Raw genomic sequence first — 72,089 nt, forward strand, 5'->3', positions numbered from 1 at the left:
AGCTTAGCGGAGGGTCACTTATGGGTTCAACAATTTCCCCCTAAGTAACCGTAGCTGATGTTCTTCAAATATCTGAGGTGTTGTTCAGGAAATCAACTACCCTTATGAAGAATCTTCGAACTGCAAACATCCATTCAATCTTCTTTACAACTTACATTTTGAATTCAGTAGAGGCTTCTGGAGTTTCAAGGGCAACTTTCATGAGGCTCTTCAGAAACGAATTTGAGCAGCGATGTTTCTGACTTAAACGGAAGAATTATTTTTCTTATGAACCTTTAATCCAGTAAATGATTCCTAATTCAAGAGTATCCGTAACTCCGAATTCTCTTTCTTCAATTCCTTTAAGACTTGGATCCATCTCTAGAAAACGATCCAGAGGGACTAGATAGTTTATCTCAGAGTCAACAAATGCTATTTTGAGGGTTATTCTTTGGAGATAGGTTTTGATAGGATCAGGTGCATTTTTGGCAGTCTCTTTTGAAGGAATTTGGTTCAGCTCCTTGGCAATGCAAGAAAGATCATCAGAGTTTGCGATAGGGAAGTCAGCTTCTGTGAGATAGTATTCTTGTTTATTTGATCTTTGAATTTCGTAGGAGTAATAGGAAGCTCCTTTGTATAAATGAGTTTTGGAGCTTTTGAACTTGATGAAAACTCTTCTTGACCATCCCATCACATAGATTTTCTACTTATGTTTGGCATAAAAGTCTGACAACCTCTTTCTTTCTTCGAGCAAAGGTTTATTGTTTAGCTTGAAAGAGGCGAAAGGTGGGAAAGTAATTTCCATTTAGAGATATAAAGAGGTCCCACTCATATTCATAACTTAAAGGAGCATCAAAAGATTCATAAGGAGCAATGTCCTTGTTTTCAATTATTTTGATCGAAGATTTCCTTGGAAGAAACATGTGATTCACGTCCATATCTTCAGAAGGAGAGGAATGAATGATTTTATCATCGTTGAATTGTTCTTGAAGAAGTGTGGCAGTCAGATGATCCTAATGTTCTTATTCTATCTTTTTTTGTCTTTTTGTCTCTTCATACTCATCATCACTTTTTAAGATGGGTTCTGAAGGAGGAGCAATTTCTTCTTCATTAACTTTTGACTTTCCGAGATCTCTAGGAGCAGTTGGAGCTTTTGGAGGTGATTTTGGAGATGGTGTTTTTCTTGGTGAGGATTTTAGAGAAGACTTTGTAGGGCTGGGATCTTTAGGGGGAGATAATGGAGGAGTAGGAAGTTTATTGATGAGACATTGGCTAATACTCCATAGGACTGGGATCTTTAGGGGGAGTTTATGTAGTACATGAGGCTTCAATTTCGTCTATCTTTTTATTGTTAAGTTCCTATTGATGAGATCTTCAATTCTGATTTAGGTTGCGTTGGCCAAAAATCGATCGATCTAAAATTCGAATTTCGGGTTGGGCACTACCATGCCAAATCTTAGAAAAATCTTAATTTCCTCATACGAAGTCAGATTTGGGCGTTCTTTTTATGAACGCTCTCGATTTAACGTATACTCTGACTTTTGTTTAGATCGCTAAGGCTAAAAAGTCCTCTATCATAAATTCACTATTTACGTCATGTAGTGTCGTGCCGATTCTGTCGCGAAATTTCGACGAGCCATAATTTCTTCGTTATAACTCGGATTTCAGCATTCTTTATATGTACGGAACCCTTATGTCATATTCTACAACTTGGTTAAGATTATTTATTCTAAATAATCTTTTGTCGAAAACACATTTTCGACACTTATTGTCTCTAAATTGACTAGCTCGGGTCTGCGAGCCTTACAACTGTCCATCTCTGTAAATAGCCACGTGTTTTACATAATCTACAAATGTCCAATGAATCTACATATTACCACACCATGGTGACCTGAGAGTTGACCGTTTGAGTTTGAATTTCGTTAACTTTCTTAAAATAACAATGTACTTTCATCCTAACTTCTAACGGTAATAACTTCTTCATAAGAACTCCATTTTCAACGATCTTTATATCTACGAAATCATCTCAGAGTAATATATCACTTTTATTCTACTAACTCCTGTCCATTATTTCATAATAACACCCGTTACGAAAAAGGGGTATTACAAGCTCTATCCTCCTTAAGAATATTATGTCCTCGGAATCTCGTCACTAGGCTACGACTAAGTTATACCAGCCTACTTTATCATTCCCTTACATTCACATGTAAGTATAATAACTTCTATACCAATAACTTTTATATCTCCTGTAACAACCCGAAATTCATATCCCTAAATGTAACCCTTCTCGCGACTCGTTCCGATCATCCAATCGCCGTTTCCGATTTCGTTTCCGTTTCCGACCTTTTATTAAGTCGTTGATGTGGGTTTTATTTTATGACTTAATAAGTGTCTTAATACCCTTAGAACTCATTCTAACGTCTCGTATTAATGATCGGAACATTTCTAGAATCAACGATATCGGGTTACGGCAAATTAGTCGGGTGCGACCAAAAGTCCCGTCTAACGCCAGTATCGGGTAGAATTCTACCGTGTCCCGAACTTGGACACTATTTAAAGTGATCCAAGTCTTCATTTTGAAGCTTTTTCTCCATTCTACAACTTTCACTCCAACCTCTCTCCTCAAACTAGATTTAAAGGTCCAAATCTCAAGTTTAAGGTCTCAAATCTTCAAGGTACCTTCCTATACTCATTTTGCATCATATTGGGCCTTCAAATTCGAGATTAATTCATGATTTAGAGGCTTGTATATGATTTTACGGCCCAGGAAGGTGCTTAGGCCGTAAACCCATATTTAAAGGGTTTTTAAGCCCTTAAACCCTTCCATGACCCAATCTAGACCTAGTTATGACTTTTAGGAACTTAGTAATGGACTTAGAACACTTCAAACATGAATTTTGGGGGATTTGTATGAGTTTATGGCCAAGGCATGTGCTTGGTCCGTAAACTCCTCAAACATGGGTGTAAACTCACTTCTAAGGTGTTAGAAAGCCATCCAACACCACCAAAAGCCTTGGAATAAATCATAGAACCAACCAAAAATAGTTTAAGGACCATCAACATAACAAAACTCTTCATTTGAGAGTTTACGGCCATAGAACATGCTCCAACGCCGTAAAATCCTATAAGTATGTTGTTTGATGCCCTAAATTCACCCTAAGCCTTGGAAAATTAACTAGAATCACATGTGATTGTCCTAAGCATCACACATTAAATATGGTTTGAGCATGGGAGAGTTTACGGCCATAAACTCCAAGTTTATAGCCGTGAACTCTCAAATGTGATGTATATTTTGCTTCAATTAAATCCATGGCATTAGAAAAATCCATTCCAACATTCCCTTGTCCATTTAAGCCATTTTAGCACTCAAAACCACCCAAACATGAGTTCACGGCCGTGAACTCATGTATATAGGGGTATATGGCCGCAAACTTCATTAGGGAGTTTACTCTTAGGGAGTAAACTCAAATCCCAAGTCCCTCGCTTCAATTCCCGTCCGTAGATGTCACCCGGGTCACTCCAAACACCCGTTTTGAGGTGTTTTCGTTCTTTGGAGTGTAACTTCATATCTAATTAGAGTTTATGAATCTAATTAGATATATTTGTATGCCATTTCATTTTACATAGGAACCTCGCATGTTATCAGGCCTCGATTCAACGTTTAGCATCCGAAACCGACACATTTCCGCGTCCGGTGAGTTCATACCCCTACCCTTTTTCAATGGTTTTTCAATGTTTTTAGGGGGGAAATACAAGCAAAAGTACAAGAATATCTTGTACTTAATCACATGATTTCAGTTGAATGGTTTCATAATTATACATTTTTAAGAATTGAAAACCTTTAAATAAACTGTTTTAACTTGCAAGAGTTATTTGTTTTAACCCGATTTTCAATTCTTATTATACATTGATGTATTGTATACTTTATATTTGATTGTTCACATTTAAACTGATAGAACACATAAACCATTGTAATGTCTGTAACAAAACACTAAGGTTCGAGTGTAAAAGTCAGACACCATTAGAAAACATAAAACATATGTATGTCCTTAACAATACACCTAGGCTCGAGTGTGATAGATAAATACCATCGTAACACACAAATCAACTGTAACGTCCTTAATAATACACCTAGGATCGAGTGTAAAGGACAGTCATCATTTAGATAACACCTAGGCTCGAGTGTAAAGGACAGTCATCATTTAGATAACAGCTAGGCTCGAGTGTAATGTCCTTAATAAAACACCTAGGCTCGAGTGTAAAGGACAGGCACGTTAGAACTTAGTTAGTCGTAGATACTACTTCTCTAGGCGAGAAGTGATGAGTAATCTTAAATATTGGAGACACGTCCTTGTAACACTTCCTCGGCACGAGATAGTGGAGGACTGCCCCTGTAACCAGAATCTCCGAACGTAGGAGAGCGTGACTTGAGTGTATAGATCTATACAGGACTGACAATCCCGCACCTGGCTGCTAGCTACAGCCGAACCAAAAGGTTCAAGGGTGACGAAAGTCATAAAAAGGATACTGGCCACAACTCGAGTCATATCTAGTTTGAGTATGGTTAAGGACTCGCAATCTAGATTATTAATGCTTTAGACTCATTTACTAGCTTTATGTACGTAGTAAAGCTAATGTACGTTCAAGGATGACAGGCACACACATACATACATTCAGGAAAACATGGGGTTTTCCTGGGGAGAACACTGAACATAACCAGAATCGGTAACGATGCACACACACACACATTCAGGAAAACATGGGGTTTTCCTATGGACAACAATGAACATAATCAGAATCAGTAACAGTTAGTATACATAGAATTGGTAATAGCACATCCTCACTCATTCAGGAAAACATGGGGTTTTCCTATGGATAATAATGAACATAATTGGAATCAGTATCAGTTAGCTCACACAGAACCAATAATAGTTCACACACACATGTAGGAAAATATAGGATTTTCCTGAGTAACAGTAGTACGTAACTAGAAAAGTATAACAAGTTAAATAACTGAACTACAATTCACAAGAACAATCATGTTTTCATTGTACATCATTTACTTTACTTTTCGGATTTGGAAACTAACTTTACATAAGAAAATATGGGATTTTCTTGGATAACCACGTTTTCAGAAAACTAAGGGAACTCGTACATTTTCAGAAAAACAAAACCGCTTATGAACTCACCAGCTTTATGCTGATTTTCAAACCGCTTGTATTCTCAGGTTCACATTAGACAAGTACCCGACGATCTCTTTTGGTGAAGAAGAAGTGCGTGGAAGACTCGTTTCGTGTTGTTTATATATGATATGTATCACTTGTATAACTTATGCTTTTGAAACGAATGTAAAACTTTCATATATGTAATGTAATGGTTGATTTACTTTACTTACTATGTACATTGGATTTGATACTCAACGTGGAGTCAAACCCTGGAAATGTTTCCGCCTTCGGTTTTCGGGGTGTGACAGATTGGTATCAGAGCCCTTGTTTATAGTGAATGAAGTATACCAAACCTTACATGGTATAAAACTATAAACATTAAGGGGCCTAAGTGCTCTGAACTAAAAGTATCCTTCAAAATATAAGTATTTTCGAAAGTATAAAAGTAGACCGACCCGTCGAGATCCGTAACTACAAATAGAACAGAACATAAGTAAATGGGTGTTGTACGCTGCAGTTAAACCTGGGCAGTTATGTAGTCGTGTCTAGGATCAATATAGCCTGGCCAAGTATATTCATTCGAGACACGGCCAACATGTGCTTGGGAGTGACTGTGGTATGCGGCTTGCCTAAAACTTACCCTAATACCACAAACATCGAACCAGCGTCGTAACGAATCATGAAATACTATGGGAGTATTTCTCGAGCCAATCCTTGGTAGAAATCCTCGTTCATACATTGTTCTTTGATCATTCTCTTAGCGATAATTTTCTTGTCTTGATAACTCTATCCTGCTTTATCGCTTATTCAGCATATAACCGTCATATTTCTTGATTCAATTCAGAGGACTTATCATCCTCTCTTTCTTGATCTTATTAGATCAAGATGCCTCCAAGAAAGAGACCCAACTCCAAGACCAACAACCCTCCGCCACCACCTCCTCCTCAAATCGACCATGTAGTATTCCAGGCAGTTGTTACAGCCGCGGTGGCAGCTGCCATGTCTCAACGGAACTCCGACGGTTCCGGTGGTTCGGGAGGTGATACCCAAACCCAAAACCAAGAAAGCAGTCAGGGACGACGGAAAGAGGGTTCCTATAAGGATTTCATGAACGCCAAACCCACGTCCTTTGATGGCACTGGAGGTGTCATTTCCCTCACTCGATGGTTCGAGAAGAGCGAATCCATCTTTGAAATTTGCGCCTGTTCAGATTCAGACAAGGTGAAGTTTGCCGCCTGCACCTTTATCGACAAAGCCTTGACTTGGTGGAATGGCCGAGTCAAATCCCTAACCTTACCTGTAGCCAACGCCATGGGTTGGGAAGCCATGAAGGAACTTCTGTTGGCTGAGTACTGCCATCGGGGCAAAATGCAGAAGTTAGAACATGAACTTTGGAACCTGAAGATGAAAGGTTCCGACATCACTGCTTATACTTCCAGGTTCGACGACTTGGCACTACTCTGCCCGGGAATGGTTACCCCGGAGAGTAAGAAGATAGAGAGATTCATCCGGGGTCTGACCCAGCCAACGAAAGGGAACGTCATAGCTGCGAGGCCGGACACATACGACAGCGCCAAACGCTTAGCACAGATCCTAATAGATCATAGTGAAGACCTTGAGGAGGCAGCTACCACTCCTGAGCCGACAGTGAAGAGTGGTGAGAAAAGAAAACTTGGGAAGAAAGAGAAAATTCAGGCATCGCACGAGTCTTCGAAGAGACAGCAAACGGTGGCAGTTCACGCTGCCACTTCCCCTGCAGCTGTCTCTGTTGTTGGATCCTCAACTCGAAAACCTGCCAGTAAGTATGCTGGAACCCTTCCTAGTTGTGACAAGTGCAACTATCATCATCTTCCTTCCGGTCCATATATAGAGATAATTTGCAAAAAATGTGGCATAAAGGGTCACATGGCGAAAAACTGTAAGACACCAACCCAATCAACGAGTCAAACTTCCGGAGCGGGCATTGGTCGGGCCTGCTATGGTTGTGGAGAAGTTGGACATCTTAAGCGAAACTGTCCCAAGGCCGTAACACCTGGCAACACCGGAAGAGTTTTAGCGATAGGACAAGAGGAGACAGCCACCGATCCCACCGTTGCCACAGTTATATTTCCCCTTGTTAAATTTATATGTCTGTGATTCTTTTTGATTCTAGCACCGGAAGAAATTTGTTAACCATCCATTTTAACATCTTCTAACCCCGTCGTTTGCGAGTAACCGAATATGTATATCTTCGAGATGGTTATCATGTGAGAACGAGAACGCTTGTGTCGTATCTGTAGATTGTATTCTCAATCCGAGCGATATTCTTTTTCCATTCGACCTAGTGGCAAACTTTTTATGAGATGCTTTGATGTCACCCTTAGCATGTAATGACCGAGCCTCATTCATGCTGTTATTCCTGGTTTCGAGAAAGCCGTTTGTTCTAACTTTCCTCCGACCCGACTCTCATGATCTTCGTGCATCAAAGCTTAAAAAGTTTTCCCGTGTATCCCTCGTCCGAGTAATCATCGAGAAACGAGAAGTCTACGATTCTTTCCCCGATACTGTTTCCAAAGAATTCTTGATAATTCTTTCTGAACGTGTAGTCAAGCCTCGCATCGACCTAATCCCAGGAATTTCCTCGTAGCCAAACCTCAGTGAGCACGATATGTGCAAGGCAGCAATCGAGGCATGATACGATCACTAAGAGGTAGTAGTGGCGCCCTTCGGTCGAACCATTTTCTTGGTCATGTAGTTAAGCAAAGCAGTCATACTCGTAAACCCTTCCAAAAGCAAAGGCAATAAAGAATTAGTCGACACCGGGAACACCCATGGAAACCTGTCGATTCTTGGGTTCCGCCGACTATAATCGTAGAATCATGTAGAAGTTTCCCTTAGAACCATCGGACCCTTAGTTACTCTACCATGTGAAAATGTACCCACTTGTTGGAAGTTTTACCCTGGAAAGACATAGTACGCCTTGGGAAGTGCGGAAAACTTAACTTGTGGAACCTTAGACTCTTCGAGATCCTCGTTAGGAACCAATTCTATAGCCCTCTCCGAGCTATCTTCAGGAACTTAGCAGCGAGCATCCGGTATTCCACAACGTTGTTTGTGAGAAGTGCTAACCTGATGAAAACCCTAGTCGCCCTTTGATGAGGTCAAAACCAATGAAAATCCGAACCTTCGTATACGAATCAATTGAGATCGTAGATTGAGAGGTTAACCATGCGTAACAAAGCCATATCCTGACAGTGAGGGTTCGCTGGAATGTCAAGCGGAGACCCGATTCCACTTAGGAGCTTGAAGACCCGAAGCAGTAGATTCATCATCATATCTCTTTTCACTTCGTGATCTGTGTTCGAATCTCTGAATTTCAGGACGAAATTCCCTCTAACGGGGGGATAATGTAACAACCCAAAATTCATATCCCTAAATGTAACCCTTCTCGCGACTTGTTTCGATCATCCAATCGCCGTTTCCGATTTTGTTTCCGTTTCCGACCTTTTATTAAGTCGTTGATGTGGGTTTTATTTTATGACTTAATAAGTGTCTTAATACCCTTAGAACTCATTCTAACATCTCATATTAATGATCGGAACATTTCTAGAATCAACCATATCGGGTTACGGCAAATTAGCTGGGTGCGACCAAAAGCCCCGTCTAACGCCGGTATCGGGTAGAATTCTACCGTGTCCCGAACTTGGACACTATTTAAAGTGATCCAAGTCTTCATTTTGAAGCTTTTGCTCCATTCTACAACTTTCACTCCAAACTCTCTCCTCAAACTAGATTTAAAGGTTCAAATCTCAAGTTTAAGGTCTTAAATCTTCAAGGTACCTTCCTATACTCATTTTGCATCATATTGGGCCTTCAAATTCGAGATTAATTCATGATTTAGAGGCTTGTATATGATTTTACGGCCCAGGAAGGTGCTTAGGCCGTAAACCCATATTTAAAGGGTTTTTAAGCCTTTAAACCCTTCCATGACCCAATCTAGACCTAGTTATGACTTTTAGGAACTTGGTAATGGACTTAGAACACTTCAAACATGAATTTTGGGGGATTTGTATGAGTTTACGGCCAAGGCATGTGCTTGGGCTGTAAACTCCTCAAACATGGGTGTAAACTCACTTCTAAGGTGTTAGAAAGCCATCCAACACCACCAAAAGCATTGGAATAAATCATAGAACCAACCAAAATTAGTTTAAGGACCTTAAACATAACAAAACTCTTCATTTGAGAGTTTACGGCCATAAAACATGCTCCAAGGCCGTAAACTCCTATGAATATGTTGTTTGATGCCCTAAATTCACCCTAAGCCTTGGAAAATTAACTAGAATCACATGTGATTGTCCTAAGCATCACAAATTAAATATGGTTTGAGCATGGGAGAGTTTACGGCCGTAAACTCCAATTTTACAGCCGTGAACTCTCAAATGTGATGTATATGTTGCTTCAATTAAATCCATGGCATTAGAAAAATCCATTCCAACATTCCCTTGTCCATTTAAGCCATTTTAGCACTCAAAACCACCCAAACATGAGTTCACGGCCGTGAACTCATGTATATAGGGGTATATGGCCGCAAACTTCATTAGGGAGTTTACTCTTGGGGAGTAAACTCAAATCTCAAGTCCCTCGCTTCAATTCCCGTCCGTAGATGTCACCCGGGTCACTCCAAACACCCGTTTTGAGGTGTTTTCGTTCGTTGGAGTGTAACTTCATATATAATTAGATTTTATGAATCTAATTAGATGTATTTGTATGCCATTTCATTTTACATAGGAACCTCACGTGTTATCAGGCCTCGATTCAACGTTTAGCATCCGAAACCGACACATTTCCGCGTCCGGTGAGTTCATACCCCTACCCTTTTTCAATGGTTTTTCAATGTTTTCAGGGGGGAATACAAGCAAAAGTACAAGAATATCTTGTACTTAATCACATGATTTCAGTTAAATGGTTTCATAATTATACATTTTTAAGAATTGAAAACCTTTAAATAAACTGTTTTAACTTGCAAGAGTTATTTGTTTTAACCCGATTTTCAATTCTTATTATACATTGATGTATTGTATATTTTATATTTGATTGTTCACATTTAAACTGATAGAACACATAAACCATTGTAATGTCTGTAACAAAACACTAAGGTTCGAGTGTAAAAGTCAGACACCATTAGAAAACATAAAACATATGTATGTCCTTAACAATACACCTAGGCTCGAGTGTGATAGATAAATACCATCGTAACACACAAATCAATTGTAACGTCCTTAATAATACACCTAGGATAGAGTGTAAAGGACAGTCATCATTTAGATAACACCTAGGCTCGAGTGTAATGTCCTTAATAAAACACCTAGGCTTGAGTGTAAAGGACAGGCACGTTAGAACTTAGTTAGTCGTAGATACTACTTCTCTAGGCGAGAATTGATGAGTAATCTTAAAGATTGGAGACACGTCCTTGTAACACTTCCTCGGCACGAGATAGTGGAGGACTACCCCTGTAACCAGAATCTCCGAACGTAGGAGAGCGTGACTTGAGTGTATAGATCTATACGGGACTGACAATCCCGCACCTGGCTGCTAGCTACAACCGAACCGAAAGCTTCAAGGGTGACGAAAGTCATAAAAAGGATACTGGCCACGACTCGAGTCATATCTAGTCTGAGTATGGTTAAGGACTCGCAATCTAGATTATTAACGCTTTAGACTCATTTACTAGCTTTATGTACGTAGTAAAGCTAATGTACATTCAAGGATGACAGGCACACACATACACACATTCAGGAAAACATGGGGTTTTCCTGGGGAGAACACTGAACATAACGAGAATCGGTAATGATGCACACACACACATACATTCAGGAAAACATGGGGTTTTCCTATGGACAACAATGAACATAATCAGAATCAGTAACAGATAGTATACATAGAATTGGTAATAGCACACCCTCACTCATTCAGGAAAACATGGGGTTTTCCTATGGATAATAATGAACATAATCGGAATCAGTATCAGTTAGCTCATACAGAACCAATAATAGTTCACACACACACACATGTAGGAAAATATAGGATTTTCCTGAGTAACAGTAGTACGTAACTAGAAAAGTATAACAAGTTAAATAACTGAACTACAATTCACAAGAACAATCATGTTTTCATTGTACATCGTTTACTTTACTTTTCGGATTTGGAAACTAACTTTACATAAGAAAATATGGGATTTTCTTAGATAACCACGTTTTCAGAAAACTAAGGGAACTCGTACATTTTCAGAAAAACAAAACCGCTTATGAACTCACCAGCTTTATGTTGATTTTCAAACCGCTTGTATTCTTAGGTTCACATTAGACAGGTACCCGACGATCTCTTTTGGTGAAGAAGAAGTGCGTAGAAGACTCGTTTCGTGTTGTTTATATATGATATGTATCACTTGTATAACTTATGCTTTTGAAACGAATGTAAAACTTTCATATATGTAATGTAATGGTTGATTTACTTTACTTACTATGTACATTGGATTTGATACTCAACGTGAAGTCAACCCCGGAAATGTTTCCGTCTTCGGTTTTCGGGGTGTGACATCTCCTAACATGCTTACAACATCCAACATACTTTTCATTATTCTTACTTTACTATCATACATGTTAATCAATGGTATTGCAGGCGCTAAGACTACCATGGTTAACAGTTTCCACCATAGTGGTATTTCAACCACTAAGACTACCACACAATCCAATAGTTCATATCTGGGATATTATGGTCACTAAGACTACCCCAAAATACGAAACCAAAATGAACCTTAGCATTAAAATCAAACAGACTGCTAGATTTTATCCTCCATCTTGGTTCATCATATGTATCTTATCAACCAAATTCATATCCAAGTAATCATACTTAGGTCATATTACAATTTATAACCAATCTCATTCATAACAATCAATCATTCCTAACTAATATTGGTATTCTACTTACGTCTTACAACTAGCCACAAATAAATAATTTATACAGTCCACACTATGTGGCATACCTGTTATTTCTTTCTTCAATATTTCATCTTGATATTCTATATTCTCGACTTACAATAAGATTATTATGAGTACTAACCTTAAAGTTCAGTATAATTCAATCACTTCCATACCTATTCAGGTAACTCTACCTGTTCTTGTACTCCTATAGAGTTCACTACTTCACATTTTCATCTATATGATTTTAACCATCCATTTTAGAGGTTCCATAATAAACTTGGGCAAACTACTCATCCTACTTTACATGTCACGTATCTGACCTTTCTCTTTTGTAACTAGAGAAAACTATCTTCCCTCTTTTCATGTCATCCTTTAGAAAATCAATTCATGGTTCCGAATCACACTAATTCATTCCATACCAACAAAGTGGTTAATTTCTCCATGTATTCAAAAGATACCTATCCAGTAATCGATAACATTCTATCTTGGATTTAATCATTAGATAGTCCATATTGATAAACCATTAAAAAATCAAACAATAATCAATTTACATTGATCCTTTAATTAATACTTACTTTCTACATAGAACCTCGCCTCAATAAAATCTTCTCATCCCGATACAGGATTATATACTACTATCTACTAATGAGTTACAAACTCACACACTTCCAGTGTGTTACTATGGCTCTCCAAGTAGTCTTATTACTAAGGATATCACTGTAACATCCAGATTCCTAGGTATCTTATTTTATGTATTTATATTGAATTTTAGAGAGGGACTCGGCGAGTGGACGCTGAGACTCGCCGAGTGGGAGCGCGCATGTTCTGGTTTGGTTTTATGAAAGACTCTGCGAGTCCATACGTGGACTCGGCGAGTCCACGGTGTTTAATGAAAACCTAATTTCTCGGGTTTGGGACCTATTTAAGGACCTTTATAGCCACCATTTGCGGCTACCAGACCCTTGAGAGAAACCCTAATAGTGCTTGAGCGTTTGTGAGAGAAAAGAAGCCATTATTTGACCTTTGTGGGTTGGTTTTTGCAAGAAGAAGTTGATTCCAGCTTAGAGGAGGCCAAGGAGGTTGCATATTTGTGGATTTCAAGCAGAGGGCATCATATTTGAGGTAGCATATCGATCCTTTTTCTGTTTTGTTAAAGAATCCATGGATCTAGGGTTTTCTATACCCTTTATTGGGATGATTTGTTAGAGATATGGTCCCTTATCATGTTTAGGCTTCAGATCTGGACACATAGTGGTCCAGAGGACCTTATCCATCTTGCTTTATGGTGAGTTATGAAAGGATTGGACTTAGGATGTTGTATTTGGGGCTAAATCATCAAGTAGAGTCATTTGGACGTTGCATGAGTATCAAGTTCGAACCTTTACGTGTTTATTGAGCTTGGGAAGGTCAGATCTATGGATTAGAGGAACATATCTGTCCTCAGAAGGTCATTTGAGTGTGAGCATGGAATGAACTCGCTGAGTCCATGAGCGGACTCGACGAGTCGAGTCGGGGTTGACCCGCGATTCGTGTCAGGTGTAGCTCGTCGAGTGGAAGAATGACCCAACGAGCCAAGAGAGTCCGAAAGGATTCAGAGGACCCGTATGGACTCGCCGAGTCGCTATTGTGCACTCGACGAGTCGGGTCAAAGTTTGACCGTTGACTTTCGTTGACTTTAGGGTTATGGTCAAGACTAATTCAGGAGAGTTCAAGGTAGGGTAGAATGGCCTTCTACCCAATTTGTAGAGATGAGATCATGGGAGAGTATTGATCGGGAATGTTATTTGAATAATAAGAGGAGGCTAGGTAGGGACGTTGAGCACGAGAGTTTATCTGACTTCATTGAGGTGAGTCTTCTCACTATACTGTACCTGGAAGGGTACTTATGTGTGACTGGGAGGTCTTGAATGATATGATGTATGTGCTATATGCGGTTATGTGATATGTATGTGCTATGTACGTTATGCATGATAAGGACCGAAAGGTTAAGAAGATATTTATGTATGTGCTATGTATGTTACGTATGGTAAGGACCGGAAGGTCAAGATGATATGGACCGGAAGGTCAAGAGGGTACGGACCGGAAGGTCGATATGGGTGGGACCGGGAGGTCTACCGGGATTTGGGACGGAAGTCCCCTGAGACACATGGATCGGAAGATCCTACAGAGTTATGGCCTGGAAAGGCGTATGTGGGGTATGTGGTAATTTGGGGGAACTCATTAAGCATTTATGCTTACAGTTGTTATGTTATGTGTTTCAGGTACGAGCGAGGATCGCGGGAAGGCGCCGACATGATCCGTACACACTTATAGAGTTTATGATATTGAGATCTTGGGACATGTTTTGTTATGTTACAGTGAACACATTATGTTTTTATGATTAGCGTGTGAATGAAAGTGTGTTTTAAAAATAAAAAATTGTTTTGAAAAATTACGTTGTTACAATCACCTTGTAAAACCTTTCTATCTCACAACATCAAGATTCCTCCCGGTTATCTCCAACCTTTCCAATATACTAGACTTTAACACTGGTAAGTCGATGGATTATATTCTAATTAAGTCTTTAATCTTTCTTTTTCTCTTAACTTACACAATTCTTCGATCCACAATCTCCACTCCATGACTCTGAGCAATAAGTAACAATTCCTAAGTCTTAGCCTTATTCATAATACAATGTACCTCATAAAATACCTCAATGTATCTCGTATTCGAATAACTGAATTTCAAACACAACAATGTTATCTCATTAATCAACATACGCAATCTACTTTTCCGTGTTGTGGATACTACTGTGGTTGCATCGTGGTCTCGTAGTATTCCTGATAGTTCTCATTCATCACTAAAATTTCCTTAAGAAAAATTATAACAATCTACCTTCAAACCGTGTCACGGTTATTCTTGTTGTGTCGTGTGATTCCCAAAGTACGTTGCCTTCACTATTCATTTTTCATCAAACTATTCTTACCTCCGCGTCACCATACATAGATCACCGCACTGTGACTACATTTACAAACTATACATTCTAGGTTCATAACATTGGTTTCCAAGCTATATTTTTCTTCATCACTTTTACAAAAATCCCCTTATTTGCTGTGAGTCTATCTAATTCATAAATCCCTTCTCATTACTCCAAACACCAACCAATATCAAAAAAATAAATTTCAACACAATATTATAAGATTAACTTTCTAAACCCTTTTCTACTATAACATACAAGTATGGCACTGCAGACACAAACTTTGCTAGTGACTTGTAATTATCCAACAACGATCCTTAAATGCGATACTAATGTCAATATCGGGTGTGTGAGCTTTCGTCGTCATCCATCGAGTCTGTTTAGCTCAAAACACTGCATTGTCCTCCCTATCACCCCAAATAAAAGTACTAGACTCACGGCGTCGTAACGCCGATCTTGTCTTCATCCCATAAAAAAAACATAACAATAATGTTATTATTGGGTATGTTTAGCTCACGGTGCACAACACCAATCTTTCTATCACCCATACGGGACTATTTGGCTCACAGTGTCGTAATACAGATCTCGCCATCACTCAAAAATGACTGTGTGGCTTAAAGTGCCACAACATTGATCTCGCCACCACCATACCAAAACATATAACCATACAATTTACAGGATAAAAAAAATCACACACATACCATAATATTCCATAATTGTTTGCAATAATTTGACTAACTTATATCTACTAAGTCTAGCCAATTCACATTCTCTTTCTACCTTTCTAGTTTAAAACTAGGAATCTATTACCAAATGCCTAATTCAATTAAAGCACGACTCTAATATCAACTTGTAACGCCCAATTTTTTTAACACAAAGTACACCCAAAAATTTCCATTTATAAAAAATTAATCATTACAAATTTGGTGTATGTTCGTATCACAAATCAGTACAAGTAGTTATCAAGAGGATCTTATAAGTATCTAGTGTAATAATCCAAGTCGGGAGCTACTAACTCCACTTCCTTCTACACATATACTTGAGCCTGAAATACACACAAACAACAAACATGTAAGCTACAAAGAGCTTAGTGAGCAACCTGCATATCACAATATAAATTAGTTACATAACTAGATATATCATCATATTCTCAATCATATATTCCCGAGTGTCTTCCAATTATTCAATACATAGTACGACATTACTGACACCAAGTCTGGCATTTATCATTCATACTGGACTTATAGTCAAGCAAGCCACCATCAATTCCACTCAACATCACCTCAGTAGTAATCAATACTACATATATTACAACTCCTCCAAACAACATTTCTCATCCAGGCATTGAAGCCGTCTAAAATTTCACAACAACATATTCTTTTGCAAGTATATAATTTCAACCACCAAGGTTACTATAATTTTACAATTCTCCAAATGATAATATTACAGCTACCAAGGCTATTTTCATAATATACTGTTAACATATAAGCATTTATACATTCTCATAACCTCGTGATGTTACAGTCACCAAGACCACCACTAATAAAAATTACCAATACATGGTGTTATAGTTACCAAGATTACTACAAATAACTGATCCCAATACCATGGTGTTATATTCACCAAGACCACCCAGAATAACTTATTCTCAATACAACGGTGTTACAGTCACCAATACGGCAAGACCACCACTAATGTTAGTCCATGATATTACAGTCACTAAGATTATCATGACTAACATTATTTCCATCACAATGATATTTACAACACTAAGCATACCATAATAACCATTATTTGTATCAGAGATAAACAATGGTAATTACAACGTTGAGCATACCGTTAACAACTGATTCACACAGTGGTAATTATAGTATCAAGCATACCACTAATTCTTTTTTAAATAATTTATAAGTATAGTGTTACATATACTAAATCCGCCTTTGACTTGCATTCCTCGAATAATAAGATTACAGTCAGTCAGACTACAATCAGTTCCATTACTATAAACTTAAGATATAATATCGTTTTGCTATAATTCCATCAATGATATATATATATATATATATATATATATATATATATATAACCATATATATATATATATATATATATATATATATATATATATATATATAACCTTGTCACATTACCTTACAACCAACAAAACTTCTTTAGTATAACACATATGTACACTAACGGTACACCTTCATCTTGCTACCTAATAGACACACAATGTCACTAACAATGCTATCAAACATTCCATTACTAAATAGGCATAGTAGACTTACAGTCACGTTAATTACTATTAATTTATATAACATCTCTTGATAGTAATTAATATTACATAAATTACTAATTCATCCTTTAATGGTATTAAAATCACCAAGACTACCATCACTCTTCTGTAATAATCCTTCAAATATAGCACTTCGGAAGTTTGTTATAAATTTGCATGCCTCTACTGATGATATTACAACCACAAAGGCTACTATCATAGAATAATAATTCTACTCATTTCCATAATTATACTACTCTAAAACTTCTAAATACCCATTACTGGTTCATATTTTTAACAATATACAAGTATAATGTTCAGACACTAAGTCCACCATTGACTTACATTAATCAATATCAATTTACAAGCATAACATTAAGACATTAAGTCCGCCATTGACATATAATTCTCCCATACCAAAATACAAGTATGACCCTACGAGTTCCAATAAACATAACAATACAAAATAATCATATTATTGTATTAAACACGTAATCAACGCAATACAATATTAACATACATATAGACAATATATATCTAGAAAAGAAGTGAGGTTACTCACCCGATTAGTGGGTGAGGACTAACAATGATTCCAATCGCAAACTTTTTACTGCTTCCCAATCCATCACTTGTCCAAACCTATTTGGACAATATATCAAGTTCATCAGAACTTATCTAAACTTACGGCAATATCAACAAACGATCAATTACTTGATCATTATCTAAACCCAGTAACTATTTGTTATCAAACTAATCAAGTTTTCAATTTAAATTACCTAATGACTTAACCCCATAAGTCGTTAGCCTAGTCTACAAATTCTCGGTAATCTAGGGTATATAACCCTTACCACTCACATTAAATATTCAACTACTCAATGAGTTCGTAATAGCCACCATATCATGAAATCATGTTACATATACTTCGGATATAAAAACCCTCTAATAATTATTACATAAACATATTTATGTAAAACGAATAAAAATATACCTTCGCTAATCTCGTAATTCGACTCACGTATCCACGTACATTAGTACAATTCAATGGTAACAATATCTCGGAAACACCTCCCAAGCTACTTCCCCGACCATATGCGTCAAAACTCCTCGAACAACACAACACACACACACACAGATATATATATATATATATATATATATATATATATATATATATATATATATATGTTGCGCAACACCATGCCGTGGTGGTCAGATGGACACGCCATGTCCACAGTCTATCTCCGAAAACAACCATGTATCACACTAATTCGCTGCATCTCTCGCACGATCGACAAACGTCCAATGACTCTGCCTATTACCACGTCGTGGTGCATATACCACCACTTCGTGGTGACCCGAGAGTTGACCGTTTGACATTGACCTATGTTTACTTTCTCAAAATAGTAATGCACTTTCATCATAACTTCAAACAGTCATAACGTCTTTATATGAACTCTGTTTTTGGCGATCTTTGTATCCACGAAATCATTTTAGAGTAATCTATCACTTTCTTCTACCAACTCCCGTCCATTCTTTCATAATGATATATGTTATTAAAAATGGGTATTACACTCAGGGGCGGACGCAGGATTCGGTAGTAGGTGTTGTCAGTCCATAGTAGGTGTTGTCGGTGACACATTTTATAGTAAAAAAAAGGAAAAGATCAAAAAATTTCGAAAAATTTCCACTGCGTACACAAAAAGCCATGGTTGTTGGTGCCATTGTGGGCACCCAAAGAGAACCGCCCCTGATTACACCGTACCTGCTCCAAAAGCTTGATTTAGATTCAATTTAACTTCAAACATTTTATAAGCCTAAATCACCGTCTAATTAGTTCCTATTTGACTTGTTGATTTAATGTAACATCCACCATGCCACGTATCATAATATTGTCTGCTTTGGGTCACCCGAAACGAAAGCTTCCTAGTGGGTTACCCATCTTGGAATTGCTCTCAAGTGGACACATTTAACCACAAAGTTCTTATGAGATAAGTTTCCCTAAATGTTTTAAAGCCCGTTGTGACAACAAATGTATCCTTATGCCATATAAGGAATGATTAGTTCTCATTCACCCCCGATATGGGAATCAGGTGCAAATATCCACTAACCTTCACCCCTTTTTACAAGGTTTGACGTTCATGTCGAACACAACGACCTGTGCTCTAGCTTTGCTACCATTTTCAACATCCCCTCATGGAACATATCACAATATTGTCCACTTTGTTTACTGAAAACGAAAATTTGTCAGTAGGTCATCCGTCTTGTAATTGTTCTCGCTTGGACACACTTATCTATAAAAATTTTATGAGATATATTGCCCTCACAACTTTAAAACTTGTTATGACAGAAGGTGTCTACATCCTTTATAAGGAATGTTTAGCTCTCTTTTCCGCCCGATGTGAGATCAGATGCATATAGCTACCCACCTTAAGAAGTTATAACACCCTCGTTTTTTTTCTTAAATTAGTAATTTAATTATTTACGTTATTTTAATATATAAAATAAATAACAAATTTTTATACAAGTAGAATTACAAGGGACAAAATCTTTATGAGAGACTCGAATGGGACAAGAAGGCTCCTAGAGTTATAGTCTTAGAGATAAAAGACTTAGGTCCCGTTTGATAGTTTCTGTCTGAGAAAGTGTTGTCTGGTAAAGTGTCGTATGAGAAAGTTTTCTGATTGGGAAAGAAACTATGGTGTTTGATTGTACATCTGATTGACTGTGCTGAATGATGAAAAAAAGTAATAATTCAATAAAAAAAATTTTAAAAAGTTATTTAAAAAAATTAATAATCCAATAAAGCAAGAAAAAGGCGGGATTTGGTGTATAATTGTCTTTCCAGCTCATTCAGCCAGAAATATATGATTTTGTGGCTTTTTGGGAAAGACATATCTTACCAGGAAAGACCTCTTCTTTTGTGCAAATCAAACAGTCTTTCCGGTCCATTAAGCCAGAAAGATCTGTTTGGACCTGGAAAGATACGCATCAAACAAGACCTTATTATGTTATAAATCAACCTACCTACACGAACCAAAGTTGTCAAAACGGGATCTATTTGCATGAAAAAATGCCCAATAGAGGAAATCCAAGCCTTTTTCCTTTATATCTTAATAAGCCTTATACTCCTCCTGGAGTCCTCTAACCCAAATGAGGCATGGAAAAAGAAAAGAACGATTGTGGAATTCGAGATCAATCAGTCATGCAAAGCTAAGCTATCAATTGCACGCTATAGCGGCGCTATAGCGTTTTGCGGAGGTCAAGAACCGCTATTTCTAGTTTAGCGTTTTCATTTCGCGGTACCGCTATTAGCGGCGCTATTCACCGCTATTTACCGCTATAGCGGCGCTACGGGCGCTATTCCATTTTTGTTCACATTTTTGGCCATTTGGTTACTTTTTTCAATGGAAAACTAGTCTTAATGATTTCACTACACTTTCATTTTAAAAAGCCCGAACAAATAACATAATTAAAAGCATTCAAAGTAACTACGTCTATCGACAACTCTTTTACTCATCTCTTTTTGTACTCACGCCAACTTGAATTGCCATGGTCACACTCCATTAATGCTTTTTGTAAATCGACCCACGCCTATGAGGCCACGACTTGAGACTTAATTCCTTAAATCAACCATGGCCTACTAATACGATATTGAATCTGTGCAATCCAATTAAACTCGATTTAACACTTTTACACTACCTAGTTTCCATATTAATATAATAGAATATTATGTTATGTTTTTATATGACTTGTTAGGTTTGATGATATTAATTCTATATAGACTTATAGTATTAATACTCAAATATATAAATTCTATATAAATATAATATAAAATTATAAATTATACGTAATATTAAAAAACCACTATACCACCGCGATCTCAAATAACGGCATGTGACCGCTATTGAAATTTTAACCGCGATAACTGCATAGATGCAAAGAGATAAACATTAAGATTAAGTACAGGTTTTTCGGTACAAAACCATAAAATATTTGCGGTGAATACAAATTGAAAAGGTTTTGGTTTTGGATCCATCTATTTATTTTTATTTTTTGCAAACTGGACCGATTTTGTAGTTTACTCTTTCTTTTACAATGGCCCAAATAAAAAAATAATAATAATGTCAGTCGGTTCAAAACGGATCAATTTGAGCCAAAAACTGATCAAATTAAGTAATCAAGTAACCGGTTTTCGGACCAGGTAATATCCCGGGTCGAAAAAACCCCGCAAAACATCTACGCTGTAATCTGTATCTCCCTCGTCTTTCATCTCCCCAGATCTAGGTTTTCTTACAACTTCAATCACCTCCTTTACTCTCCTACAAACCGACACAATAATCCCTTAGGGTTTTGAAATCACCCATCTTCAGTTATTATCCGAGTCCATAGACATTCACACATCGAAAATTTTCCTCTAAGCAACTGATTGCTTTGATTTTATTCACCTGAAAACGATTTGTTCGTTTAGGGGTTCGGGGATAAATTGGGCTTTTCCTTGAATCCTGCAAAAAGAGACACTTTTTATATATAGTGGATACGATGAATTTGAAATCGGCGCAAGCGTCGTCTTATAGAGATCGTACACATGAGTTTTCGAGCATATCGGAGAGGCTTAGAAAGTCGATATCGCCATCAAATGCGGTAGCAGGGATTAATAGCAGTGGAGGTGGTGCTGGTGGTTCCACCAAGATTGAGGGATCTCGATCAACAGTCGCATTCCAATCCGAGTTTAACAAGAGGGCTTCCAAAATCGGGTATGGCATTCACCACACATCGCAGAAGCTAGCCAGGCTTGCAAAACGTGAGTTACTCTGATTACGATTTCGTAGAATATTGGATAACTAGTTAACTATTACCGACTCGTGAGAATTCTTAGGAAATCGAATATTGTAAAACACTAAAGTGGATCTGAGCATACATTTAACTGTGATCCTTGAAATGTCAAGGAAATTGAGCTCCCTAAGGGCCTTAATGCTAAGTACTAACATGATTTCACTTCTATCCTTCTAGTGGCAAAGAGGACATCTGTCTTTGATGATCCAACAATGGAGATCCAAGAACTGACTGCTGTCATAAAGCAGGACATTACTGCCCTTAATTCAGCCGTGGTGGATTTGCAGCTTGTTTGTAATTCCCAAAACCAAAGTGAAAATGTTTCAAGTGATACAACCACCCATTCAACCACTGTTGTTGACAATCTCAAGAACCGTTTGATGAGCGCCACAAAGGAGTTCAAAGAAGTTCTTACAATGCGCACAGAGGTTCGCCTTCACTAAAACCCATACTTATCTCTAACATCTTCCCTCATACAATACATCAAACTTTTTTGGTCTTTATGGATGCAGAACTTAAAGGTTCATGAGAATAGAAGACAGTTATTTTCTGCAACTAGTTCAAAAGAAACTGCTAATCCATTTGTTCGCCAACGTCCTTTATCCAACAAATCAACTGCGGGTCCCAGTCCATCAAATTCTCCTCCTCCATGGGCTAATGAATCTTCAACTTCATCTCCTTTGTTTCAAAGGTAAACTCAAGAAATAGCAAAATACTTTCATTCAATTATTTTTCTTACTATAATAGCAATGAAAATTAGGTTGTTATTTCTTGTGTTTGATTGTGGTGATGATGTTGGTTTTCAGGAAGCATGGAGATAGTGAATCTCAACCATTAATACAACAACAAAATCAGCAGCAACAACAAATGGTTCCATTACAAGATAGCTACATGCAGAGTAGAGCAGAGGCTCTTCATAATGTTGAGTCAACTATTCATGAGTTGGGGAACATTTTTACACAATTGGCAACCATGGTTTCTCAACAAGGGGAGCTTGCAATAAGGTTAGTTTTATCTAAATTAATAATAATACATGCACCTATTTTTTTTTTTTATTAGTAATAGTATAAAAAACTAAAGTAATATTTATTTGTGGTTGATAGGATTGATGAAAACATGGAGGATACTTTGGCAAATGTAGAAGGGGCACAAGGACAACTAATGAGGTACCTCAATAGTATATCATCCAATCGGTGGCTCATGATTAAAATATTTTTTGTATTGATTGCATTTCTCATGATTTTCCTCTTTTTTGTTGCATAATCATATTTTGTCTGTATCTTATTTTTTTTTTGGAAAATATATCAAGTAAAAAAAAACGAGTTTTTCTTAAACATTTTGTTTTGTAATCATGGTGTACATTCATGTTGACTCTATTCTTGGTTGTACCTCAAGGAGTGATTGTGGTACAATACAATTGCGTGAATTTGCTTTATGTAAATTTGTTGATGATTCGACATTTAGAGATGTTTTTTTTTCTTATTGTACATGGACCATTAATCATTATGATTTATGTAATACTCCAATAATTAACCATATAAGTTTTAAATATCTAAAACTTTTTAACAAAATAAAATTTGTTTAAAAATCAAAGGATAATATGATATAGCAAAATAGTATGAATATATCCCTTTTGATTTTAAGGGTGTGAGTTATACAAGAAATCGTATGAATATAATATATACATCACCCAATCTCATACAAACTATATAAAAGTTTTTCCAGACCATACATACAAAGTATTATTATGCATATTGTCTGCAAGACCATACAGACGATACCCGTGCAATAGTGCTTGCTTTCCAAATATATTTGTCCTGAAAATCATCAACATTGTACTACAATTAATGGAAGTAGATTTTATAATAAACAAGTGGAAAAAAGAAATACCTGAGAAATTTGCACATAAGTAAAAATCGAGACACAAATCAAGAGAAAAATATCTGAAACTAAAAATAATACAACACCAACATGTTGATAACCAACATGTAGCAACCACCCCCCAATAGAAGATGGAGCCCATGGATCCCTCACAATTCCTTCATCAAAATCAAAATCGATACCCTTATTAATATTGATAATAAATAAATAAATGAAAGTATGTTAATATTTCTTGTATTTAAAGTTTAAACCAATTAGAGAAGAGAAACATACTTGTAAGGGAAACGATACCCGTTATCATCATGGCAAAAACTTCAAGAACAAGAAAACCCAAAAAATCCCATTTGTTTTTCTGTCAACAAAATATTTATTAAACGATTCAAATTTCTAATTTCTTTTTTTTTTTATATATAAAAAAATTACAAACCTTTGCGATGCAATTAGATATCAAAGGGCAGTGATGGTCTAATTGCTCCACACAACGCTCACATGTGTCACAATGCTCTGCTTCAAGAGGTTGAATAATCTAATTATCAAAATTTGTAAACAATAATTAATAATAAGTTATTAACAAAAAAGGAGAAAAATTAGCATGTGTGCTGGCAATGGCATTACCTTACAAGCTGCACAGAGTCGAGTCCATTTGCCAGCTAGGATCGCTGGGTCCCGCAACTCAAGCTTAAGTAAAGGCTCCTACTCGATACAAATTACAAACAAAATATATGATTTTATACACAATGTACTTTTTCTTTTTATTGGGAAAGAAAAAAAATATTATCTTTATACAAAAATGTGAGGCATTTATAACATTAATAAACAACTTACATCATCTCTTGTATCTTTTGAATCATTTCTGTTGGATTTAATGTAACCTGGATCTTTGCTAAAGAAACCAAATAAGATTATAATTTAAAAAAAAAAATATGTATTAATTTTTTAGAAGATAAAACTATAATGGTTATTGAGAGTTTACCAGCTACACCGATAGAAAAGAATTAATCCTGTAGTTGCTAATATTACACCAATCCATGCAAAAAATGCAGAAACATCTGTTAATGTTGGAAAATTTGAAGCTGCACATAATAAGAAACACACAACTCTGAATTAGATATTATAATATAATTTTATTTGAGAGGTTTGAAAAATATAAATACCCATGATGACTGAATTGATATAGGTCAAAAGTAGCATAAATATTACACACACAAGTGCTGCTGCTAGCCTTAGTTTTGATAGCTTCCCAAATATACCCCCCTCATAATGCAACTTCCTAGCATTACCCTGTAGAATATAAATGTTTTAACTTGTTGAATGAAAAGATATAAATATAACTAAACTATTTTGAGCTGATGAATTAATACCTACAAGGAAATTTGTAACTTGTTGATGATTTCTATCAGAAGCATGTTGTTGTGGTGTAAGGCCACTATTATCAGTCATCATTAAATCATCTTTCTTTCCTGCTTGCACTAATATTCTGCATGCTGTTAAATTTCCCCTGATAGCAGCCCAATGTAAAGGTATAAAACCTAAAATTAAAGGATATGTAATGTAAGCAATGGATACTCACAAACAAAAATCTTGTATATGATAATATAATACCTTCTTTGTCTTGGTGCTTTCCATTTGCATCCAGAAAGAGAAGAAGACGTACAATATCTGCAAAACCTTTATATGCAGCCCTACAAGTCACCATCTACAATTTCCCAAAAACAAAGTCTTGAATAAAGGGGCAATATAGTCAATAAATACTCCATAGAGCAAAGGGCAGCAACTACAAAAGATAAAAACTGTCCTTTGTCCGATGATGAATCTACAGAGTGGAGAATTGAAAGACAGTTTAGAGACTCTATCAAAGTTGGAGTTTGTAATACAATGAAGAGATTCAAGTACCAATGTAAAGGGGTTCTTCCTTCTCAAGCTCACCTAACTTGGTTCTAGTGTTGTGACTGAAAAAAAATGAAGCAATCCGCTTCGCACCTTTGCGCCGTCTTCCTAATAGAAGCCGCCGAGTTGACCCCGAAGGCCGAAACAGGAAAACAGGAATTGTAACCTCCTGGTCTGCTGTAGTCAGCCTCACGGTGTGCCTGACTGGCGAGTCTGCCGTCTCCACGGCTTTCCCTTTTTCGGGCTGCTCCTCAAGCCTGCGAGTGCCGATCTTCGCTTGGGCCGGCTCCGAGGCTCTACCCTGGCTTTTCATTGGTTTCTCCCAGGGGCCTTTATCGTATCGCGCGCATCTTCCAGCAATCGGGGGAGGCCCCGAGTACATAGACGGGGCGGTCCTGGGGATGAAAGTACATTCCCTCGTGTTCTGGAACTCGATCCCAGAATTAGCTCTATCCCACCTCCAATGAGATGTTTTAAGCATATGGGTTAGTGGCAGTTCTTCTATTGAAGACCCGGGCGTACATAAGAGTGAAACCTAGATAGAACGCGGAGCACCGGCCGACCTCCATTAGATTCAAGTAAGGGCATTGGAGCACTTTGATGTTGATGCTTGAGAAGCATTCAGTACATGTATCAGTCCGTGGAAGAGTGAAAGGGTCATCACTATTGAGGATCTCCCCCCTAATCTTAGATAGGTCGTCTGGTCAGCCGTTCATTGGAGTCCTTGGGGGAGCTCCTTCAAATGCGTAGAGACCTACGGGCTAGGAATTTTAAATCTGAGACGATGAGGAGCAAATCTCCCCTCCCTTTTACTAAACCATGGGGAGCCCCTAGTAGTTTACCGGACAAAGGGGGATAAGACAACTTTATTCCCCTACTGAAGGAACCGTTGGAAGGTCTGGTGCGCTAAGCGCGCGTGGTGCCAGTAGTAATGGTTCTGGCGCCATGTACCACCAGATCAAAAATCCAATCATAGCGAACAAAGCGAATGTATCTTCTGCTAGTACAAGTGTTTCCTCTAGTCGGAAGCTCTTAATTCGTGATGCCTCTTCTTTCTAGGCTATCGGCAAGACAAAGTAGCCTCTCGGGCGAGGGACTTATTTCCTTGCTTTGCTTGCATCCCTTGTTGGAACTAAAGAAAATCGCTGATCTCCTTTTGGTGCACATTCCGTGAGAATAAAATCCTGGATTTGGAGGCCCCCCGACGCTTCACAAAAGTCATCTAGTATAGCTTTCACAGTACCCGCTTGTTCCATGTCTGCTTCAGCAAATAAGATGAAGTCATCAGCAAAAAACAGATGGGATATGGCCACCTTTTTTATGCAACCTAAAAGGTAGCCAACTACCCAGATCAACCTCACTTTGTATCAGATGACCCAACCGCTCAACAGCCAGTACAAAGAGGTATGGTGATAACGGGTCCCCTTGTCTGACACCACGTGAAGGAACAAAATCATTAGCTCTAAGACCATTCCACAAGAGATTCATCCACGGGGAGGAAATACATTCACGAATGACAGATTGTATGTGTTCAGGGAGCTGCAACTCCTTCAAGCAATGGAAGATCAAACTCCATTTGGTGCGATCATAAGCTTTTTCTCAATAAATCTTCATGGCCATGTACCCTCTCTTCCCTTTAGATGTTTTCATGGAGTGAATGATCTCCTGCACAAAAAGAATATTATCTGTACTCCCTAACAAAGCTGCATTGATTCGGAGCTATAACGAGGGGCATAATGCTCTTCAACCTGTTAGTAATGATTTTGCCTTATAGATGACGTTGCAAAGACTGATGGAAAATCTCTGATGGTCGGAGCCTTAGGAATAAGAACAATTTGCGTGGCATTTACCTGTCTTACAACACTAGGATCAAGAAAGACGGATTTCACCATGGTTCCACTGGCTTTGAAAAAAAGGATTCAATCGGGGCTTTGAGAAAAGAGCTTGCTTGATTTCCCCTCCCAACGCCAACTAACAAGTGCTGATCAATAGAGGGATAGGTGCATCCAAAACAGAAGTTCACATCCCGATCGCTTTCATCCGTGTAAAGAGTCTCGAATCACTTTGTACCCATCTCCATGATTTCCTTGGCATCATATGACCATTCCCCATTATCAAGCTTTATAGCTTCAATCCTATTTCTCTTCCGTCTTGCACTAGCTAAAGAGTGGAAATACCGGGTATTACGATCTCCATGTGTATACCAATTGCAACGAGAATTATAAACCCACATTACTTCTTCCTGAGCCAGCAATCCCTCCAATTAAAGCCAGAGATCATTTCTCACTCTGTCAATTTCAGGGTAGTAAGCGCCAGCTGCAAGCTTTTGGTTAATGCCATCCAATCTTTGGTACAAAATTTCCTTCTTCTATTTCATATTTCCAAACACTTCCTTATTCCATCTAGTCACACGGTCTCTGAATCCATCAACTGCTTCGATCGCGGATCTGGAGAAGCTTCCGGTGGGGACTGCTCCGCCGACCCTACTATCATTATGGTTTTTTGTCGACAATCGGAACATGAGAATATTTAGTTACCCGGCAGGGTCAAACCAACATCACAGAGGCTCTGCAGCAACAGGAGCCACAAAGACGATTATAGAAAGATACCAGGATTCTACTCAAACAAGAGCAGCGGTACTCTCCGAAGTCCTTCAAATAACTACGCTAATTGTAGTAACCTGAACAGGTAAAAACCACAGATGCTGTGGAAAACCTTTCCTTCCTTGCAAAGGGCAGCTGCTCGACCAAGCAACCAATTACCACCCTAAAACGTAGCCGGGGAAAAATGACTGCTCGGATCTCAATCCTAGACTTTTTATCTTAATAAATTACCTTAGGTAAGCTAAAAGTTAAGGGAAAGGCTCCGGGATTACAAGCCATGATCTAAAAAGTGATTGCCCCCAACCCTTTTACAGTTCCAGAAGCAGAGGGAGCTGCTTCAGTAGTTCCATCTCTCTAGCCCGCAGGAGTCCCGGGAAGATAGAGGCAAGACAAACCGCATAAGTAAATATATAACCTACAGAAAAGTGGGCTAATCCAACCAATCTTGCTTGTACAATGGAAAGTGCCACCGGTTTATCTCTCCAACGAATCAAATTGGCCAAAGGTGTGCGTTCATGAGCCCATGCTAAAGTTTCAATCAATTCCTGCCAATATCCACGCCAGGAAATTAAAAACATAAATCCAGTAGCCCAAACCAGATGTCCAAATAAAAACATCCATGCCCAGACTGATAAACTATTCATACCAAAATGGTTATATCCATTAATAAGTTGTGAAGAGTTTAACCATAAATAATCTCTTAGCCAGCCCATCAAATAAGTGGAAGATTCATTAAACTGCGAAACATCACCCTGCCATAATGTAATGTGCTTCCAATGCCAATAAAAAGTAACCCATCCAATGGTATTTAACATCCAAAAAACTGCCAAATAAAATGCGTCCCAAGCCGAAATATCACAAGTACCGCCTCGTCCTGGGCCATCGCATGGAAAACTATAACCGAAATCCTTTTTATCTGGCATTAACTTGGAACCATGCGCATCTAACGCACCTTTTACTAAGATCAACGTAGTTGTATGTAAACCCAGAGACCGTGTTCGAGAATCCCCTCCCTTCTTTAAATTTCTCCCTTTTTAGAATGGCTCCAGTGGCTACATTTATGTTAAGTCTGGTCGCTCGGGCCGTTGTACCTTTTGATTATGGTATGGTATTGTCAGATCCGAACATAGCGCTTACGACTCTATACCCCAACCCAACTTGCTCTGGCCCCGGGTCCTTCCTTTCTATTCCTCGGTAAGCGGACCGTAGGAGCATGGGGGGCGATATCTGCTTTTGACTGATAAAATCTCTCTTTTGTCCCTCCTGACCGAACCCGCCAAAAAACAAATAAATAGATAAAGTTTTGATTGTCGGGAGAGTTGCGTCGAAGACATCTTTATCTGAGGAGGAGGCTTCGTCATCCGACTCCTCATAAATGATGTTAGGATAGGCCGGCCCATCCTCGGAATCCTAAAAAAAAAAGAGGGAACATAATCACTTTCTTTCAGTGACATATCTAATCAGACTGAATAGGATTTTAAGAGCTGTCACGATCATTCACATCCATTTCAGTAGGCAGGAAGGGTACGGAAGCTACCGTTTCTAGAATGCGAGCAAGCTAGCTTGCTGACTCTCCTAGTGGTTTGGCGGCAAGGAAAGGGGCATTCGGGAAGCGACTAGTCGCTTCTGGCGAAGCTTCTAGAAGGCCGACCACTACATAGAGAGATCCATATACCAGTCATGAGCGATAGCGAAGCCTAGAGAGGCGGAAGTAGTAGCTTCTAGGACGAAGCCGAGCCACTAGTGGAGTGGCCAAGGAGGCCTACTATACCGATACTGGATTAGTAACCGGTGAAATCCCCCAATCAAAATTGAAGTGAACTATTGAACAGTGTAGGCGCTTTCCAGAGGTGGAATCTTCTAGTTCTTCCTGTTTGACCCGAAACCGATCGATCTAGCCACGAGCAGGTTGAAGAGAGCTCTAGTTTAGCAGGAGAGGAGCGAAAAGCCTCTCGCTTTCAAGTCGAAGGCGGGAGATGAGCGGAAAGTCTTCAAACTCTTCCCACTACTGTCAAAACTCTCGGATCTCTTTCCCTGAAGCCTCCTATCAAGTAAGGCGTGTAAGTCAACTTTCTATTGAATGGGGCGAGGAGGGTCTCCTTCACTTTACTAGAAGTTTTTTGATGCACGAGGAATTCTATGAGAAAAGTCAAAGTCCATTCTGTAAAGACTTACAAGATAGGCATCGGACTCTAAGTCCAACTAGATTCTGGAAATCAATTTACTAATCGCAGTTTCAATTGACAAGATGCTTTTGCTCACTCTCAGTCAAACTGAATTCAGTCAATCTCACTACGAATCTACAGAAGTCAGGCAGTTGATTGCCTTTGACCATACCGATTGAATTCCCTACTTTCTAATGCAATAGAATTGAGATCTCAAAGTACATTCCTATCCCTTAAGTTCCCTATTGAGTACCGATACCGCAAGAAATCCTTCTTTTGAAACCATCCCGCTAGTCAATCCTACCATACTGTATTTGTACAATACCATATACGATTGAATTCCTTTCCACCAGATGCCAGAAAGAGGAAGACAGAAGCAAGAGTCTCCTATGAATCTGTTCCCGAGGGTCGAGCTACGTTAAGCTCTTATTCTCCGATTCTGTTAACTCCGTCAACGCGAATTGCCGATGCGGCTTTTGACTATGCTATCTGCGGTGTTCGTTTTGACTCTTCCGCTGTGAAAAAAATAGGTTGTTCTCAGGTGTAAAGGAAGAGCTGCTAGTAACAAGTGAGGGAAGGAACCCCAAGGAAAGAAGAAATCAAAGCTCTCTAGCCGGGATATCAAGATTCACGTGCGAAGGGACAAGCGAAAGGCTTCCTGGTATAAGAAAGAAAGTAGAGCTAGGCAAGGTCTTCTGTGAGTGAACGAGATGAGGATCGAGGTAGTTAAGTTCCACCAGGGTAGGTTCTTTCTTCGCGAGTATGTCTGTTGATGGCGCAATGTCCTATCTGCTCAAGGAAAGCTGCCCAACTCAATGTGTTACGCATTAGCGGCATTTGCTACATAATCCGCATCTGTTGTCAGATATTTTACTATAAGGTAAGTGAGGACTTCTTCCAAGAACGAATTCTTCTTAATCTTAATTAAGTTGATTGTTGCTGCTGATTTCAATAGCCAAGTCAAGCTTTCCAGCAGGCGAGACAGATGCCGATTCTATCTCTGTCAACTACCTCTTTATTTTAGATTTTGATCACTCTTTTTTCCATCAATGATTGCCACGTGAAAGCTCTAAGTCAAGAAGTCAAGCCAGCAAGAAAGTCCGAAAGTGAGAAGGTACGGTTTCATCATCCTAAGCTACCTCACCTCACTAAGTCCAGTCTATGCGCCCTTAGCCCAAGGATAGAGACATGGCTAATGCTTTGGTCATACTAGATGACGAGGCTTACCGAAATACCTTTGCCGTAACTCAGAGAGAGAAGGCCGCTCAAGCAGAATCCGAATACGAATCTCGCTAAACAAGAGCTCTTTACTGCTAAGCTGATCACAACTTCATATTCAACAACAGCAAGAAGACGAATATAGCCCGCTGAAAGCTTTGAACATTCGCTTTTCTCGGGTTCCTAGCCCAAAGGTTCTAGGATTCGAGATAGAAATTCCTACTATAAGGAAGGACGAGACCGGCCTAACCTAAAGTGGGTCCTCCCCCCCCCCCCTTGATGGCGAATCTTGATTGACTGACACTAGGAACCGATTCGGAGAAAGAAGAAGCATGAGATAGGCGGCGGAAGAATTTCCGATAGCGAATTACTTGACTCGATGGATGGAGGTAGAGCCCTCCAACTCAAGCACGAAATCAATGTTGAGTCAACAATAATCCAGAGGGGCACCACCAAGCGGGATCGAGACCAGCCCCTTGTATATAGGGTTCCAAACCTGCGCTTCTTCAAGGATCCCATCCCAGTAGGGGATTCAAAGCTTGGCTAAGAGAAACTGGAAAGAAAAGGGGCGCGCTAGCTGCAATCAAACTAAAGCGCTAACGAGCAAGAATGCCTATAGATAGCGCTTTAGTAATAAGATAGGGCTTTTTCAGGAATCGATTTTATGATTGAATAGCAGAAGTGCTACTTAGTAGTAGAAACTCGGAGAGACGGAGATGGGACTATTTCATACCTGCTAACTCCTAGGATGAGAAGTGGGTCCCTTGTTTTTGGCAGGAAGAGTTTCAGCCTTTGTTGCCCCTGGGTAGAGTGAGTCTACTTAGTGAACTGGCAGGACACGAAGATCGATTGATCCATACGAATCTCGAGAGTGGATGGTTGATCGCCGCCTCCTTGTCCTGGAGGCTCTCCGGCCGGGGAGGGGCTTGCTATCGTAACCTTTTTCCCGGTGTATGTGAGGGTGACGAACTCCTTTTTGTTCGGTCATAGGTTGGTCCAAAGAACGAGAGTCGGCTTCCTTAAGTCCGTTGTTCCTCAGTAGCTCAGTGGTAGAGCGTTTGGCTGTTAACTGACTGGTCGTAGGTTCAAATCCTACTTGGGGAGAATTTAGAGTTCTCGCTTTTCTGACCTAGCGCCCCCTGTCCTTCTCCTTAGTTTCTAAACTAGCAGAATCGCAGGACATAAAAAGTGGGAAGTTTCTTGTTGGTTTTTCTTCCTCACTCTCGAATAGGTGAACTTGGTTCGTTCAATTCTTAGGGAGAAGAAGGATGGGAATGAATGGGAAGACTGGAGTGGTCTCTTCATTAGCCGGAAGGAATTAGTTCCCACTAGCCTCATTCGAAGAACGAACAAGAAAAGGCTTACTGTTTAGGTAGGATAGATCGATGTGGTCCAATGGCTAAAGCTCTGCCAGCTTCTTGTAGACTTACTTTAGGCTCCGAGTTCTTTTTTTTTTATGGTGAAATTATTCTTCGCCACTAGTGGCAACAAAGTTCTTGGTAATTAGCAAAGGGGAAGGAAGATCTCCACTCATTTCATTCATTCAGTGCCTGCGTTGAGGCGCAACCCACAACAAACGAAGGGGGAAAGCTTGCTTTGCTTGCTGTAGCCCTATTTTGAGGCTTGGTAAGCGTAAGCTATTGTTGTAGGCTCGAGAAGAAAGAAAGAGGTCTTTATTGAAGAGGCTTTGCACCCGGAATAGGACTAATGCAGATCCAGAAGAATGGGTATGGGCTTTCCAAACTTCACTTAAAGAGTCTCGTATCCATGCTGCCTCGACTTTAATTTAAACTCGATGTTTGTTAACTAAGCGGGACACCCCCAAACTCTTTCTTATCAAATCCCTTCCTCTTTTTTTCCCAATCTCTCACTCGCTCGTCCCTGTTTCATGAAAGATTGTCTCTCCTCTCCCGACGGCTTTTAGTCATGTCTATAGCCAGTTGCTAAGACGATTCCCACTCAAGCATTCTCATTCAACGGTTTATCAATGCTGCCTAATTTAGTTCAAAGTTACTTTCTTTCTACTAGTTCTTACATAAGCAATTTGCAGGAAGTAAACGAAGTCTTTCCTTCCGAAATCCACTTCTGAAGTCATGTCTTTCAGTACTGGGACTGAAGTCAAGTACTTTCGAGTTGCTCTTTGCCCAAAGCCCTCTTTCCGACTTAGAAAGACCAACTAACAATAGCTATAGCATCTCTTGAGTTGGAAAGGTCTTTATAGAGCTAAGGGGAAGGTTTGGAACCCTAGTAGCAGAATGGAATCAGCGGGCTGACTTCCATGCTAACACGAGTAGTTTAACTCAGCATTACCTCGTAAGGTCGTTTTCAATTTTTTTTGCTTTGCGAGAAACTTTTTAAAAAGTTTTCAAATAGCCATTGCATAGTTTACGAATTATGCTTAGTAGGGACCTAAACACAGGAATGGTTCAGAGTTAGACCACGCCTTATGATGAAAGGGGGAGAAAGGACTGTCGATCTGTGATTAAAGAAAACTATACCTGAAGAATGGGATACAGATTGACCGGCACAAAAGCCATCTCTATCAATCTACGCTCATTGATGAGACGGCGACATAGAGAAGTCACCCCCTTCTCACTTAAAAGTAAAGAAGAGATACAAACTTTTGAATCTAAATTTGGTGGGATCGAGGATGGAATCGAATAGCGAATGCACTTGACCGACCCGCCATCTCTTTCCTTCAATAATGCCTTCGCTTCACTTCAAGACGCTATTTGCCAATAAGAAAAAAACTACTTGAATGGAAGAAGCCGAAGGGGTGAACGAGCGCTGCGGTAACGAGCTTTCCTTCTGCCGGCCTTTATAGGAGTAGGGGAGCATGGTGAGATAGATAGATGTCCAATCCTGCAACAGCTAGTTGTTCGGCCTTAGTCTTGGGCTGATCTCACACTTCAATCAAGCCCTTCGTACTTCGATCCAATCAATCGATCGATCAAGAGGCTAATCTCTTTTGTTTGGGCCGGTAGCTAAAAGAAAGTCCTCGCTTTCTCTTGAACAAGGGAAGGGCAGCATAACATTAGCTTCAATTAAACAAGCTCAACCTTGAGAAAGGTGGATTAAAAAAATCCAGACCATAAAAATACAAAAAATAAAATCTTTTTTTTATGGGATGCTAGTAAGGATGAACATGACGAGGTCTTATTTCATTACTTTTTTTTATTGAAATTCAAACATATCTATCTCAATCTTGTGGAAATTTGATCTTCAAATAACGCTTCCTTGCTTCAGGGACTCTCGAGAACGAATTGGGACTGAGACTTTCTGAAGGTCTTCCTCAAGGGCCACTTGGTTCTCAAAAAGACTGTTACCCCCAGCCAGAGTAGAAGTAGGCAAATGGATGTTTCTGGTGGGTGGGGTCATTGAGTTAGCCCAAGGGGGGAGCCATCCTCGCGGGAAAGGGACAGGAGCGCGCCATTGACCTGATCAAGCGCTTTAGGGAGATCACCTTCACCCATGTTCCGAGAATAGAAAATCACTTGGAGGACTATAATGAGGGGGATGACAGATCTACTAAAGGAAAGTAGCTTGATATTGGTAAGTAGTGAAAGTAAGCTCCTGGCTAAAATGAGTCTTGGTTCTACCCACCGGCAAGAGATCCCTGAAAAGGGAGTTCCTTTTCGGGCGGCTGTAGGACGGACGGACGCCTATAGGTGGTAGGGTAGGGTGGGTGGTACAGCTCAGATTGCGGCCAATCTTCCTAACCGCACGCGGGCCGGGCTTAGAGCGCGTGAAACTCATCACTACCTCTGATAGTTCATTTTATTTACTTCTTTTTATAGTTTATTTTAACATATTTCATTCATAATTTAGATAATTTCCATGCATATTTTCCTTTTTGTTATTTTATGGCCAATTTCGAGTACTTTCCAGTTTTGTGAGCTTTGTTGCAGATTTCATGGAGACTAGTGGAGAGGGAATGTTCGGGACGTATGGAAAGCAATTGGAATAAGAGGACGTCGAGGATTTTGGGCTTGATGGGTAGTGGAGATGATGCATGGAGTGATCTTGATGATTATTTGAAGGCTTGGAGAGAAATAAACTTTAAATTTGCAAGATGCGGGGGAATATTCAAGCGTGCGTAGATTGTTAATTGGGTGAGTGCACGAGCTTTGGAGGATTTGGAGAGGTCAAATTGGGCTTAAAATGAAGAAAAACTTGAAGAAAATGGGCTAGGAGGTGATTGGATTCGATCTGGGCTAGTGGGATATGCTTTGGAGGCCCAAAATCTCAAAGAAGCCCATGTCAGGCACCACCTGCGCAACCCACCCACGCAGCAGCACGCGGGTCGCGCAAGGCTCTGCAGGGGTAATTTCGGAAATCCATTTGGAAGGCTATTTGTTAGAACTCATTAAAGCCCGATTCGCATCATTATGCTCGATAAAAGGAATGAGGGAAGCTCCAATAGAAAAATATTGGAAGGAAAAAATACTTCGAAGATGAACCTGTTCCCATGCAATAGTCAGGAATTCTTGACGATATCGAGCTGGAACAACCTGTTCTTCCTGAATACCCTGATTCAAGGCCAAAGAATTTCCTGCCGCTACCATATAGTATTCATCTCTGCCCGGTGATAAATAAAGCATCCGCGCCCCTTTTGATCTCTCAGAAATTTTATAAAACGGACTTTCTAGAGACCCCCAACGACCAATCCTGGCATGAATTGCTAAGGATCCAATAAGTCCAACATTTATTCAAGGTTGGTGCCCATCTTTTGGAGACTCTTGGACATCCGATTTTTGGAGATTCTCTCTGGAGTTTTGGAGACTTTTGAAGGCCAAGAACCCTTGAAGAACATCATATTTTTACCTCTTGATTCTTGCTTAATGTTTGGTACAAATTTCTCTAACTTTGTTTCTTTGTGTTTAGCCATGCTTGGCTAAACTAATCTTGGTTGACTTTTGGTTAATCCTTTGAACTTTTGTTGAATGTTGAAGAATCCATGAACATGTTCTTAAATCTTTATGGGAATGTTTTGTGTTTTAACATCTTATCACTACTTGTATGTTTTAGTTCATGAGTTTAAATGTATTTGTGGTGATTAGTTGGCTAATTTCTTGATTAAGTAAAGGATCCTCAAATTAGCAAGCAACAAATGATTTTTGTGTTGTTTTTGCTTCACACAATCATAAAAACATTTTCTCCAACATGGTGGTGAAAGCATTTGACCCCTCTTGGATTTGGTGACTTTTTGGTTCTTAATGCTAGTTGACTTTCACTAATTACATGCTATTTGGAATTAGTGACTTTGACTAAGGAAATTGTTGTGAGCTTCTCTAGCCATTTCAACAATTAAGAAAAGTCTAGGTAATCTCAAGCTCCTTGGATTACTATAGCCAAATTAAGGATTTAAATCAAAGTATTGCACCATTGGATTCTAATGATATGTTCATCAAAAGTCAAAGTGAGGAAACTTTAAGTCAACCATTTTTCCCTCATTGATTTTACATCAAACTCTTATTTTTGTTGCATTTGTCTATTTAAATCATAGTTAATTCTAGTTTGTTTCAAGTATTTCAAAACAACAAAACCCCCCATTTTATTTTTATTGTCATTTTACAAGTATTTTTACAAAGAGATTTTTCATAGAGTTATAAATTGAACCAATCTCCGTGGATTCGATCCCTTTACCACTATACACTATTTTAGTGTGTAATATTTAGGGTTATTATTTGTGTTGGCCTCGACAACCACCAACCTCGTAAGGGCGTTGTTTGGCTGTTCAATAGCCAATTCCATTTTGGTTCATTTTGGTATGCTGGGAAAAAACTTTGATTCATTCCCTTGATTTGGCTATTCATTCTAGCAACAATCGCGGGGATTGAGAGCTTTCAAGAACCAGTGGAAAGGAAAGACTTGTTCCCTGCTTTCCTTTCTTTCCAAAGAGAGTCATTAGTGCTAGGGCATATGTTTTGTGTTTCAAAATGACTTTAGTTTTATCTTTTCTTTTTCTTAGCCGAGTCTCTGAATATTCCCGAGGGTTCTCAAGATAAAGACAGCCTTAAGGTGCTAACGGAGCTTCCACGGTCTCAGTCTATGAAGGTGTCCCTGCTGCACTCTAAAGATGACATATGATTAACTAGCGCAGGAGAGAGAGTTACAGTCTCGAAAGATAGAGAACTATAAGATAAGAGGGATTCCATGGGTGAGAAGGCTGACATGAAGGCTCTCATTCCAAACCGGTAAAGCGCAAGGGGCAAGCAGTTGACTCTTTCACTCGGACTCACTAGCAACTCCAGGAGCGACCCCTCATCATCTTACGATGAAACGTGGTAAACCACAACGAGTAAGCGAGATAGGGTGAGGTAAAGCCTCAGATCGGTCAAAGGAGCCTCCGTAAAACCTCATCAGACAAGTAGCGGAAGCTGATAGAAATGGGCGATGAGCTCAGTAGAGGAGAAGCCGTCCTGATGAAATAGAAAGCCCTAGCTATGAGTGACTCAAATCTAGCCGTGATGCGCGAGGGCCAATATTCAAATGAAAGCAAGGGGCTGATTGCCCTCATGGGGAAGGGATGAATACGAGCAGTCGGAAGAGCAGCTCTCTCAGATTCAAAAGAAGTTCGCTTTCTCTGCTCTTCAAAAAACACAAATACAGGGTCTTTACACCTATGCCCCAGCCTGAAGGTTCCAATGTTGCCTCGGCAGAGAGTCATCTCAGGGAGCAGTCGACTGTCTTGCTTATGCATTACTTGGGAAGGATTGCCCTCTCCCTTTGTTGGGGGCTGGTCCCCATTAGCATTAGTGCTAATTAGCAGCTGCTTTTTTTGGAAGGCGAGATACTTATGTGTGACTGCGGATTCCACGGTAGCAGTAGTTCTAGCTCTACATTAGGAGCAGGGGGGCTTTATCTAAAGGAGGTACGAGTAGAGCCAAAGGCAGCCATCGCGATGAATTGTTACAATGTGTGCCTCCTTCTAGGGAAGCGCGCATGCAGGTGCAGGAAGGAAGCTTCTGCACAGCAAACAATGAATCACATAAAATGGAAAGAAGAGCGCTTTTTCCAGCTAATCGAGTGCCTTTCCGGCAGCAGCATTATCTGTATTGTCTTCGACCTTGATCTCCGACGACATACCGATTTAGAGGGGGGAATTAGGGGGTGTTTGGCTTGGCTTTTCAAAGCCAAAAGTACTTTTTGAAAAAGAAAATAAAGCAAAAGATGTTTGGCAAAATGGTTTCTTTTGAAGTTTTTACATAAGCAAAAAGAACTTTTTTGAAAAGTCAGGAAATCCTGACTTTTTGTAACTTTTCCAAAAATAACTTTTGGAATTTAAAAAGCTAAGCCAAACACCCTCTTAATTCGTCAAATGAAAATATGTACGCAATGATGCGACGAGTTTCTGATATCCGGTGACGAAAGATTACAACAGAAAAACACAACTCTTTTGACCCATTTGACATATTTACCTTTTAATTTTAAATATTTTTTTCAAAAAACAATTAATTTTTTTTGGAAAAGCCAAAAAAACCTTCACATTTGAGAAAAATCTGACAAAAAATTGAAGGTTTTTTTTGGAAAAAATGTCAAAATTTAAGGATTTTTCTGGAGAAAATATTGTTTACAACTGAAAAAAATTACCGGTAAATATGCTAAAATTACAAAATCAGAATAAATGAAAAAAATACAATTATTTAATTAAAAAATTGATTTTAGTTGAAAAAAATAGTTTAAAATATAAGAAAGTTAAAGAGTCATGACTTATGGAAGTCCAGTTACATGTCAAAGCTAGTGGGAGCATGATTTTGTTGATATTGTATGGTGACAATATTTTCATAGGAAACTATGTCTCAAGGATGCAAATTTCAATGCAATTAATTCCAAATTGTGCATGATTCCTTTTGGCCACTGTGCGGTGAAGCCTCACCACGGCGTGGAGATAAGCCTTTAGGCCGCGAAGTTTAATGGACCACCACGACGTGGTGGCGACTGGTGGAGAAAACCCTAATTTTTAGGGTGTTGCACCCTATATAAGCTCCTTAACTCCCACGAGCTAGCCTCTAGATCAGCCTCCATTCCCCCAAATCGTTCCGTGCAACCCTAATCATCTTTCCCCCATTTTTGAGCCAGTTTGGTGCTTTTTGAAGCTAAAGACGGAAGAAGGTGGAGGAAGGAAGCAAAGATCAAGCAAGCAAGCCCCCATTTTTCAGTTTGGCACTCTTCTGGACCGTTGTAAGTGTCCAAGACTCGATTTTTATCATTCCAAGTTGTTAGATCTTGAGTTTTGTCCCTTTAGTTTATTTTCCTTGAATGTTGGAATGGTTAGACCCCATAAAGTTTACAACTTTATGAATCTCCAGGTCAAGGTGATCTAGTAGTGTCATGGATCTGGATTATAATCAAGTCTTGATGTCATGCATAGAGATTATGTCACAAATCCTCATTTTGATATAATATGGGTACAAGACATGGATTGGACATGTATGTTTATAAAGCACCAACCTTTGGGATGGTTTTGGTGTTAGAATCACTTCTGGAAAGGATAAACTTCGGACTTTAAGGATTAAGTGCTTATTGGTTAAACCCTTGCCTTAATAAGGTTTATGGATTGGGTTTTGGACCTTTTAGGGTAGTCCCAATGGATAAAGTTGAAAACTTTAACCTTCTGGATCACATTTTGGACGAGATCCGAACTCTGGAGCTCTTGGAATCAAAGAAAACGACTTAATGTATTAAGTTGTTGGAACTTCGGCAAACACAGCGTGTTTCTAAGTCAACACGGCGTGCTAGTTGGGATTTTCCCGACTGTTTGGATGCAGGAGGAGCACGTCGTGGCCAAGGTGAGATACGACGTGTTGGAGTCAACATGGACTTTTGACTTTGACCAAGTTTGAACTAAGGGGTATTTGAGGTATTTTGAGTTGTATCTAAGGATTGGTCACTGTTTGATGAGTAGTTGGCAGGTTGAGCTGATATTTGGAGTCGGGACCTACTCAACTATCGCTTGGATTCAGATGTGAGTCTTCGCACTATATCCATGGGTCGAAGGCACCAATGCCGACCCATTACTTGTCATGTGGAAGGATAGTTGTCTATGTGTTGCTTGTCTAAAAGACCTCAGAGGTAGCCCGCGACACTTGCATGGAAGACCATGGGGGTAGCCCATGGCAATTGCATAGAAGACCATGGATGTAGCCCATGACACTTGGATATCAGATAGGGGTGGAAATTGTTGACATGACACGACAAAAATACACGACACGAAATGAAATTGGGACGAAATTGAAATCCGAATTCATGCTCGTGTCGTGTTCGTGTCAAGTTTAAAAAACACGATGTCGTGTTCGTGTTCAAAATTCGACACGAAATTGACACGATTTGGCATTCATTTGTCGTGTTTGTCGTGTTATGTATGATTAAATATTAATTAAATAAACTAATTATTATATTATGTTATTTTTGTCGTGTCATGTCGTGTTTATCGTTTTTTAATTGGTTCGTTTTCGTGTTAGTTAGAAAAACACGACACCGTGTCGTGTCGTGTTCGTGTTGCATAAAACATTGTTGTGTTGTGTCGTGTCGTGTCAGACAAAAACACAACACGATTGCCTGATTTGCCACCCTTAATATCAGACCATGGGGGTAGCCCATGGCATTTTAGGGAAAAGACCACAGGGGTAGCCCATGGAAATTGTATGTATGGTATGTGGTATTTAGGGGAACTCACTAAGATTGTGCTTTAAGTTTGTTTATGGTTTCAGGTACTTTCGGTTCAAAAGGGAAGGGCTCGGCTTGATCGCAGCGCATACACCCATGTTTTTCTGCAACTTTGTGATTTTGGGGTTGTACTCTGATAACTATTTTATTATAAACTACTTATAAATGCTTGAGTAAAAGATAAATGGGTGTTTTGATTGTATTTATTGGAATGTAAATATTGTACATATGCATTAACCTAGTTTTAGCCCATGGGCCCGTAGGGTTTCATATGTCTAGGGATCCTGCCTCTTTATATACTCTGACATCTTATTGTAATAAGTGCACAATTAACAAGGTTATTTTCACCTTAAATCTATTTTCTAGTTTACATGGTATCAGAGCGAGGTTTAGGGTTGGAGGGTTTTTTGCATTGAGAGTACTGTTCATCGAGCACTATTCCGGTACTGTTCATCGGTACTATTCTTTAGTGTTCCAGCACCTTGTGAGTGCACCGTTTTCTGATTAGGGCATCCGGTGAGTGTCGTTCTCTTTTCTTATTTGTTTCTAGTTCGTAAAGATGTCCGGAGGAGACAAATCATCTAGTAGCAGTGGTCCATGAGTACCTGAGTTGCTTCCAGTAATTGCTAGACTCACCGACAACAAACTTAATGGCTCCAATTTCTTTGAGTGGAACAAAACTATTCGGATCTACCTCCGAAGCATGGGAATGGCTTCTCATCTGACATCTGATCCCCCCCAAAGGTGATGATTCTGATTTGTGGCTACAAAGTGATGCTCGTTTGTATTTGCAGATTGTCAATACTATCGAGCCTTTTGTCTCTTCTCTGGTTAGCCACTGTGAATATGTGAAAGAACTTATGGACTATCTTAACTTCTTATATTCTGGACAAAGCAACATCTCACGAATCTATAGTGTTTGTAAGTCCTTTCATCGAGGGGAACAACAAGATCGATCACTCACCACTTATGTCATGGAATTTAAGAAAGTATATGAGGAGGTCAACTCTCTTCTTCCCTTGAGTGCTGATGTCCAAGCTATGCAGACTCGGAGAGAACAAGTGGCTGTAACCAGTTTCTTGACTGGTTTGCGACCAGAATTCGACTCTATCAGATCTCAGTTTTTGAATGAATCCGGCATTCGTTCCCTTCAAGAAACATTTGCTCGTGTTCTTCGAAATGAGAATATTCAGTCTCCACAACCTTCTGATCATAATAGTGCTTTGGTTAGTCGAGTAGGATTTCATGGTGGCTCCCGAGGAGGATCTCGTGGGGGTCACAGAGGGGGTTCTAGAGGTGGTCATAGTGACCGAACTACAGAATCACGGGTTGCTATCTCCACTTCTGATGACGTTGAGTGTTATTATTGTCATGATTTTGGTCACACCAAACGCACTTGTAAGAAGCTCTTGTCTAGAAATCAGAAAAGCTCACAGCACATGTTGCTTCTGCATCAGACAACACTATTACCATACCCGCAGAAGAATATGCACGCCTTTTAAAGACTGAGAACTCCACTGGTCCAACTGCTGCATTTGCTGAAAAAGGTAACCCTAATACATGCCTATTATCTCCTGCCTCAAAATGGGTAATTGATTCAGGTGCCTCAGATCACATGACATGTAATCCTACCCTCTTCTCTAGTCTTGATAAACACACATCTTCATCTCATGTCACAATCGCTGATGGGTCTACCCCACATGTTCTTGGTTCTGGCACTATTGAACTTACGCCATCTGTTTCCTTATCCTCTGTATTGAGTCTACCAAATTTCTCGTTCAATTTGTTATCAGTCAGCAAAATTACCCGTGCCTTAAAGTGTTGTGTCTCATTCTTTCCTGATTATTGTGTCTTTCAGGATCTGTCGACGAAGAAGATTATTGGTAGAGGACGGGAATCTGATGGCCTATACATATTCGAACATCCAACACCTTACTCTTTGGCGTCATCCACTTCATCCCCTTTTGAAGTTCATTGTCAATTAGGTCATCCGTCTCTGCAGAATCTAAAGAAGTTGTGTCCTGAGTTTTCTTATTTAACGTCTTTACAGTGTGAGTCTTGTCAGTTTGCTAAACACCAACGTATTCATTTAAGTCCAAGAGTCAATAAGTGGGTTTCATCCCTATTTGAGTTAGTCCATTTTGATGTTTGGGGACCATGCCCTGCTACTTCAAAACCTGGGTTTAAATATTTGGTTACGTTTGTTGATGATTATTCACGTACTACTTGGCTTTATTTTATGAAAAATCGATCTGAAGTGTTTACACATTTTTGTTCATTCTATGCTGAGATTAAAACACAATTTAAAACCACCATTTAAACCCTTCGTAGTGATAACGCAAAAGAATATTTTTCTCAAACATTTCAGTCTTACATGCTTCAAAATGGTATTCTTCATGAGTCTTCCTGTGTTGACACACTAGCCCAAAATGGGGTTGCAGAACGAAAAAATCGTCATCTTTTAGAGGTGGCTCGGGCTCTTCTATTTCACATGTTTGTTCCTAAAACTTATTGGGCTGATGCACTTTCTACTGCTTGTTTTCTCATTAATAGAATGCCTTCTGTTGTCTTGGATGGTATGAGTCCACTCTCGGTTCTATTTCCTACAAAGTGATTGTTTCCTGTCGAACCAAAGATCTTCGGTAGTACGTGTTTTGTTCGTGATACCCGACCACACCTAACCAAGTTGGATTTGAAGTCCTTGAAATGTGTCTTTCTTGCTTACTCTAGACTTCAGAAAGGCTACAAGTGTTTCTCTCCTACACTCAGTCGGTACATTGTATCTCGAGATGTTACATTTCATGAAAATATACCCTTCTTTCCTATGACCAATTGTTCCAACCCAAGAGTGTCTGATGATCTGTTGGTATATACCATACCTGCTCTAGAGTCTCCTAGCCCATGTAACTCTACACAACGTGAAGAGCATACTAAGCCACCAATTATTCACGTATATAGACGCCAACGACCTATGTCAAATCCCGACCCAATACCATCTTCTTCTGCAGATCCAAGTACCGATGAGACTCCTGCTATGAGCGATTCATCATCTTCCGATACACTGGAACCTGATCTTGATGTTCCTATTGCCCTAAGGAAAGGTAAGCTTTCATGTACATACCCTATAGCCTCTTTCGTATCCTATGGTAAACTGTCTGCAACTTCACGCTCTATGATCGCTACACTTGATACTATACATGTTCCTAAAACGATTGGTGAAGCCTTGAACCATTCTAGATGGCGGGATGCTATGATTGATGAGATCAATGCTCTTGATCATAATAATACATGGGAGTTGGTAGAATTACCTGTAGGTAAAAAGGCGATCGGTTGTAAATGGGTATTCACGGTGAAAGTCAACCCGGATGGATCTGTGGCTCGTCTGAAGGCACGGTTGGTTGCTAAAGGATATGCTCAAACTTATGGGGTTGACTACTCAGAGACATTCTCTCATGTGGCTAAGGTATCTTCCATCCGCTTGTTCATTTCATAAGCTGCTACTTATGACTGGGCCCTTCACCAACTAGATGTGAAGAATGCCTTCCTACATGGTGATTTACATGAGGAAGTTTATATGGAGCAACCACCTGGGTTTGTTGCTCAGGGGGAGTATAGCAGGGTTTGTAAGTTGTGTAAATCATTGTATGGTTTAAAGCAATCCCCTCGGGCTTGGTTTGGACAGTTTAATGTTGTGGTAACAGAGTTTGGCTTACGAAGAAGCTCTTATGATCATTCTGTGTTCTTTGCTTCATCTTCTTCTGGATGCATTCTGCTAGTGGTGTATGTTGATGATATTGTGATTACTGGGAGTGATGGAACTGGAATCAAGAAACTGAAAGATTTTCTTGCATCTCGATTTCAAACCAAGGACCTAGGTCCTTTAAAATATTTTTTGGGAATTGAGGTCTCTCGTACTCGAAAAGGGATCTATTTGTCTCAACGGAAATATTGCTTGGATATTCTAAGAGATTCTGGGATGATTGAAACAAAGCCTTGTGAGTCATCAATGGTTCCGAATATGAAATTGAAAGCAGATGATGGAGATTCACTTGAGAACCCAGAGAAATACAGAAGAGTTGTGGGAAAACTTAACTATTTGACGATTACACGTCCAGACATTGCTTTTCCAGTGAGTGTTGTAAGTCAGTTTATGTCGTCACCTCGAACTTCTCATTGGGATGTGGTTACTCATATTCTAAAGTACCTAAAGGGTGATCCTGGTCATGGCATCCTATATCAAAATCATGGTCATCATGTCATTGAAGGGTTCACAGATGCTGATTACAATGGAGATCCTACAAACAGACGGTCTACCACAGGTTATTGTCTATTTGTTGGAGGGAACCTAGTTTCGTGGAAAAGTAAAAAGCAAAATGTCGTTTCACGATCAAGTGTCGAATCTGAATATAGGGCTATGGCTCAGACTACATGTGAGCTGATATGGGTACATAATTTGTTAGGTGAAATTGGGTTTGCTCAATCAAAACCAATGAACCTATATTGTGATAATGAGGCGGCTATCCATATTGCAAACAATCCCGTGTTTCACGAAAGGACTAAACATATCGAAGTAGATTGTCATTTCACTCGTGAAAAGCTAGAAGATGGAACCATCTCTACTCCTCATGTTCGAACAGGAAGCCAACTAGCTGATATCTTTACCAAAGCTTTACCTGGTTTGCGGATATCTGCAATTTGTAACAAGCTGGGAATGTATAACATTTATGATCCAGCTTGAGGGGGAGTATTGGAATGTAAATATTGTACATATGCATTAACCTAGTTTTAGCCCATGGGCCTGTAGGGTTTCATATGTCTAAGGATCCTGCCTCTTTATATACTCTGACATCTTCTTGTAATAAGTGCACAATTAACAAGGTTATTTTCACCCTAAATCTATTTTCTAGTTTACAGTATTGAAAATGAAATTTTTTACCTTGTGATTTTCGGAACGTTACATGCAAAGCTTGGGAAATGTTTCGCTATGGTAGACTTTGGGGAGAGGGCACTCACACTTCACTTCAAATATAAGGGTTTAGATCGTATAGTTTAATAGAACTTAGTAAAAACATATATGAATAACATGTTGAAATGTTTATGGAAATATTAAAGCAAAAAAATCAACATATATTGAATCTTTGAATAAGACATAATGAGTTGAGTGTCATATGGTTAAGATATAGGATCGATCATATATGCTATTAAATTCACTTATTCTAATTTTTCAATAGCCTTGAGCATTGTATGAAAAAGATTAGAATTTTATGTGACTAAAATTGTTAAACGACTGCCAAGAACATTCTAAGGTTTTACCAAATATTGGTTGCTTGTGGACAGTTGGAAGTATGATATCATCTAAGAGGGATCACAGTGATATGTTTAAGATTGAGATGATTCTTGGTCAAAATTGATGGTCATATGAAAATATGGAAATGTTTCCATTATGGGAGATGGTTGTAAAATCTACATGTGAGTTGGAAACCTTAATGCACGAGACGTGTCCAAGGAGTGTACCTTGAATTGAGACTTCATTACCATAGAATTGTTCCGAGTAACAAGTTCTAGTGGAACATTTTATAATATCGAAGGCTCGGTCTCTCTGGCAGTCTGACTTTAGAACGTAGACATTGTTGGGATTTGAGCATTCTAACACTCCTATGGTGTACATGCAACCCTATAAACCTTGGATCTATGTTTTCTCTATTATACATGCAAATAAGAACTTTCCAAGGCTTAAATACTAACTAGCATAATATGAACTTCTTATATTACAAAGTACTAGTTAGATGACATACCTTTTGATGTAGCTTGATGTCTTCAAGCTTTAAGAGCTTAGCCCCAATAGTGTGGAAGCCTCAAGTGGAATCACAAATCACCAAAACACCTTGGAAGACTTTAGAGAATATGAATACTTGGTTCTATCTAGTGAAATCGGCTAGCCCTCTTAGTGTAACCACACTAGTGCCAATTTGACCAACCAATGACATCTTTATATAGTATGGAGACTAGGGTTAAACCCATGACCTTTCATTTCATATGATCCATGGGTTAAACACTCCATGGACTATCCATGAAAGTTTAGCCCAACCTAAATGAACTTGGCCCATTCCATATATATAAGAGTCCATATTTAATTAGTTCATTTTGATCACATAATTAATTCTAAATTAAGTCTTGATCAATACTAATTAAATAATATGATTATATATTAATATATTAGAACTTATAATATATTAATATAAACCATAGATATACTATTCTCAAAAGACTATCCATATAAATTGTGTCGGTGAAGTGCAACCCAAATGGACCATGTCGGGTCGGGTCAAGTACATACCAAATATAGTTATGGACTTAGACATTAATCCAACAGTCTCCCACTTGGATAAGTCTAAAACTATTATTGAGTATGACTTCAAAACCTAACTGGCAATCGTAGCTCTTAAAGCCGCTGTCGAACTCTTGATCTTTGTCAACGAACTTGTCCATTAGATAAGGGATCATATATTCCTCCATTCTAGATATCATATGGACTGAGACATGGATTATAATCATTCTCTCTGTCCATTTGTTGTTTCCCGATTTCCTATTTATGACGACTGACTAATTGAACAAATCAAATCAGTCCTGGCCCGACTGAGCACTTCCATTTGTCATCATCAAATCATCGATGGGCCCACAGATATCGCTTTTATCCCGAAGGTAAAAGGAATGGATAAACTTTGACTCATATGGCTTGTTCTACTACTCATTGAATCATACACAAAGGCACGTTTTATAACACCGAGTTACCGAATGCGTTTTCGTGCAATCAATGTACAACCAACTCATATCTCTAGGTTTGAAGAATATAAGATATTATCGTCTCATGATCACTCGTGATAAAATCCATGAAGTGATTCCAATGAGCGCGGGTTGAATCCAATACTCATAACTTATGAGCACTCATGAGTGTTGTAGCCCTTTGTCCAACACCTTAGACCTCTACAAGCCAACCTATGACAGTCTTAATTCATATCTACTTCCAACATATGACCGACTGTGGATGGTTTGAATAACTTAGTCATTCCGGAAGAATAACCTAGTTTATTCGGGAAGTCAAAACATGCAAAGTGAAACACAATAATAATTGGATCCAATTTGGTATCAAAACCTATGAACATAAATAAAACACCTTTTATTTATCACCATATGATTACACATTATTCATTGTATACTGTTTCAGCTATCAACTTTATTCTTAAATTTAAAACAATAGTTGTCCCATGCTCCAAGCATGTACACTATGATTTCTAAACACTAGTCATGCCATACACCAAGTATGCATACTATGTTTGTCTATGATCTTTACTTTGTGAAATAGATCAACTGAACATAACTCCAATGATCCTCTTTTCACAGTCCCAAATCCTTACTACAAATGCAAGAATTTCAAATTCATGCGATTTACTGAAATCTGTTAGATTCTAAACTTATATGCATTGATCCTCTTGTAATGATTATGCACAAAGTCACAAGGACTTGACAACAAACATTACAAAGTATTCTAAAGGAGATCAACTCCTTGGAAACCTCCTTCTTGCATTAAGTTTCCTTAATCTTACACAGATTGAAAATTTGTAACATCCCAAAAATACAGTCTGCAAATTTCGTTTTAAATTAGTAATAAAACCATATTCATCAATCGTCATATAAGAATCATAGAGAATGTATCTCATAATAACTTAACAACTGTCAAATATATCATAGTATAAACATCCCAGGCTAAACAAATGGTGTGTGCACTGCAATCTTCCCGAGCTCCTCTTTTGAAAACTGAGTACCTGAAACCAAAACTGAAAACCATAAACACGAAGCTTAGTGAGCTCCCCCAAACTACCACATACCATACAATAACATATAAAGCATCTACTGGGCCTTGCCCACTGCATCGGACCGAAGTCCAGAAACTAACCAGGGCCTTGCCCTCTGCATTGGACCGGAGTCCGGAACTAACCAGGGCCTTGCCCTCTGCATCGGACCGAAGTCCGGAACTAACTGCATCGGACCGAAGTCCGGAACTGATTGGGACCTTGTCCCCTGCATCGGACCGAAGTCCGGAACTGACTGAACATAACATAGCATAAACATATCAACTAGCATGAACACATATACTGCATACTGCATCGGAACAGAGTCTGGAACACATAACACAAACATGCTTGAATCACAAAGACACCAAGCACTCTAACTACTGCATCGGACCGAGGTCCGGAACTAACTGAACATAGCATAATATAATCATAGCATATAATATAAACACATATACTGCATACTGCATCGGACCATAGTCCGGAACACATAACTCATACTATGTCTGTATCACAAAGACACCAAGCATACTGAACTACTGCATCGGACTGAAGTCCGGAACTACTGCTAACTGCTAACTAAACGGGCCAGCATTGTGGCCGTAGACCCGTTCCTACTAGAAGGAAACTCACCTCACACTGCTGAAGTCCCGTAGACACAATCCCACACTGCTGAAGTCCCGCAGACTCCACCCCAGCTGCTAGCTGACAGATTCCCGAACTGTCAACACCAAATAACACCCAATTAATAATTGGGTTCTAACACATAACTAAAAATAAATGCTTTGGATAATTACTACATTCCCCTAGCTTGGCTTACCCAAGCCCAAGGCCCAATCCATAGGCCCAAAGTCAACTAGGGATCAAAGCCCAACATATGGCCCAATTTTCCAATTTGGGCCCAAACCTCTACATGGACTTCCCTTAAGGCCCAATTGATCAGTCCAGACCAACATGTATCATTCTAGGGCCTAATATCATACAACCATCAAGGCCCCAACTATGGCCCAATTTTCCAAATTAGGCCCAATCCTTCATATGGGCCTTACCCTAAAGCCCAACTAATTACTCTAGTCCATTTGATTATTCTCGGATGGCCCAACACAAAGCCCAAGTGAAATTAGGGTTTCACATCAAATGATAACTAGGGTTAAGTGTTTCTTACTTAACCCACTAAGGACTTAACACACTAGGGACTTAATCCATTAAGTCCATTATTGCTTAGATTAATTTCTGCCAATGATTATTATTTAATATTCACTTATTAAATAATTCTCGTGTGTGTGGTGATAATCTCTCAAATATTAGTATCTTCTCAATTAGCCCATTAAGGACTTAGTCCATTAAGTCCTTTACTCTACTGGATAAATGAGATGGAGTGATTGGGCTTAATACATAATCCCATCTCAATGGCCCAAAAGTAGGTCCAATAAGTCTAAGGCCCAAACACTCACAATTAGGGTTTTCTAAACCCTAATTAGGGTTCCTCATCCAAACGTGGCCCAATAGGCCCAAAATAAATCTCTAAGCCCATTAGGCTTTTGCTTGTGGGACACCACCCACTACCACCTCGGGTAGTGGTGGTCCATGGCGGCTCGCGGCGGCGGCTACCACCTTACGGTGGTGGTTTTACATTTCTTTTCATTATTCTTTTGGCAATTACAGTTACAATGCTTTAATCAAAATGAACTCACACCACTAGCTAACTATCATACACACACAGCCACACCATGGTGGCCGGCGGCGGCAGCCACCACCTCACGGTGGTGGTGATGGCTTTTCCGGCCAAATAAACTTTCACACACTTCTCTATTGAATAAACCCACACATACAAGCTTCTGATTTGCGATGTGCACCCCAGTCACCTGCTTGGTGGCTCATGGCGGCGGCAGCATCACCGGGAGGCGGCAGTAGCGACGACCACCATGACAGGCGGCCATGGTGGTTCTTTTCCTCGATTTCCATCTAGCAACAATCTCACAACACTTCCTGGTTCGACAGCAACATGTATCTTTGCGTGACACGAGACCACCGCTCCCACCACCGACTAGGCGGCTAGCGACGCTAAAACAAGCAGGGGGTAGTGACCAAAAGTCGTTGCCGGCGACAACAATGATCTCGACATCGAAATCGAAGAGGAGAATGAAGAAATCAAGTGTTGTTGGCATACCGAGAAGTTCCAAATCGCTCTTGGACCATTCGACGACGTTCTCGGCCTCCATCTTTGGTTTTCGTCGACTCTTACGGTTACACACAACGACATCGGCACCATGGGCTGTTGGGTGGCGTCCGACGGTAGGGTTGCAGGTGGAGGGATGGCAATCGGACCCGAGATCGGCGGTGGCGGCTGGAGGAAAATCGCATGGTCTCTTAGTTTTAGGGTTGAAGGAAATGACATGGGGAAGGGATACGGGTATATCCCGTATCTCATTTCAAACATATGATCAGATTATTCAACTTTAACCCCTCCATCCTAGTTTGTTTTCAATCAAAGTCCAAAACATACCAAATAGACCTTGCCCACAGAAATCTTTACAGATTGCATCCAAAACTTACCTTTTAAACCCTGAACCCATAAATTTCTTTCATAACAGATCCATAAATCACCAATAAACCCTTAAGCCTTCAAATCTTTTCAATTTAAGTCCATTAATTACCAAATGCATCCCGACTTCTGTAATTATGACTTTTAACTCCTCAAAACTATCACCTCGCTCAATTATTATTCATTTTAGGGCTTGTATACATTTATTTATTTATTTTATAAACGGGGTGTTACAAAATTCTAACTTTGAAACATTTCCAGATTCATTTTGACTATCACTTCTGAACAAGAGTTGCCTCCTTACAGATTATGTCAATATGGTCCTTCCAGAATTATCACTATACTTCCAACTGTCCTTGAGCAACCAATCTTTGGTAAACCTTAGATTGTCCTCGACAATTGTTTAATCCTTTTAGTCACATCCAAATCTAGACCTTTTCCCTTCTTAATGCCCTAGGCATTTGGAAAATTTTAGAAAGGATGAATATAGCACATGTAATCGATCCTATATCCGAAGCATATGGAACACGATTCATGATGTCTCACATAAAGACTAAACCAGTCTTTTGCTATAGTATTTCCATTTCAATTTGCCAAGTTCTCATAAATCAGATTATGAAAAGGGATGCCGTAATCAGAATCGAATTTTAGAACACAAATAATGGACCCATATACAAAATTTCCTTATGTTGAGTTATTCCAACATGAAATTCATATATATATATATATATATATATATATATATATATATATATATATATATATATATATATATCCTTGACTAAATACGATTAAAACCTCAATCTAAGCTTTTAGATTTGAGATGAAGTATAATTTCCTCTCCCTTAATTATAGCAAAACAACTTTTTCCCAATTGAAACTTTTTGTTTTCTATAATTAGCATTGCTAACTTGCAATACTTATCATAATTATCATGCTCCCACTAACATGATGATTATTAGCATAACACTTATGCTCCCACTAGCTTTGACATGTACTCAGAAATCATCTGGACTTCTAGAAATCAATACTTTATTGACTTTCTTACCAAAGTTCAGATTTCTGATACTAGATTGCTTTGATAAAACTTTATCATAATCATACACCTTATCTTAGATAGCTCACAGGTGTGTCTAAACAATTTTAAGAACTATGAAACGGGATGCCATAATCATAGTCTTGATTGTTTAGACCTTTTCCACTTCTCACAAGTCCATGTTAGTGTGCCAGTTAACCACACACGCTCCATTAATGACTTTGAGAGTGCAAATATCACAATTGCTATCTAGCTAAAATCTACTTAGTGAAAGTGTTTCCTCACCATCATTTTCATGAATCGAAGAGAAAACTTATGACACTTAGATTTAATGGTGTATGTGTTCTTATCCATGTGAATTGTCAAAACCATAGTCACAAGACAAGGATAATGGCAAATCCAAACTCATATGGACTGAACTCAATCTTAATTTCTTGCCACCTGGCAGCTCAAGGGCCTGCCATTGCTTCCAAGTTATTGTGCAACCAATTGAGAACTCTAAGAACTCATATGCAAAGCCAACGTACTTTAATTGGAATGGGCACAGAATATGTCAACATGATAGGTTATAAACCTCAAGTCGTGTGCTAGTGAAGAACTTTAGGTTTTATCCTTGATTAGTTCTTGAGACTTTCAAGACTTTTAAGACTCCCACTGTCCTCTTGACCTATAAGACTCCCTTGTCAAACATCCAAGAGATAGTGCGGATTCTAATCAAGACAAACACTTCACACAATTGGCCTTAGTTGGTCTTTGTTTTATCCAAAACATCACAACTTACCAATTTCAAATGTACAAGAGTAGAAAACTTTTACTCTTACATTTGACAAGTGTTTTAAACCTTCTTTAAGACATGTCACTCAAGTTACAATCTTGGAGTATGACTCTAAGACTTGTATTGGAACGAAGTATGACTCATCTTCTTGATTTAACCATTTCAACCATTCAAGATTCCTCTTCCTTGGAGAACTAATTGTGATATGGTTTCTTAATCATTAAGATGATCACAAAACTGATACTAAAGTACTCTCCCATCTTTTCAGATTTGAGAAACTTTTATCTTTCTGTCTAATTTGATTCTTCTTATTCGATCTGCTTTACATTGGAACCTTTTTCAATGTCTCAGAATTACACTTAAGCTTGTAAGTATAATCATATTTACTAAGCTTTAGTAAATTATTACGAATAATCTTATCTATATTTTGTGGTGGACTTAGCCAGTGCACAAGAATGTGTACTCGATCCCTTAGTTCTTTACATGACTCACACATCCATGTGAATAAGTAATTAGTCTTAATTTTCCAATACTTGAAAGTTCTCATTCATCATGCTATACAACTTGCATGATTCCAAGTTCCGGTCCAATTGAAACTTGGGTGATGAGAATCTTTCCTTATTTGGTAAATTTAGACATTACCACAAATGAAAGAATCAATTTCATATTTCCACTCTTGCTATTAAGGGAATCTTATAAGCAACACAGATTTTCACAAATGTCATTGTAAGGATACATAAAATAAATAAAATCAAAAATTTCCTTTTATTTTAAAACTTTACGGAAAAACTTATCCTTACAATCCATATGAAAACTTGTTGTTATCTATTCCTAAGCAATATCTCATAACTCCTAAGAAGTAGCTCAAGAATCCAATCTTCAAACTATGCGATAGAAATCCATCTACGCGATCAGATTCAGCATATTCTTTCTTTAAGTTTCTTTACTTTTCTTTGATTCTTAAAATATCAACATGTGACCCAGTCACATCATGTATCAAGAATCTCAGAATAGAAACTTAGCAGAATTAGATAGTGGACTTTACCTGAAGTAGAGTCAAACTTATTGACTTTAACACCCTTAGCTAAATTGGCAGCTTCACAACCAATGCCCCTTCCTTTGGCAATATAAAAATATGGACCCTTTGGTAATGGTACACAGGACTATCACAGACTTAGATTTTCACTTTACCATTTAGTCAACCGAGTTGACTATGACCGATCCCTTTCCATTGGGAAGAGAGAGCTTTACTGGATATCTAATGTCATCATTGTCAATGTCCATAAAGTTTTAGGAAGTTGATCTTAGCAAATAGATAAGATCATTAAGGGTCTTGTCATAGTCTATTTCATAGGAGTTCCAAAGAAACTCACTATGTGACTTAGAAAGTAGTTGAGCCACTAACTTTCTCAAGACTTTGACACCCAACTCTCCCGGCTTGTCAATATGTGACTACATCTCCACGATGTGATCACACCTAAACATTGCCTTGCCAATAGGGCTTGAGTGACCTTAAACTTTTCAAGAGCTTGTGGGTTAGGGAGAATAATTAGAGGAGGTGAAAGAAGTATGATTTCCATGGGACATCATCTTCATTTAGCAAAGCTTGTTTCAAGAGATTTCGGAAGATCATATATGTCTAAACCAGACATCTTTTGGGAGATATTCAAGATAGTTGATCTAAAGTCCTTAATATAACACCCAATATGAAATATTAAGGCTAGGACCCAACAAACTATTTTATAACTTAGAAGAGGGATGTCGTAATCCAAGATATAAAATATTTGAAGGTAGGTGAATGACGATTCACCAATTTCCACCAAGATAAACGAAATGTATTATTAGCTTTTAATTGGTTTTGAAACTCCTAGATCTTTGAGATTCATTGAACTGTTCAATGGCATGTTTCAATCTCGAGTGTGCCCTTCAGGTTTTGTGACTGGGATGCCGAGGATCACAAAACAAGGTGTGAAGTAACCATGTAAATTACTTGGTACCCTTAAGTGTTTACCCCTCAATCGATGTGCCGGTTGACCACACACGCTCCATCGATACTATAATAAACATTAAATTACCCTTTGCCTACCTTGTTAAATATGAGTTAGTGTGCCGGTTAACCACACACGCTCCACTAACCGACTTAAACAAAGTGCAAAGTGTAATTTCATGGATTAACACCTTATTCACATTTTCCTAAGTAACTAAGATTGGGTATTATTAAGAGTTTAGTTACTTAGTATTTATCATTAATACTTTTAATGAAGGGAGAATTATAGTCCTGTCAAACCCGTTCAGCTAACGACCCTCCACCAGTCAAGGAAGCGGTGGGTGAGCGTGGACACCCATTAAACTGCCATTTTATAGGCAGTAAGCTTATACCCCCCTTATAGACCGGCTTCGTGAATGAGGCCTACTAACGGTAAGACTGACTTTACTCTTATATATATATAAATATTATTAACTTATAATATTATAAAGTATAAGGGTTGAATTTTAACTTTTAAAATTCTAAGGGCTAACTTGGAATTAAAGTATTCATAAGTGAAAACTTTTCAAATTCCAAAACTTGAGGGCAAGTTTTGAAACTATTCAAAACTAATTAATTCCATAACTTATGAGTTTAAAGTAGTTTTAATCCAAAAACTCTTCAAGTTCCATAACTTGAAGACAAGTTATGGAAGACTTTAAATTATTAAAGAATGTAACTTTTCTTTATTTTGTAACTTATGGAATTAATTAAGGTTACATATTTTATTACTTAATAAAGTGACTCTTGAACATCCATAACTTGAGGACAAGACTCTTCATTTTTGTAACCTTTGCCAACTTTTATGAGTTTTATGAAACTTAAATGTGGTTTTTCATATAACTTGAGGACAAGTTACAAAAACACATTTAAGAATCAACTCTTAGATTAATTTGGATTGAAAACAATAATTTCTCATAACTTTCTATTAATCTAAGCAACTCATAAGAACAAGATAATTCAAATCAAACTTTTTCATGTAATTAGCCTAACCCTAAAACTAATACAAAACATTAATCTATTGACAATTATCTTTAAAATTGGATTAGCATGAACATTACCACATCAAAAACAAGTTTATAAGTCCAAAAACATCTTAGGGTAATGTTCCTAGTCCAATTCCAGCCAAAAAAGTCGAATATATGCTGTATGGGGCTCCAACTCGTCGAGTGCACGAACCAACTCGGCGAGTTGGATGGATTTTGCCTTGGACTCGGTGAGTCTGCTGGGCAGACAGCATCAAAACTCGATTTTTCAGCTACTTTTGCAAGTATAACAAGAAAACAAGCCTGTGCTCTGATACCACTATTGGGTTTTGAGCATTCTAACACTCCTATGGTGTACATGCAACCCTATAAACCTTGGATCTATGTTTTCTCTATTATACATGCAAATAAGAACTTTCCAAGGCTTAAATCCTAACTAGCATGATATGAAGTTCTTATATTACAAAGTACTAGTTAGATGACATACCTTTTGATGTAGCTTGATGTCTTCAAGCTTTAAGAGCTTAGCCCCAATAGTGTGGAAGCCTCAAGTGGAATCACAAATCACCAAAACACCTTGGAAGACATTAGAGAATATGGATACTTGGTTCTATCTAGTGAAATCGGCTAGCCCTCTTAGTGTAACCACACTAGTGCCAATTTGACCAACCAATGTGTAACGACCCAAAATTTCACGTCCAAAAATTTCGTTTATAAAACATTACATAGAAAACGTTAACAATTAAAACATTGTTTAGTTGAACCACTTCACATCGAAAACCAAATTAAAAACCACAACATTCGATCAATCAAAATATCAGAGTATCAATCCCAGAATAAACTCGCAACTGCGGAACCAAGAGAGTGTGTGTGACATGCTGCTACCGCGCCGGCTCCTTTCCCCTAGCTGAGGAGGTACCTGAAACCAAAACTGAAAACCGTAAGCACGAAGCTTAGTGAGTCCCCCCCCCATAATACCTCATACCATGCAAGCATATAACAAACAACGTTTAGCTAGGAGTTACGGGCCTCGCCCACACTCGGGAAGATACGGGCCCTGCCCACACTTCGCTAGCCGGGAGATACGGGCCTCGCCCACACTTGTGAAGATACGGGCCCTGCCCACACTTTGCTAGCCGGGAGATACAGGCCTCGCCCACACTTGTGAAGATACGGGCCCTGCCCACACTTCGCTAGCCGGGAGATACGGGCCTCGCCCACACTCTACTATCTGGGAGATACAGGCCTAGCCCACACTCCAACCTCGGAGAGATATGGGCCCTGCCCACACTCAACCGCTAACCCATAATATACAAGTATCACACAGACAACAAGTACAAAAACTGTATCATATTGACACATATATCATACTCAACTAAACCCAGAGATACGGGCTCGACCCACACTCTCGTACTAACATCTCGTCTACACGGGGTCGGACTTGGTGCCTTATACCCGTTTCTACTGAAAAGGAAACTCACCTCGAAATAGCTGCTAATCTGGTCGAGAATTGACTGCCTACTTCTGCTCCGGAAATCCTCCGGCTGCAAATCCCACAACATACTCAGTCAATCACTGCTAACTGTCCATTGGGTAAAATGACCATTTTACCCCTGATCATGTCATAAGTCAAAGTCAGAGTCAACTTTAAGTTGACCCGACTCGCCGAGTTGGCTCTCCAACTCCCCGAGTCCCTAACCAAACGACTGTCCTGGATCCCGACCCAACTCGTCGAGTTAGGCGTTGCCTCGACGAGTTCTTCTTCTTAACTGAGGTTCAAGTCCTTCATCCTACTCGCCGAGCTGTATGAACAACTCGCCGAGTCCATCTTCATCCGAAGAACACTTTATGCTGTGACTCGCCGAGTTGTATGAACAACTCGCCGAGTCTGTTCTTGACCTAAGGAGATTGCCTTGAACTCGCCGAGTCAGGGCATGGACTCGCCGAGTTCCTCCATAGATGAGTTCAGCTTCCGACTCACTGAGTCACACCCCATAACTCACTGTTCACTCGACACTACGAAAAGGGGACAAACTCGGAGACTCGCGAACAGACTCGCCGAGTCACATGAACGACTCGTCGAGTCGTTGCCATGCACCCACTAAATACACAGATTTGCTCGATTGCAGTCCATGCCATTCACAGATCTGGACTCCTAGAACACGAATCACACGTAAAGTTTCCAACTTTACGTGTAGATATTCACCCATACGGATTTTAGGGTTCAAAATGTACTTAAAATGGTAGATCCAAGGACTTCAAGCAATGAGGGTCCATAAAGGCTACAGATCCGAGCCCTTAGAGCCCAAACATGCTTAGATCCGAAGTCTCTCAACACTATAAGCTCCTAATACAAAGGTCAAGACTAGAAGAAGCCTTGAAATGGCTATCACAAGCTCTCAACAAGATAATAATGAAGGGACAGAGAGGGTTTCGAGTCCAATACCTCTAGAAGTTCTGAAATGGCACAAAGATTCTGGATCTTCTTCCTCTCCTCTTGATCTACCTTCTTCTTCTCTCCAAAACTTCAAAGAAATCCACCAAAATCACCCAAATTACTAAAAGAGGGGTTAGAGCTTCGAGAGGGAGTGTTCTGGACGCAATGGGGGCTGATATGAGGCACAAAACGTCGTTTAAATAGGGTGTAACCCCTGAAAATTAGGGTTTCATCCAACAGCGGTGACTCGCCGAGTCCGGAATATAGACTCGCCGAGTCGCCAACTTAAACATGTCCCGAGTCCCGTCCTTACTCGGCGAGTTGGACCTATGACTCGCCGAGTCCAAGGCTAAAAAGAAGGAAAATTCTCAATAAGATTTACATACCAGGAACCAGGTGCTACAAATCTCCCCCACTTATTTTAGACTTCGTCCTCGAAGTCTGCTGCTCGATCCTGAAACAGCTCGGGATAATGCTCCAACATCTCGTCCACCGACTCCCAAGTCCATTCCGAACCCTTGCGGTGCTGCCATTGCACCTTCACTAGCTCCACCCTCTTGTTCCTTAAATCCTTCGACTTCCTGTCAAGGATTGCGACTGGACGCTCAATGTAATTCAGGCTGTCATCAACCTGAATATCCTCCAAAGGCATTACTGCTGAATCGTCCACTAGGCACTTCTGCAGCTGGGAAACATGGAAAGTGCTGTGGATTTGGCTGAGCTCGACTGGCAGATCCAGTCTATACGCCACCTTGCCCACCCGGGCTACAACCCTAAATGGTCCGATGAATCTCAGGCCCAACTTGCCCCGCTTCCTGAATCGAATGACGCTTTTCCAAGGCGACACCTTCAGGAGAACCATATCCCCGACTTGGAATTCCAAGTCGGATCGACGCTTGTCGGCATAACTTTTCTGCTGACTCTGAGCAGACTGAAGCCTGCTCCGGACCTGCTGGACCCTCTCGGTCGTCTTGAGCACCATTTCGGTGCTCCCCATGACTCTCTGGCCAACCTCACCCCAGCATATCGGGTTCCTACACCTCCGACTGTACAACATCTCAAATGGGGGACGGTCAATACTCGCGTGGTAACTGTTGTTGTATGAGAAATCGGCCAGGGGAAGATAGGTATCCCATCTACCACCGAAATCCAACACGCATGCCCGCAACATATCCTCCAAAGTTTGGATGGTCCGCTCGCTTTGACCATCCGTCTGCGGGTGAAAGGCGGTGCTAAAATGCAAACGAGTGCCCAACTCGTCATGAAATCTCTTCCAAAATCTGGAAGTAAAACGCACATCCCTGTCCGAGATAACTGAAACTGGCACCCCGTTCCGCGCCACGATCTCCCTGATATAGATGTCGGCCAATTTCTCGGCCGATATGCTCTCCTGAATCGGGATAAAGTGAGCACTATTAGACAATCGATCCACGATGACCCAAATCGAATCCACTCCATGCGCGGTCCTGGGAAGCTTCGTGATAAAATCCATCGTGATATCTTCCCATTTCCACAACGGGATGTCCAACGGCTGCATCTTGCCATGCGGTCTGTGATGTTCGGCCTTGACCTTCCTGCAGGTCAAGCACCGCTCGACGTACCAAGCCACATACCGCTTCATGCAGGGCCACCAATAATCTAGACGAAGATCCCTATACATCTTCGTCGCCCCGGGATGAATAGAGAATCGGGATTTGTGCGCCTCCTCCATCAAAATATGGTGCACGCCTCCGTGATGTGGCACCCACACCCTACGGTGTAGTGTCAATAGTCCTCGGCTATCATAATCAAAGGAGGAAACCTGACCCACCACACGCTCACTCTTCCGATGTTCCTCCTTGATAGCCTCCTGTTGGGGCTCCCGAATCTGCTCCAACAAGGGAGTCACTACGGTCATCCTCATGCACATATCCCTGATCGGTGCCGCCTTGCGGCTAAGCGCATCGGCCACCACGTTGGCCTTCCCCGGGTGGTAGAGGATCTCGCAATCATAATCCTTCACCACGTCTAACCACCGACGCTGCCTCATGTTCAGATTCGGCTGATCCATGAGGTACCTCAAACTCTTGTGGTCCGTGTAAATGGTACATCGAACCTCGTAGAGGTAATGTCGCCAAATCTTGAGGGCAAAAACCACCGCCCCCAACTCAAAATCATGCGTCGGGTAGTTAGCCTCGTGAGGCTTGAGCTGCCTCGAGGCGTAGGCAATGACATGCCCCCTCTGCATCAATACCACGCCCAACCCTGAAATGGACGCGTCACAATAAACCACAAAATTCTCTACGCCCTCTGGGAGGGCTAAGATCGACGCCTCGCACAATCTCTGTCTCAGTGTCTCAAATGCAGCCTGCTGCTCGGGTCCCCACCGAAAGACCACGACTTTCTTCGTCAGTCGCGTCAGGGGTACGACTATCTTGGAAAAATCCTGAATAAATCTCCGATAGTAGCCTGCTAATCCCAGGAAACTCCGAATCTCAGATGGAGACTTCGGAACCTCCCATCTCATCACGGCCTCGACCTTGGCCGGATCGACCAGAATCCCGTTCTGGTTGACGAGGTGTCCAAGAAATTGCACCTCGCGCAACCAGAACTCACACTTGGAGAACTTGGCATACAAGCTCTCCCTCCTCAGGGTCTCCAACACCTCCCTCAGATGTTCCTCATGCTCCTCCAGAGTCTTGGAATAAACCAAGATGTCATCGATAAAGACTATCACAGACCGATCCAACATCGGTCTGCATACGCGGTTCATGAGGTCCATGAACACGGCAGGAGCATTGGTGAGCCCAAACGGCATCACCACGAACTCATAATGGCCATAGCGCGTCCGAAACACGGTCTTCTGTGTATCCTCCTCCCTGACCCTCATTTGATGGTATCCCAAACGCAAATCGATCTTGGAAAACCAAGACGCTCCCTGAAGCTGGTCAAAGAGATCATCAATCCTCGGGAGTGGGTAACGGTTCTTCACTGTTACCTTATTCAGCTCCCGATAATCTATGCACATCCGGTGCGACCCATCCTTCTTCTTCACAAACAGGATCGGGGCTCCTCAGGGTGAACTACTCGGACGAATAAATCCCTTGTCTAGTAGCTCTTGCAGCTGCGTAGACAACTCCTGCATCTCGGGAGGAGCCAACCGATACGATGCCTTGGCTATCGGAGCCGCACCAGGAACGAGGTCAATCCTGAACTCCACCTGCCGCTCTGGAGGTATCCCAGGAAGCTCCTTTGGGAAAACATCTGCGAAATCTCGCATCACCAGAACCTCGCTCACTGTCGCCTTACCCGCCTCCCGGGTATCCATCACATAGGCGACATATCCTGCGTATCCCTGCTGAAGGTAGCACCTCACCCTCGCTGCTGAACATATTGCGGGTCCATACTGCGGCCTCTCGCCATGAATCACTAACTCTCCCCCGCCTGGGGTCCTAACCCGCACTAGCTGCTGCGCGCAATCTATCACCACCCCATTAGGGCTCAACCAATCCATGCCTATAATCACCTTGTTCCCACGTAGCGGAATAGGAACCAGGTCTACTAAGAAACGCTCCTCAAACAGACGCAATACACAATCCCGAAACACCATCGATGCTCGCACCGATCGATCATTAGCAATATCTACCTCCAAAGGGCAATCCAACATGCCCGGAGACTCATGAAACTTCTTGCTAAGCGCAAGGGACACAAATGATCGGGATGCACCCGAGTCGAACAACACCTGAACTGGGATACCGTTCACATGGAACGATCCTAAAACATATATATATATATATATATATATATATATATATATATATATATATATATCGAGCACATATCAATATCATAACATCATAAAATAAAAATAGATGGAAAGAATCATACCCGTCACCACATTGGGTGCAGCGCGTGCCTCCTCGGTAGTCAACTGGAATGCTCGGCTCCTCACCACCGGAGCCTCTGCCTTGCCCTGCCGGCCATCCGTGATCCGCAGGGTCGCTGGAGCTGGCGCCTTCACCGACGCTGAGACTGTCAACTGGGGGCAATTGGCCTTCTTGTGGCCCCTCTGGTTGCAGTGGAAACACAGCAACTCAGACGTCTGAATAGCCGAAACTGAAGTAGTACAATCCCTGCTAAAGTGCCCCGCCTTGCCGCACTTGTAGCAGCCTGCTGATCCCATCCTACATGCTCCCTCATGCGTCCTGCCGCATTTCCCGCAGCGGCCGGGTCCTCCTTGGCCTTTCGGCCTCCCATCTGATCCTCTGGGCTTCTTTCCTGAAGCCCCAACCACCTGCCCCGCCTCTACCTTCCTCTTCCGAATGTGCTCCAAATCAATCTCCCTTTCCCTCGCCCTGGCGATCATGGACTCCAGGGTAGAGCAAGCTGAAAAGCTGACATGCTCCCGGATGTCAGCCCGTAACATATCATGATAACGGGTTCTCCTCATATCCTCATCACCCGCATACTGGGGCACCAACAAGGCCCTCTCCCGGAACTTGGCGGTGACCTCCGCCACAGTCTTCGTCGTCTGCCTCATGTCCAAAAACTCCCTGGACAGCTGCTGAAGCTCGACAGCCGGCGCAAACTCTGCCTTGAACCTGGTCACAAAGTCCGACCAGGTCATAGCCTCGATAGTTGAGGCTCCCAACGAGTTACCCACTGACTCCCACCAATCACGAGCTTGGTCCCGTAAACACCCGGCTGCATACCTCACCTTCGACCCCTCGGGGCAGAAGCTAGTCAACTGAGCAGACTCGATGTCCGCAATCCATTGCCTGGTAGAAATGGGGTCTTTCACCCAATGGAAATCTGGCGCACCACTGCCCCTGAAGTCCTTGAAGGACAGTGTGCGAGATCTCGACTGGCTAGATGCCATATCACTCTTGAATGCCCGAAGGCGATCCTCCATCAACTCCATGATCCCTTCCTTGATCGACCCAAAGAGGATGGGGGTCGACTCAAGGATGCCTCTGGTGATCTCTGACGCGATGAACTTGCGTAGTCCCTCATCTATCGGCTTGGAACCTGATCCCAAACCTGACCCCTCTCCTGAACCACCATCTACCGGCCTCGATCGAAGTACCACCATTCTGCAATACATAATAACACACATTAGTGATACTGATATTTCCTGAGGGATCACAACTACTTACAAGTTCCCTGGTCTTATCTTGGCCTTCCTTGGTTCGGGTACGGATCCTCTGCTTTCAGTAGTACGGGCCCATACTACCTTCCACATCTATCCGTACCTTCTTCAAGGACTGCCTCGACTCCACCAGGTCCCTTCCACTGCGGCTGATCACTACTATACTCATCCTAGGCTTGCCCTAGGGAAATCTCAGACTCCATCCTACCAGGTCCTCAGCTGCTGAAGGCCTCTTAGTAGTGCCAATTAACCATTACATGAACACCATCACATGTGGTGAGGCTCAGATAATCCTTCGAGTAACAGGTTCACCCCTACAACGATTAGACTCAAACGAGAGCTGCGCAATAGGGCCAAATCCAACATTCTAAGATTATTCAACCCTGATCACATGTGACGTGACGTATTCACCTAATGGCTAACTGCCACCACTCAGAGTCCCACAAAGCACAAAGCAACCAACATTCGAACTAAGGGAACAATCTCATTCAACTCTATCGGCTTACAGGAACTGTACTAGCATATAATGCTAAGCTCATACCATCAGGCATAACCTAATCAGGCTATCCTACTTGCTGTCTACTCAATACTAGCATGCAATTCTCATAGAGCTGAAACACATAAGGCAGGCACATAAGGCATCACTCCTAGATCCTTAGTCCTATTCTAGCATGCTGTTCTACAAAAGCTGATAAACATAACATAAACTTGTATGGGTACTTTGGGGAATACTTACTCGAGCTCGGCCGGTCGCGCACATCACACACTTCGTTCTTTCTCAAAACTCTTTTCTCAATTTCTGAAAACATTTTCTTTTAGAAAATCTTTTAATCCCTCGATTTGAGTTCAAACACCCCCGAAGGTGTGTCCGAATCCCTCAAACCAGGGCTCTGATACCAACTTGTAACGACCCAAAATTTCACGTCCAAAAATTTCGTTTATAAAACATTACATAGAAAACGTTAACAATTAAAACATTGTTAAGTTGAACCACTTCACATCGAAAACCAAATTAAAAACCACAACATTCGATCGATCAAAATATCAGAGTATCAATCCCAGAATAAACTCGCAACTGCGGAACCAAGAGAGTGTGTGTGACATGCTGCTACCGCGCCGGCTCCTTTCCCCTAGTTGAGGAGGTACTTGAAACCAAAACTGAAAACCGTAAGCACGAAGCTTAGTGAGTACTCCCCATAATACCTCATACCATGCAAGTATATAACAAACAACGTTCAACTAGGAGTTACGGGCCTCGCCCACACTCGGGAAGATACGGGCCCTGCCCACACTTCGCTAGTCGGGAGATACGGGCCTCACCCACACTCTACTATCTGGGAGATACGGGCCTAGCCCACACTCCAACCTCGGAGAGATACAGGCCCTGCCCATACTCAACCGCTAACCCATAATATACAAGTATCACACAGACAACAAGTACAAGCAACTCTATCATATTGACACATATATCATACTCAACTAAACCCAGAGATACGGGCTCAGCCCACACTCTCGTACTAACATCTCGTCTACACGGTTCAGCCTTGGTGCCTTAGACCCGTTTCTACTGAAAAGGAAACTCACCTCGAAATAGCTGCTAATCTGGTCGAGAACTGACTGCCTACTGCTGCTCCGGAAATCCTCCGGCTGCAAATCCCACAACATACTCAGTCAATCAATGCTAACTGTCCATTGGGTAAAATGACCATCTGATCATGTCATAAGTCAAAGTCAGAGTCAACTTTCAGTTGACCCGACTCGCCGAGTTGGCTCTCCAACTCGCCGAGTCCCTAACCAAACGACTGTCCTGGATCCCGACCCAACTCGTCGAGTTAGGCGTTGCCTCGACGAGTTCTTCTTCTTAACTGAGGTTCAAGTCCTTCATCCTACTCGCCGAGTTGTATGAACAACTCGCCAAGTCCATCTTCATCCAAAGAACACTTTATGCTGTGACTCGCCGAGTTGTATGAACAACTCGCCGAGTCTGTTCTTGATCTAAGGAGATTTCCTTGAACTCGCCGAGTCAGGGCATGGACTCGCCGAATTCCTCCATAGATGAGTTCAGTTTCCGACTCACTGAGTCACACCCCGTGACTCACTGCTCACTCGACACTACGAAAAGGGGACAAACTCGGAGACTCGCGAACAGACTCGTCGAGTCACATGAACGACTCGCCGAGTCTTTGCCATGGACCCACTAAATACACAGATTTGTTCGATTCCAGTCCATGCCATTCACAAATCTGGACTCCTAGAACACGAATCACACATAAAGTTTCCAACTTTACGTGTAGATATTCACCCATACGGATTTTAGGGTTCAAAATGTACTTAAAATGGTAGATCCAAGGACTTCAAGCAATGAGGGTCCATAAAGGATACAGATCCGAGCCCTTAAAGCCCAAACATGCCTAGATCCGAAGTCTCTCAACACTAGAAGCTCCTAATACAAAGGTCAAGACTAGAAGAAGCCTTGAAATGGCTATCAAAAGCTCTCAACAAGATAATAATGAAGGGACAAAGAGGGTTTCGAGTCCAATACCTCTAGAAGTTCTGAAATGGCACAAAGATTCTGGATCTTCTTCCTCTCCTCTTGATCTACCTTCTTCTTTTCTCCAAAACTTCAAAGAAATGTACCAAAATCACCTAAATTACTAAAAGAGGGGTTAGAGCTTCGAGAGGGAGTGTTCTGGACGCAATGGGGGCTGATATGAGCCACAAAACGTCGTTTAAATAGGGTGAAACCCCTGAAAATTAGGGTTTCATCCAACAGCGGTGACTCGCCGAGTCCAGAATATGGACTCGCCGAGTCGCCAACTTAAACATGTCCCGGGTCCCGTCCTTACTCGGCGAGTTGGACCTATGACTTGCCGAGTCCAAGGCTAAAAAGAAGGAAAATTCTCAATAAGATTTTCATACCAGGAACCAGGTGCTACACAATGACATCTTTGTATAGTATGGAGACTAGGGTTAAACCCATGACCTTTCATATGATCCATGGGTTAAACACTCCATGGACTATCCATGAAAGCTTAGCCCAACCTAAATGAACTTGGCCCATTCCATATATATAAGAATTCATATTTAATTAGTTCATTTTGATCACATAATTAATTCTAAATTAAGTCTTGATCAATACTAATTAAATAATATGATTATATATTAATATATTAGAACTTATAATATATTAATATAAATCATAGATATACTATTCTCAAAAGACTATCCATATAAATTGTGTCGGTGAAGTGCAACCCAAATGGACCATGCTGGGTCGGGTCAAGTACATACCAAATATAGTTATGGACTTAGACATTAATCCAACAGACATCACAAAAGGTCAATTCATGTAAAGATGAAATTCAACTAGATCTTAGATTACGATGAGAATTTGGAAATTATGAAATAAGCATCATTGGAGTAATGTTCAATTGATCTATTCACTAAGGAAGGACCATAGAGAGACATAATATGCATGTTTATAACATGGCATAACTGATATTATTTAATTCAAGTGGTTAGTTAGTTATACGAAACAATCTACAATGAATAAATTTGTAATTGTTATAGTGATTAAATAATAGGGATTTATTTATATTCAATATGTATGATATCATAGTTAGTTGATTTATTATAGTGTTTCATTTTGCATGTTTACTTCCCTAAGTAATTTAAATATTATTTAAAATTCCACAATCGATCATACTTTTGGGAGTATGTAATAATTTAAGATTGTCATGGAGTATTAGTAGATTGTCCATAGTGATTGGACATGACATAGAGATTGTTGCTATACTCATGAGAGCTTAAATGAGGATTTTAAGTATTGGACGCACCCACACATAGGTATTACTTCATGGATTCAATCACAAGTACTTCTAAGACGATAACAACTTCTATTCTCCAAACAGATATACATAAGTTGTAATTTACAAGACAGATATACATTTGTATTAATTTAAACTCATCAGTAACTTGATGGTCATAAAACGTAGTGTCATGTGTGATTTGATGAGTAAATGTTATAATTATGTAGTCAAAATTTATTTGTTCCTTTTTCCTTAACATGAAAAAGCAATATCTTTGGGCCCATCAATGATTTGAGTTGATCAATTTGAACGAGTCCTGGTCCGGACTAAATGTAACACCCAAAGTTTTGAAGGCCAAGAAAGGAAAGAAAACCCTAAATTTAAGGGGGGGGGGGGGACTCGGCGAGTCCAAGGAAGAACTCGGCGAGTCCAAGCGGGATCCGGGTCGAGGAGTAAGTGACCGACTCGGCGAGTCGGCCAAGGAGACTCGGCGAGTCAGGTCTGTTCGAGGAAAACCCTAAATCCGGGACTTTGGGCGCTATTTAAACTCCTTATTCTCTCCATTAGGGTTCCTTATAGCCTCCCTCATACAGAAAACGAACCCTAAGCCCCCATTGTTGTGCATTCAAGCTTCCAAGTCATTTTTGGGTGAATTGAAGGAAGAAGAAAGAGGGAAATCATTGAAGTCTCAAGGATTGGCCTTAGATCTGGAGTTTGTGGAACCTTCTGAGTTATTGAAGGTAATAAGTCGTTTCTTTCCTTTAGATCTTCTTTGGTTGTGAGATTTGGGGCTTTTTAATCCATGGATAGTCATCCATTTGAGTTAGAAGCCGGATCTGGAGTTGCTACTTCAGATCCAAGCATATTATGGTCTTGAGAAGCATAAAGTTTCAACCCTTGAGTTGATTATGGAGCCTCCTTGCCTTAAACCCTAGTTTATGGTGTATTTTGCCTAGATCTCCTTCTCTACACGTAAAGTTTGCAACTTTACGTGAGGAATAGGCTTGGGAAGGGTAGATCTACGGTTTGGAGTCCATGCATGACTCAAAAGTCCTCTACGTGTATAGAGATTTGAATGGACTCGGCGAGTCCTTTGAGTGGACTCGACGAGTAGCATGAAGATGAGGAGGAACTCGACGAGTGGGATGAACAACTCGTCGAGTCAGATGAAGTTGGGTAGGAACTCGGCGAGTTGGATGAACAACTCGGCGAGTCTGTTGAAGGTTGTCTTGGACTCGGCAAGTCAGGTCGCGAAACCCCAAACCCTTCAAGTTGAGACTCGAATCAGTGAGTCGAGTGGAGACTCGGTGAGTTGGACAGGTTAGGACTCGGAAATCGGTAGACTCGGCGAGTCATGGACTGACTCGGCGAGTCGAGATGCGAATGGAAGAACTCTAAACATATGAACTCGGAGAGTCAATAGGGTGACTCGGCGAGTAGGGTTGACCTGGAAGGTTGACTTTGACCAGGACTTTGACTTTGACCGGAGTTGACTGTTGGGGGTTAGCTAGACTAAGTGTTGCATTGATTTTGGTAGCTCAAGAAGCTAGTGGAGCAGGAGTTCAGAGAGTTGCCGGTCAGCAGCCAGTAGGATCATCAGCGAGTTCAGCCAGTGCAGGTGAGTTTCCCTTTGTATGAATGGGTCTACGACCACAATGCCGGCCCATGTAGTTATGACTAGAAGACCCGGGAGTTAGCCCTAGGCACATTATGCTAGTATGATATTCGGGACGAGGTCCAGTGATAGAGGGAGGGTGCCCAAGGAATGGTTTATGTGATAGTTTATACTCGTTGTCTGTGTGATGCTTGTATGTGCCTGGTAGGGAGGTGAGTGTGGGCGAGGTCCCGTATCTCACCAATAGCAGAGTGTGGATGGTGTTCCACATCTCAGTAGCAGCCGATCAGGGGCGAGGCCCAAGATAGGGAAGGAGTGAGGGTGGGATGGGCCCGTACCTCACTATCAACAGGAGTATAGACAGGGTCCCATGACTCATCAGTAGCGGGACAAGGGCGGGGCCCAGAGATAGGCGAGGCCTTAGGACAAGATCCGTTAGAATGTGTTAAGCTTATGTGATGTGATATGTTTATGTGCTATTGTATGTTAGTGGGCGAGGCCCTGTGACAGGTGAGGCCTAAATGAAACAGATCTGTATCCGAGCGGGGCTCGAAGCCAGGCGGGGCCGTTGTAGCGGGCGAGGCCCGAGGAAGGGGTGGGCGAGGCCCAGGATAGTGGGCGTGGCCCAGTATGTGCAGTATGTGGTAGGGTGGGGAACTCACTAAGCTTTGTGCTTACAGTTTTCAGTTTTGGTTTCAGGTACTTCCGGTAGCGGATGATGGAGCTCGGGGTGATCGCATGGCACACACCATAAATTAGTCAGTCTGGGAATGTTTACTCTGATAACGATCATGTATTTTGGAAACTATTATTCTGTTTATGTTTTGAAAAGATGAATTTGCTTAATGTGATGTTTTATTAAAAGAAATTTTTAGTCTTGAATTTTGGGACGTTACACTAAATTGATATGTTCAATTTTGTAGTCTGAATTTGATCATAAAATCAGAAAGTGAGAAGAAAAAAATAAAACATGAGGTTCCTTATTTAATCCATGACTTTTTTCATACGATATCTTGGAGAACGAGAGAATAACTGCTCACTTATCTTAGCGCTAACGTTTGATTTAAATCACACTTTGTTGTTTAGTTCAATGTTATACTTGTAGTTATAGTTATAGACTTATCCAAGTAGAAGACTGTTGGATTAAGGTGTTTAAAATCATAACTAAATTGGTATAAACTTGTAACTAGAAGCAAAGTCATTTGTGGGTTGCCCTTGTAACTAGAAACTGATTAGAATGACACTTGTAGAGAGAGGATAATTTATTAGTTTATTATGTGATTAATAACTTAATTGGAAATTGTCTAAATGATTTATTAATATTATGTGATTAATATATTAATTAGAAATAATAATAATTAATTGAGAATTAATCAGAATTAATTTGGAAATTAAATTTGGTTTAATTAGAATTAATTAAGAGTGTAAGGGTTGAGTTGAAATTGTTCAATATTTGAACAAGAGAGAGATTCTAGAATCCTCGTAGGTGGGGACAATTTTGGTGCCCCTTTTTAGGGTTTCTAAAATGCTTTGATTAATATAAGGAAACTGGATTAATACTAGGATTTGAAATAATATTATTTTATGTTCAAATATAAGGTTTCGAGGGTTTCTTTACACATATATAAAGAGACTAATGCCTTGTAATTTTCGGACTACACACATACATAAAGGATAGCTGAACATCTCCTCCCCTCTCCTCTCTCTTCTCTTGTGTTTTAGTTTCTAGCTTTGGGTGTGAGCCATTAGAGGCATCATACTTTTGGTGCTTGCTTTCTAAAGACAAAAGAAGAAATCAAGGAATTGCTTCATATAACAATTCAAAAGGTATGTAACCATTTTCTTGGTAATTTCAATTATAGCTAGGGTCTGTAGTTCATTGCATGTTGCTTTCAATTTGATAAGACATAGATTCTAATAGGTTGCATGTACCCTTAATAGTTAAGATTTTTCCACAAGTACATAGTTTTTCGTAACATGTTAAACCCATCAAGTATGGGGTGCACTAACAAAATACTTCCAACTTTGCATAAACGGCCCCCTTAACCTACACGAAAATTGGTAGTATGAGACCAACATCTTAGGTAGGACATCACGCAAGATACCCATATTATCAAAAGAATTCTTGGTTACATTATAAAGGTAAATAATTGGGGTGAAAATTATGGTTCCGATTATCTTATCGAGGTTTGAGATATATAGTGTATCCCCATCTCAAGCCTTAATTGATCTTACAGGAAGGACCATGAAAGATCTGTATATCGAGATAGGAATGAGGAGGTCATGAAAATT

At 40.3% G+C, this 72,089-nt stretch overlaps 2 protein-coding genes and 1 non-coding gene across 3 annotated transcripts; 2 read left to right on the top strand and 1 right to left on the bottom strand.

The window, feature by feature from the left end:
• Positions 1 to 21,529: 21,529 nt before the first annotated feature.
• Positions 21,530 to 23,626, top strand: LOC111883852 (syntaxin-32). Its single transcript, XM_023880182.3, has 5 exons — positions 21,530 to 22,135; positions 22,345 to 22,595; positions 22,680 to 22,858; positions 22,974 to 23,171; positions 23,271 to 23,626. Exons 1-5 carry the CDS (start codon positions 21,874 to 21,876, stop codon positions 23,428 to 23,430), a joined length of 1,050 nt encoding a protein of 349 aa, XP_023735950.1. The 5' UTR covers positions 21,530 to 21,873; the 3' UTR covers positions 23,431 to 23,626.
• Positions 23,627 to 23,912: 286 nt separating this feature from the next.
• On the bottom strand, positions 23,913 to 26,248 carry LOC111883761 (protein S-acyltransferase 24). The gene is made up of 12 exons (XM_023880080.2): positions 26,029 to 26,248; positions 25,942 to 25,960; positions 25,651 to 25,730; positions 25,414 to 25,577; positions 25,203 to 25,329; positions 25,022 to 25,121; positions 24,874 to 24,931; positions 24,664 to 24,741; positions 24,476 to 24,574; positions 24,322 to 24,400; positions 24,058 to 24,206; positions 23,913 to 24,005 (listed from the first exon to the last, which is right to left on the bottom strand). The coding sequence occupies exons 1-12, from the start codon at positions 26,246 to 26,248 to the stop codon at positions 23,913 to 23,915; spliced, it is 1,266 nt and encodes a 421-aa protein (XP_023735848.2).
• Positions 26,249 to 32,953: 6,705 nt separating this feature from the next.
• On the top strand, positions 32,954 to 33,025 carry TRNAN-GUU (transfer RNA asparagine (anticodon GUU)). Its single transcript has one exon. It is a non-coding gene; the product is annotated as a tRNA-Asn (tRNA).
• The last annotated feature ends 39,064 nt before the right edge of the window (positions 33,026 to 72,089 follow it).

Source organism: Lactuca sativa, chromosome 7 (genome assembly GCF_002870075.4).
Source record: "Lactuca sativa cultivar Salinas chromosome 7, Lsat_Salinas_v11, whole genome shotgun sequence".
In the NCBI taxonomy this organism is placed as follows: Eukaryota; Viridiplantae; Streptophyta; class Magnoliopsida; order Asterales; family Asteraceae; genus Lactuca; species Lactuca sativa.

Excerpts from the sequence above, each read along its gene's own strand:
- LOC111883761 (XM_023880080.2), bottom strand. The coding sequence starts at position 26,248 with ATGAAAAGCCAGGGTAGAGCCTCGGAGCCGGCCCAAGCGAAGATCGGC. Across the intron at positions 25,330-25,413 it reads AACAAGTTACAAATTTCCTT|GGTAATGCTAGGAAGTTGCA; the intron begins GTAGGTATTAAT and ends TATATTCTACAG. Across the intron at positions 24,401-24,475 it reads TATCTAATTGCATCGCAAAG|AAAAACAAATGGGATTTTTT; the intron begins GTTTGTAATTTT and ends TTTTGTTGACAG.
- LOC111883852 (XM_023880182.3), top strand. The coding sequence starts at position 21,874 with ATGAATTTGAAATCGGCGCAAGCGTCGTCTTATAGAGATCGTACACAT. Across the intron at positions 22,859-22,973 it reads TCATCTCCTTTGTTTCAAAG|GAAGCATGGAGATAGTGAAT; the intron begins GTAAACTCAAGA and ends GTTGGTTTTCAG. Across the intron at positions 23,172-23,270 it reads CAAGGGGAGCTTGCAATAAG|GATTGATGAAAACATGGAGG; the intron begins GTTAGTTTTATC and ends TGTGGTTGATAG.